The 55,133-nt window shown below is 44.9% G+C and overlaps 2 protein-coding genes across 2 annotated transcripts; both read left to right on the top strand.

Moving 5' to 3' along the window:
* Positions 1–19,052: 19,052 nt before the first annotated feature.
* Positions 19,053–40,179, top strand: LOC119353660. The gene is made up of 5 exons (XM_037620312.1): positions 19,053–19,169; positions 19,266–19,359; positions 21,626–21,961; positions 31,065–31,088; positions 39,715–40,179. Exons 3-5 carry the CDS (start codon positions 21,632–21,634, stop codon positions 40,177–40,179), a joined length of 819 nt encoding a protein of 272 aa, XP_037476209.1. The 5' UTR covers positions 19,053–19,169; positions 19,266–19,359; positions 21,626–21,631.
* On the top strand, positions 20,036–21,505 carry LOC119300881 (putative nuclease HARBI1). The gene is made up of 3 exons (XM_037577816.1): positions 20,036–20,851; positions 20,944–21,182; positions 21,263–21,505. The coding sequence occupies exons 1-3, from the start codon at positions 20,104–20,106 to the stop codon at positions 21,503–21,505; spliced, it is 1,230 nt and encodes a 409-aa protein (XP_037433713.1). The 5' UTR covers positions 20,036–20,103.
* Positions 40,180–55,133: the final 14,954 nt, after the last annotated feature.

The following is a 55,133-nucleotide window of genomic DNA, read 5'->3' as shown; positions in this document are numbered from 1 at the left end:
TGGACTGCAGCTAAGCCCCCGAGTGGGAGGATTGCTCTCCACTCGGTAGGATTTTTTCAAACTTAGGCGAGTGCCGGACTGCAGCTAAGTCTCTAAGTGAGAGATCTTAGGCGAGTACTGGATTGCAGCTAAGCCCCCGAGTGGGAGGATTGCTCTCCACTCGGTAGGATTTTTTCAAACTTAGGCGAGTGCCGGACTGCAGCTAAGTCTCTAAGTGAGAGAATTTAGGCGAGTACTGGACTGCAGCTAAGTGTTGGGGAACGTTGCAGAAAACAAAAAAATTCCTACGGTTTCACCAAGATCCATCTATGAGTTCATCTAGCAACGAGTGATTGGATTGCATCTACATACCTTTGTAGATCACGCGCGGAAGCGTTCAAAGAACGGGGATGAGGAAGTCGTACTCGACGTGATCCAAATCACCGGAGATCCTAGCGCCGAACGGACGGCACCTCCGCGTTCAACACACGTACGGTCAGCGTAACGTCTCCTCCTTCTTGATCCAGCAAGGGGGAAGGAGAGGTTGAGGGAGATGGCTCCAGCAGCAGCACGACGGCGTGGTGGTGATGCAGCTGCAGTACTCCGGCAGGGCTTCGCCAAGCACTATGGAGGAGGAGGAGGTGTTGGAGAGGGAGAGGGAGGCACCAAAGGCATGGGGTAAGAAGTCCTCCATCTCCCCACTATATATAGGAGGGCCAGGGGGGGCGCCGGCCCTAGGAGATCCAATCTCCTAGGGGGTGCGGCCAAGGGGAGGAATCCCTCCTCCCCAAGGCACCTAGGAGGTGCCTTCCCCTCCTAGGACTCTTCCTTTAGGGTTTCCCCCACCCTAGGCGCATGGGCCCTAGGGGGAAGTGGCGCCCCAGCCCACTTTGGGCTGGATCCCTTCCCACTTCAGCCCATGGGGCCCTCCGGGATAGGTGGCCCCACCCGGTGGACCCCCGGGACCCTTCCGGTGGTCCCAGTACAACACCGGTGACCCCGAAACTTGTCCCGATGGCCGAAATAGCACTTCCTATATATAATTCTTTACCTCCGGACCATTCCAGAACTCCTCATGACGTCCGGGATCTCATTTGGGACTCCGAACAACATTCGGGTTACTGCATATACATATCCCTACATCCCTAGCGTCACCGAACCTTAAGTGTGTAGACCCTACGGGTTCGGGAGACATGTAGACATGACTGAGATCGCTCTCTAGTCAATAACCAACAGCGGGATCTGGATGCCCATGTTGGCTCCCACATGCTCCTCGATGATCTCATCGGATGAACCACTATGTCGAGATTTCAAGCAACCCCGTATACGATTCCCTTCGTCAATCGGTATGTTACTTGCCCGAGATTCGATCGTCGGTATCCCAATACCTCGTTCAATCTCGTTACCGGCAAGTCACTTTACTCGTACCGTAATGCATGATCCCGTGACCAGACACTTGGTCACTTTGAGCTCATAATGATGATGCATTACCGAGTGGGCCCAGTGATACCTCTCCGTTATACTGAGTGACAAATCCCAGTCTTGATCCATGTCAACCCAACAGACACTTTCGGAGATACCTGTAGTATACCTTTATAGTCACCCAGTTACGTTGTGACGTTTGGTACACCCAAAGCACTCCTACGGTATCCGGGAGTTACACGATCTCATGGTCTAAGGAAAGGATACTTGACATTGGAAAACTCTAGCAAACGAACTATACGATCTTGTGCTATGTTTAGGATTGGGTCTTGTCCATCACATCATTCTCCTAATGATGTGATCCCGTTATCAATGACATCCAATGTCCATAGTCAGGAAACCATGACTATCTGTTGATCAACGAGCTAGTCAACTAGAGGCTTACTAGGGACATGTTGGTGTCTATTATTCACACATGTATTACGATTTCCGGATAACACAATTATAGCATGAATAAAGACAATTATCATGAACAAGGAAATATAATAATAATGCTTTTATTATTGCCTCTAGGGCATATTTCCAACAGTCTCCCACTTGCACTAGAGTCAATAATCTAGTTACATTGTGATGAATCAAACACCCATGGAATTCTGGTGTTGATCATGTTTTGCTCTAGGGAGAGGTTTAGTCAACGGATCTGCTACATTCAGGTCCGTGTGTACTTTACAAATATCTATGTCTCCATTTTGAACATTTTCACGAATGGAGTTGAAGGGACGCTTGATGTGCCTTGTCTTCTTGTGAAACCTGGGCTCCTTGGCAAGAGCAATAGCTCCAGTGTTGTCACAGAAGAGCTTGATCGGCCCCGACGCATTGGGTATGACTCCTAGGTCGGTGATGAACTCCTTCACCCAAATTGCTTCATGTGCTGCCTCCGAGGCTGCCATGTACTCCGCTTCACATGTAGATCCCGCCACGACGCTCTGCTTGCAACTGCACCAGCGTACTGCCCCACCATTCAAAATATACACGTATTCGGTTTGTGACTTTGAGTCATCCAGATCTGTGTCGAAGCTAGCATCGACGTAACCCTTTACGACGAGCTCTTCGTCACCTCCATAAACGAGAAACATTTCCTTAGTCCTTTTCAGGTACTTTAGGATATTCTTGACCGTTGTCCAGTGTTCCTTGCCGGGATTACTTTGGTACCTTCCTACCAAACTTACGGCAAGGTTTACATCAGGTCTGGTACACAGCATGGCATACATAATAGAACCTATGGCTGAGGCATAGGGGATGACACCCATCTCTTCTATATCTTCTGCCGTGGTCAGACATTGAGCTGAGCTCAATTTCACACCTTGCAACACAGGCAAGAACCCCTTCTTAGACTGATCCATATTGAACTTCTTCAATATCTTATCAAGGTATGTGCTTTGTGAAAGACCTATGAGGCGTCTTGATCTATCTCTGTAGATCTTGATGCCTAATATATAAGTAGCTTCTCCAAGGTCCTTCATTGAAAAACTCTTATTCAAGTAGGCCTTTATGCTGTCCAAGAGTTCTATATCATTTCCCATCAAAAGTATGTCATCTACATATAATATGAGAAATGCTACAGAGCTCCCACTCACTTTCTTGTAAACGCAGGCTTCTCCATAAGTCTGCGTAAACCCGGACGCTTTGATCATCTCATCAAAGCGAATGTTCCAACTCCGAGATGCTTGCACCAGCCCATAAATCGAGCGTTGGAGCTTGCACACCTTGTCAGCATTCTTAGGATCGACAAAACCTTCCGGCTGCATCATATACAATTCTTCCTTAAGGAAACCATTAAGGAATGCCGTTTTGACATCCATTTGCCATATCTCATAATCGTAGAAAGCGGCAATTGCTAACATGATTTGGACGGACTTTAGCTTCGCTACGGTGAGAAAGTCTCATCGTAGTCAACCCCTTGAACTTGTCGATAACCCTTAGCGACAAGCCGAGCTTTATAGATGGTCACATTACCATCCGCGTCTGTCTTCTTCTTAAAGATCCATTTATTTTCTATGGCTCGCCGCTCAACGGGCAAGTCAGTCAAAGTCCATACTTCGTTTTCATATATGGATCCTATCTCGGATTTCATGGCTTCTAGCCATTTGTCAGAATCCGGGCCCGCCATCGCTTCTTCATAGTTCGAAGGTTCACCGTTGTCTAACAACATGATTTCCAAGACAGGGTTGCCGTACCACTCTGGTGCGGAACGTGTCCTTGTGGACCTTCGAATTTCAGTAGGAGCTTGATCAGAAGTATCTTGATCATCATCATTAACTTCCACTCTTGTCGGTGCAGGCACCTCAGAAACATTTTCTTGAGTTGCGCCATTTTCCGGTTCAAGAGGTAATACTTCATCAAGGTCTACTTTCCTCCCACTTACTTCTTTCGAGAGAAACTCTTTCTCTAGAAAGGACCCATTCTTGGCAACAAAGATCTTGCCTTCGGATCTGAGGTAGAAGGTATACCCAATAGTTTCTTTAGGGTATCCTATGAAGACGCATTTTTCTGATTTGGGTTCGAGCTCTTCAGGTTGAAGTTTCTTGACATAAGCATCGCATCCCCAAACTTTTAGAAACGACAGCTTAGGTTTCTTCCCAAACCATAATTCAAACGGTGTCGTCTCAACGGATTTCGACGGAGCCCTATTTAAAGTGAATGCGGCAGTCTCTAAAGCATAGCCCCAAAAAGATAACGGTAAATCGGCAAGAGACATCATAGATCGCACCATATCCAATAGAGTGCGATTACGATGTTCGGACACACCATTACGCTGAGGTGTTCTAGGCGGTGTGAGTTGTGAAACTATTCCACATTTTCTTAAGTGTGTGCCAAACTCGTGACTCAAGTATTCTCCTCCACGATCTGATCGTAGAAACTTGATTTTCCTGTCACGTTGATTCTCAACCTCACTCTGAAATTCCTTGAACTTTTCAAAGGTCTCAGACTTGTGTTTCATTAAGTAGACATACCCATATCTACTCAAGTCATCAGTGAGGGTGAGAACATAATGATAGCCACCGCGAGCCTCAACGCTCATTGGACCGCACACATCAGTATGTATGATTTCCAATAAGTTGGTTGCTCGCTCCATTGTTCCTGAGAACGGAGTCTTGGTCATTTTACCCATGAGGCATGGTTCACACGTGTCAAATGATTCGTAATCAAGAGACTCTAAAAGTCCATCTGCATGGAGCTTCTTCATGCGTTTGACACCTATGTGACCAAGGCGGTAGTGCCACAAGTATGTGGGACTATCACTATCAATCTTACATCTTTTGGTACTCACACTATGAACATGTGTAGCATTACGCTCGAGATTCATTAAGAATAAACCATTCACCATCGGAGCATGACCATAAAACATATCTCTCATATAAATAGAACAACCATTATTCTCAGATTTAAATGAGTAGCCATCTCAAATTAAACGAGATCCTGATACAATGTTCATGCTCAAAGCTGGCACTAAATAACAATTATTAAGGTTTAAAACTAATCCCGAAGGTAAATGTAGAGGTAGCGTGCCGATGGCAATCACATCGACCTTGGAACCATTCCCGACGCGCATCGTCACCTCGTCCTTCGCCAGTCTCCGCTTATTCCGCGGCTCTTGCTTTGAGTTACAAATGTGAGCAACTACACTGGTATAAAATACCCAGGAGCTACTACGAGTACTGGTAAGGTACACATAAATTACATGTATATCACATATACCTTTTGTTTTGCCGGCCTTCTTGTCCGCTAAGTATTTGGGGCAGTTCCGCTTCCAGTGATCACTTTCCTTGCAATAAAAGCACTCAGTCTCGGGCTTGGGTCCATTCTTTGGCTTCTTCCCGGCAGCTTGCTTGCCAGGCGCGGCAACTCCCTTGCCGTCTTTCTTGAAGGTCTTCTTACCCTTTCCTTTCTTGAACTTAGTGGTTTTATTCACCATCAACACTTGATGTTCCTTTTTGACTTCTACCTCTGCTGATTTCAGCATTGCAAATACTTCAGGAATGGTCTTTTCCATCCCCTGCATATTGAAGTTCATCACAAAGCTCTTGTAGCTCGGTGGAAGCGACTGAAGGATTCTGTCAATGACTGCGTCATCCGGGAGATCAACTCCCAGCTGAGTCAAGCGGTTATGCAACCCAGACATAGTGAGTATGTGCTCACTGACAGAACTATTTTCCTCCATCTTACAGCTGAAGAACTTGTCGGAGACTTGATATCTCTCGACCCGGGCATGAGCTTGAAAAACCATTTTCAGCTCTTCGAACATCTCATATGCTCCGTGTCTCTCAAAACGCTTTTGGAGCCCCGGCTCTAAGCTGTAAAGCATGCCGCACTGAACGAGGGAGTAGTCATCGGTACGTGCCTGCCAAGCGTTCATAACGTCTTGTTCTGCCGGGAGAACAGGTGCGTCACCCAGCGGTGCTTGTAGGACATAATCTTTCTTGGCAGCTATGAGGATGATCCTCAGGTTCCGGACCCAGTCCGTGTAGTTGCTGCCATCGTCTTTCAGCTTGGTTTTCTCTAGGAACGCGTTGAAGTTGAAGACTACGTTGGCCATTTGATCTACAAGACATATTGTAAAATTTTAGACTAAGTTCATGATAACTAAGTTCATCTAATCAAATTATTCAATGAACTCCCACTTAGATAGACATCCCTCCTATAATCTAAGTATAACATGATCCGAGTTAACTAGGCCATGTCCGATCATCACGTGAGACGGACTAGTCAACATCGGTGAACATCTTCATGTTGATCGTATCTTCTATACGACTCATGCTCGACCTTTCGGTCTTCTGTGTTCTGAGGCCATGTCTGTACATGCTAGACTCGTCAAGTCAACCTAAGTGTTTTGCATGTGTAAATCTGTCTTACACCCGTTGTATGTGAACGTTAGAATCTATCACACCCGATCATCACGTGGTGCTTCGAAACAATGAACTGTCACAACGGTGCACAGTTAGGGGGAACACTTTCTTGAAATTATTATGAGGGATCATCTTATTTACTACCGTCGTTCTAAGCAAACAAGATGCAAAAACATGATAAACATCACATGCAATCAAATAATAATAGTGACATGATATGGCCAATATCACATAGCTCCTTTGATCTCCATCTTGGGGCTCCATGATCATCTTGTCACCGGCATGACACCATGATCTCCATCATCATGATCTCCATCATTGTGTCTCCATGAAGTTGCTCGCCAACTATTACTTCTACTACTATGGCTAACGCGTTTAGCAATAAAGTAAAGTAATTTACATGGCGTTTCTCAATGACACGCAGGTCATACAAAAAATAAAGACAACTCCTATGGCTCCTGCCGGTTGTCATACTCATCAACATGCAAGTCATGATTCCTATTACAATAGCATGAACATCTCATACATTACATATAGATCACTCATCATTCATCACAACTTTGGCCATATCATATCACAAAGCACTTGCTGCAAAAACAAGTTAGACGTCCTCTAATTGTTGTTGCAAGTTTTACGTGGCTGAAAAGGGGTTCTAGCAAGAACATTTTCTTACCTACGTGAAAGCCACAACGTGATTTGTCAACTTCTATTTACCCTTCATAAGGACCCTTTTCATCGAATCCGCTCCAACTAAAGTAGGAGAGACAGGCACCCGCCAGCCACCTTATGCAACTTGTGCATGTTAGTCAGTGGAACCGGTCTCACGTAAGCGTACGTGTAAGGTTGGTCCGGGCCGCTTCATCCCACAATACCGTTGAAGCAAGATAAGACTAGTAGCGGCAAGAAAGTTGACAACATCAACGCCCACAACAAATTGTGTTCTACTCGTGCAAGAGAACTACGCATAGACCTAGCTCATGATGCCACTGTTGGGGAACGTTGCAGAAAACAAAAATTTTCCTACGGTTTCACCAAGATCCATCTATGAGTTCATCTAGCAACGAGTGATTGGATTGCATCTACATACCTTTGTAGATCACGCGCGGAAGCGTTCAAAGAACGGGGATGAGGAAGTCGTACTCGACGTGATCCAAATCACCGGAGATCCTAGCGCCGAACGGACGGCACCTCCGCGTTCAACACACCTACGGTCAGCGTAACGTCTCCTCCTTCTTGATCCAGCAAGGGGGAAGGAGAGGTTAAGGGAGATGGCTCCAGCAGCAGCACGACGGCGTGGTGGTGATGGAGCTGCAGTACTCCGCAGGGCTTCGCGAAGCACTATGGAGGAGGAGGAGGTGTTGGAGAGGGAGAGGGAGGCACCAAAGGCATGGGGTAAGAAGTCCTCCATCTCCCCACTATATATAGGAGGGCCAAGGGGGGGGGGGCGCCGGCCCTAGGAGATCCAATCTCCTAGGGGGGTGCGGCCAAGGGGAGGAATCCCTCCTCCCCAAGGCACCTAGGAGGTGCCTTCCCCTCCTAGGACTCTTCTTTTAGGGTTTCCCCCACCCTAGGCGCATGGGCCCTAGGGGGAAGTGGCGCCCCAGCCCACTTTGGGCTGGATCCCTTCCCACTTCATCCCATGGGACCCTCCGGGATAGGTGGCCCCACCCGGTGGACCCCCGGGACCCTTTCGGTGGTCCCGGTACAACACCGGTGACCCCGAAACTTGTCCCGATGGCCGAAATAGCACTCCCTATATATAATTCTTTACCTCCGGACCATTCCGGAACTCCTTGTGACGTCCGGGATCTCATCCGGGACTCCGAACAACATTCGGGTTACTGCATATACATATCCCTACAACCCTAGTGTCACTGAACCTTAAGTGTGTAGACCCTACGGGTTCGGGAGACATGTAGACATGACCGAGATCGCTCTCTGGTCAATAACCAACAGCGGGATCTGGATGCCCATGTTGGCTCCCACATGCTCCTCGATGATCTCATCGGATGAACCACTATGTCGAGATTTCAAGCAACCCCGTATACGATTTCCTTCGTCAATCGGTATGTTACTTGCCCGAGATTCGATCGTCGGTATCCCAATACCTCGTTCAATCTCGTTACCGGCAAGTCACTTTACTCGTACCGTAATGCATGATCCTGTGACCAGACACTTGGTCACTTTGAGCTCATAATGATGATGCATTACCGAGTGGGCCCAGTGATACCTCTCCGTTATACGGAGTGACAAATCCCAGTCTTGATCCATGTCAACCCAACAGACACTTTCAGAGATACCCGTAGTATACCTTTATAGTCACCCAGTTACGTTGTGATGTTTGGTACATCCAAAGCACTCCTATGGTATCCGGGAGTTACACGATCTCATGGTCTAAGGAAAGGATACTTGACATTGGAAAACTCTAGCAAACGAACTATACGATCTTGTGCTATGTTTAGGATTGGGTCTTGTCCATCACATCATTCTCCTAATGATGTGATCCCGTTATCAATGACATCCAATGCCCATAGTCAGGAAACCATGACTATCTATTGATCAACGAGCTAGTCAACTAGAGGCTTACTAGGGACATGTTGGTGTCTATTATTCACACATGTATTACGATTTCTGGATAACACAATTATAGCATGAATAAAGATAATTATCATGAACAAGGAAATATAATAATAATGCTTTTATTATTGCCTCTAGGGCATATTTCCAACACTAAGCCCCCGAGTGGGAGGATTGCTCTCCACTCGGTAGGATTTTTTCAAACTTAGGCGAAACGGATTCGCAGCTAAGTCACCCACTGGGGATTTCTTACGCAAACAAAAAAAACAATAATAATCACTGGGAAAATTATAACGCTCTTGTCTTTGATAAATAAACTTCAGGAGTTTTTCTTATTACATCTCATCCGAGTGAGAATTTGAGTATAAAAGGGGCGGAGTAGCTCCGCATTCCAGGCTCGTGGCTCATCAATCTGGCGATCGACATTGTAGAGGTGGTATGCTCCATTGTGGAGGACTCTGGTGACTATGAAGGGGCCTTCCCAAGTAGGAGCGAGCTTGTGTGGTTTCTGCTAATCCACTCGGAGGACTAAGTCTCCTTCTTGGAAGGCTCGGCTCTTCACGTTTCTGGCATGGAATCGACGCAAGTCTTGCTGATAGATGGTCGATCGAATAAAGGCCATTTCTCTTTCTTCTTCTAGGAGGTCGACTGCGTCCTGCTGGGCTTGATCTGCTTCATCTTTTGAGTAGGAAGCTCGACTCTGGGAGCGTTGTGAAGCAGGTCACTCGGTAAGACTGCCTCGGCTCCATAGACCAGAAAGAATGGGGTTCTTCCAGTCGATCGATTCGGGGTTGTCCTCAATCCCCAAAGGACTGATGGAAGCTCGTCGACCCATGCACCTGCTGCGTGCTTGAGATCGCGCATCAATCGGGGTTTCAGTCCTTTGAGAATTAGGCCGTTTGCCCTTTCTGCTTGCCCATTCGACTGAGGGTGAGCGACCGAAGCATAGTCGACCCGAGTGCCCTGAGAGGCGCAAAAGGCCCTGAATTTGTCGGAATCGAAGTTTGACCCGTTGTCGGTGATGATGCTGTGCGGAACTCCATATCTGAATATCAACTCTCTGATGAAACTGATAGCGGTGCAAGCATCAAGATTCTTGATAGGCTTGGCCTCAATCCATTTGGTGAACTTGTCGACTGCTACCAGCACATGAGTGAAGCCGCTCCTGCCTGTTCTCAGTGGTCCAACCATGTCCAACCCCCAAACAGCGAAGGGCCAGACGAGTGGAATGGTTTTCAGGGCCGACGCGGGCTTGTGTGGCATGTTGGAGTAATACTGACATCCTTCACATTTGTCGACTATCTCTTTGGCCATCTCATTGGCTCTTGGCCAGTAGAACCCCACTCAGTATGCTTTAGCCACAATGGTCCGAGAGGACGCATGATGGCCACAGGTCCCCGAGTGGATATTGTTAAGGATCATCTGACCTTCTTCTGGTGTAATACACTTCTGGCTGACCCCAGTCGCGCTTTCTCTATATAACTGTCCCTCTATGACTGTAAAGGCCTTGGATCGACGGACGATCTGTCGAGCTTCTTCTTCGTCTTCTGGGAGTTCTTTCCTTAGGATGTACGCGATGTACGGTTCTGTCCAGACGGGAGTGATAACCAGGACTTCCATGATCAAGTCGACCACAGCTGGTACTTCGACTTCAGTCGGATCCGTGGCACTTTTTGGCTGCGAGGCCTCTTCAGTGAAGGGATCCTCCTGGACTGATGGTGTGTGGATGTGTTCCAGAAACACATTGCTGGGAATGGCTTCTCTTTTGGAACCTATTTTTGCCAGATCATCAGCTGCTTGATTTTTCAGTCGGGGTATGTGATGAAGCTCTAACCCCTTGAATTTCTTCTCCAGTTTTCTCACTGCATTGCAATAACCAGTCATGGCTGGACTTCTGACATCCCATTCCTTCATCACTTGATTGATCACCAAATCTGAGTCGCCATAGACCATGAGGCGACGGACGCCGAGTGAAATGGCCATGCGCAACCCATATAAAAGTGCTTCGTATTCTGCCTCGTTGTTAGAGGAATCAAAGTGGATTTGAAGAACATATCTGAGTTTATCTCCTCTGGGAGAGACCAACACCACTCCGGCTCCGGAACCATTTATCATTTTGGAACCGTCAAAGAACATGGTCCAATGCTCCGAGTGGACCTGAGTCGGCAGTTGCTGTTAAATCCACTCGGCGACGAAATCCGTGATTGCCTGGGACTTGATAGCTTTCTTTGCCTCAAACTTGATATCTAGAGGAAGGAGTTCAATCGCCCATTTTGCCACTCGACCAGTTGTGTCCCTGTTATGCAAGATCTCTGACAACGGAGCGTCGCTGACGACTGTAATGGAATGATCAGAGAAGTAGTGGGCAACTTTCTTTGTGGTCATATAAATCCCATATACGAGCTTCTGATAATGAGGATATCTTTGCTTCGATGGGGTCAAGACTTCAGAAATATAATACACTGGGCGCTGAACTTTGAAGGTTTTCCCTTCTTCTTCCCGCTCGACCGTGAGTACCGTACTGACGACTTGTCCTGTGGCTGCAATGTAAAGCAGCAAAGGCTCCTTGCTGATTGGGGCAGCAAGCACCGGCTGGGTGGAGAGCAGAGCTTTGAGTTCTGCGAACGCTGCGTCAGCTTCAGGAGTCCACTCGAACTTGTCAGACTTCTTCATCAATCGGTAAAGAGGTAATGCCTTTTCACGGACACAAGATATGAATCGACTTAGGTCGGCCAAGCAACCAGTAAGCTTCTGAACATCGTGCACTCGCACAGGACTTTTCATTCGGAGTATAGTACCAACTTTTTCTGGATTGGCGTCGATTCCCCGTTCGGAAATGAGAAAACCGAGTAACTTTCCACCAGGAACCCCGAATGTGCATTTTGATGGATTAAGCTTGATATCAAACCTTCTGAGGTTGGCAAAGGTTTCAGCAAGGTCAGTCAGCAGGTCAGAACCCTTCCGTGACTTGACCACAATATCATCCATGTACGCCTCCACATTCCGACTGATTTGGGTGAGCAAACACTTCTGAATCATCCTCATGAATGTGGCTCCGGCATTCTTGAGGCCGAATGGCATGGTAACATAACAGAAGCACCCGAATGGAGTGATGAAAGTTGTTTTGATCTCGTCAGGTCCATACAGACGGATCTGATGGTACCCAGAATAGGCGTCTAAAAAAGACAGTCGTTCACATCCCACGGTCGAGTCGACTATCTGGTCAATGCGGGGGAGAGGAAAATGGTCTTTTGGGCAGGCCCGATTGATATGTTTAAAGTCAATGCACATGCGAAGTGACTTGTCCTTCTTGGGGACCATGACAACATTGGCGAGCCACTCGGAGTGGTAGATTTCTCGGATGAACTCTGCCGCTAAGAGCCGAGCTACCTCTTCGCCAATGGCCTTTCTCTTCTGGACGGCGGACCGTCAGAGATGTTCCTTGACAGGTTTTATTTTTGAGTCGACTCTTAGGCGGTGCTCAGCCAGCTCCCTGGGAACACCCGACATGTCAGAGGGCTTCCATGCGAAAATGTCCCAGTTCTCACGGAGGAACTGGATGAGCGTTTCTTCCTATTTGGAGTCGAGTGTTGTCGAGATATGAGTTGGAGCAGCGCTGGGGTCGGTCGGGTGGATATGAGCTGTCTTTGTATCGCCAGTCGACTGAAAAGCTGACTCTGTAGCGGGCTTCTTGGCTCGCAACAAATCACTCGGGTCTGCAGTCTTCTGGTATTCCCGCAACTCCACCACTGCCATCTGAGCGTCGGCGATCTTCGAACCTTTCTGAAAACATTCTTTCGCTTTCTTCCGATTGCCCGTAATGGTGATCACACCTTTGGGACCAGGCATCTTCAATTTAAGATACACATAACACGGTCGGGCCATGAAGCATGCATAAGCCGGCCTGCCCAAAATAGCGTGGTAGGCACTCTGGAAGTCTACAACTTCAAATGTCAACCTTTCTTTGCGGTAATTCTTGGAATCACCGAAAACCACATCAAGAGCAATCTGGCCGAGTGATTCAGCCTTCTTCCCAGGAATGACTCCGTGGAAACTCATGTTGCTGGCGCTGAGTCTGGACATCGGAATGCCCATCCCTTTCAATGTCTCAGCATACAATATGTTCAAACCACTGTCACCATCCATTAAGACTTTGGTCAGTCGAGTGCCTTCAACCACTGGGTCGACCACCAGAGCTTGCCTCCCAGGGGTGGCAATATGCGTTGGGTGATCGGACTGGTCGAACGTGATGGCAGTCTGGGACCATTTCAAATAACTTGGTGTCGCCGGAGCAACCATATTCACCTCTCAGTTTATGACTTTCAGTCGACTTTTGCTCTCAACATCAGCAAAAATCATCAAGGTGGAATTGACTTGAGGGTATCCGTCGTCACTGTCCTCTTTGTCCTCGACCTTGTCCGACTCCTTTTCCTTACCTTTGGGCTGTTTGCCCTGGAACTGCTAGATCAAGAGTCGACACTGTCGAGTGGTATGTTTCGGGTAAATGAAATTACCCTCTTCATCTTTCTTTGTGTGGACGAGACATGGCAAGTCCAACACATCATTTCCATCCTGGTCTTTAACCTTTTTAGGGTTCCAAGGCCCTTTAGGTTTCCCTTTAAACTTTCCTTGGGTTAAAGCCAAGGCTTCCCCAGGAGCCGCTGGCTCGGCTTTCCGCTTTTGTTTCCGATTGGAATTGCCCCCGGGTTCTTGGGCGACTGACTTGAGTTTGCCACTCCTGAGCCGATCTTCATCTTCGCCATTAGCGTACTTGGTGGCAATCTCCATCATCTGATTCAAGGACATATCCCCAGTTCGACCGAATTTCAAATTCAGTTCTCTGTACTTGATGCCTTCCTTGAAGGCACAAACTGCTTGGTGGTCAGGCACATTCTCCATCGAGTGATGTAACGTGATCCACCTCTGGATGTAATCCCTCAAAATTTCATTTGGCTTCTGTACACAAGAGCGCAGTTCCGTCAGCCCTGCCGGCCGCTTGCACGTACCTTCAAATGTGGTGACGAACACTCGGGAGAGATCCTCCCAAGTGTAAATGCTGCTAGGTGCTAGCTGGTTCAGCCACGCTCTGGCCGAGCCCTCCAACATGAGAGGGAGGTGCTTCATGGCCACTTCATCATTGTCGCCGCCGATCTGGACGGCCACTCGGTAATCTTCAAGCCAAGTATCGGGCTTGGACTCGCCAGTGAACTTACTGACTCCAGTCGCCAACCTGAAGTTGGGAGGAATCACGGCGGCCCTGATGGCTCTACTAAAGCATTCTGGCCCCGAAACATGTACTCTGCTGCTGGTAGGTGCATCTCTGTCATGACCTTCTCGGTGAGCCCTGTTCCTGTCAACCAAACCCTGCATGAGAATGGTTCTCGCGTCAAAGCCTGGCCCTCTGGGGTCGACTGGAATCCTTCGCCCACCACTATGAGGGCGCCTGTCATCCTGCTGGCGAGGCACATACGACCCGCTCCTCGGGGGAGGCGTGGGCACTCGACGTCGACCGTCATGATCGACTCGGTGATCATACTGCTCATGGTTCTCATACTGGTCACGCCGGTCTCCACGTCCCTCACGCCTCGGGGGCGATCTCGGGCTGTGAGCCGATTGGACTGTGTCCGCGGCAAATGATCTGCTGTGAATCCTGTTCCGCGACTGAGAAATAGCGGAATTCTGATCTCCTGCTGCCCGGAGTAACGCTCTGATCTGCAGCAAGCCTCTGCCAGCCTCCGACTAGGAAGGTTGAATCAACTCCGCTATATGGGCCGCAGCTGCTAAATTCTGAACCGGAGTTCGATATACCTGCGGGGGCGGGAAGAGCTGACGTCGACTGGATTCGGGAATCCGTTGTCGCGCACGCTCGTCGAGTGCTCGCTGGAGGTTCTCCAGTCGAGTGCGCTCGGCCAAGTTTGCCAGGCGCGCGTACTCCAAGGCGCGAGCCTCGGGGGTCTCTCCAACAATAGGAGTGTGCAGTGCATCCATGTTCCAGCGGCGAAGTTCTTCTCTCTGCAGCGATGTGAGAGGCTCGGGAAGATACTCCTCATGGAGACGCGACGGGTCGCCTCCACCCGCGCCTCCGTCGGTACGGGGAAAACCGGGAGGACTGGGCGGTCCATCGACCATCAGAACCTCCGCCGCCGGATCGCTGCTGTCGCACTCGGACGCAGTCTCTGCGGAGCCAGTCGACAGGTCGAACATGCCGTAGAGGGATTCGTCGGGCTCGATCGCCGTGACCTGGGGGGTGGCTGACTGACGCGCCACCGCGTGCCTCACCCACCGCTGAAGTCTCGACCGACTGGAACGCTTGCGCCGGCGGGAAACGGGGAGTGAGGACAACACAGGAGCCGACCGATAGGGGGTCGACGGTTGCCGCAGGAGAACACCGCGGACGCACGCGCTAAAGTGCGTTGCCCCGCGAGCAGGGAGTGCGTCCACGTCGAGCGGAGCCTCCTGGAGCCAAGCAGAGTCGTCGACGATGAACGTGAGTGCGCCGAGACGGATCTCGCGGCCCTCCACCGAAACTCCGTCGAAAACCATGATGATTCGGGTCGGAAAAAAGTCGCAACTTCTCCAACAAACGCTAAAACACCTGCCCCATGGTGGGCGCCAACTGTCGTGGTTCTAAGTCTGACAGTAGTGTAGGGGGTAAGTATGAAGAGGCAAGATCCTAGCTGTGGAGAAGTTGTAAGCACGCAAGGTTTACGAGTTTAGGCCCTTCTCGGAGGAAGTAATAGCCCTACGTCTCGGAGCCCGGAGGCGGTCGACTGGATTATATGAATATGGGTTACAGAGGTGCGAACCCTTGTCTCGGAGGAGGGGGTGGCTTATATAGAGTGCGCCAAGACCCCGGCCAGCCCACGTTACAAAGGGTTCGATGTACATTAAGGTAGGGCGTTACTGGTAACGCTAGTAATAAAGTGCTATGATGACCATAAAAGCTACTTAATGACCGACGTTAGCGTGCGGAGTGACTTCAGGTCTCCTGGCCGCCGAGTGGTTGGATCTTGGTCGAGTGATTGCTTATTGGTCGAGCGTCTTCGAGTCTGTCGAGTGGAACACCTCCAAGTCGATTGAAAGGCGGTTTCTTCTAGAGATGTCCTTGGGTAGGGCAGTTAGGACAGGTCCATGATCCTACCCTAGGTACATAGCTTCATCAGGCTCCGCAAAGAAAATCATCCATCATGAAAAACAAGCAATTAACAGGGTGCTAGCAAGACATGCATATTGTTTCTAACTATTATTGCCAAAATATACACGTAACCAATTAGCTTGCCCAATAGAAATATTTCTTATTGCATTTTTTTCCTGGTGGTTCAGGGTATCAATGCTTGTGCCCAGATTGCAGTACTATGCTCCTTTTGCTTTGCTGTACATATCAATGGTAATGATCTAGTTCTCAGGTCATACATAACTATTATGTCTGGTTACTGCTCATTGCTTGCATTTTGCTATTGTCACATATATCTATTATCCTGCTGCTTACAGGGCATGACATTGAACCTAATATATTGGCTATCACCTATTGGCTAGCTTATGCGGGTCCAGTGCATAGACGACAATCACATGCTTACTTTGATAGAACCTGATTTTGTTTCCCTTCCGACTCCAGTTAGTTCAAAATAGGACTATCTATACCACCAAAGTTGTTACATATGCTATCTAATATGACTTTAAACAGATTAATGTGTACAATGATCTTAAAAATCTTTTAAACGATGTAGGGTGCTATTGCGTACTCCCTCCGTTCCAAAATATAAGTGTTTTTAGAGATTCCACTACGGACTGCATACGGATGTATATAGACATACTTTAGAGTGTAGATTCACTTATTTTGCTCTATATGTAGTTCATAGTGGAATCTCTAAAAAGACTTATATTTAGGAACGGAGGAAGTACATTTTAACTGCAAAGAATTATAAGATGCTCAACTGAGCATGGCTTTGTTTTCCAAAGGAGAAGAAAAAAAACTGGGCGCAGTCCTGGACAAAGTATCAAACTGTAGCGCAACTATCCTCTTGGATCTATTTCATGTATGTAGGGTGGACAACTTTGTGGCTCCACAAATTAGTGAAGGCAATGGCCCCTAGCTAGTCTATGACTGAACACCCTTGAACATGCACTACATGACTGGTCACTGGACAGCAGAATAGTAATGGGACCCGCCTCGAATACCTGCAACTTGGACCGTTGGATTGCCGAATCAAACGGTGCATGTATGCCCATGTTGTTCTAGAAACAAATCCATTCAACGCCCGCATGCACACCGTAAGAAAAACGCCCGGGAGAACGAAATAGCTCATATGCTCCCCTTTCAGCTAGCCATTCACTTAGAAGGGATGTACGCTGAAGTACCTATGAACAACATACTGCAACACTATACCACAAGGGTTGGCTAGTGTTTCTCGGCTCAGGCAGTACCAGAAATGCAGTAGAATTGTAACTTATTATCCAAGTCATAGAAACACAATTGGAGCAGTACGATTTTGGCCCTGTTCGGAGAACCTCCACCCCACAACTCCACTCCCAGAGTTGGTGGAGTTGCAGTTGAAAACTGCGGAGCAGCTATTTACTGACTCCACGACTCCTGAAATTTCGTGGAGCTGGTGGAATTCCGAACAGGCCTTTCATCTCCCATATTCCACCAACGTCAAGCATAGTCAGAGGAAATGGCCTTGAGATTACTAAATTCCAAATGCCTCCAAAGCCTAGTATCTATCTGGAGACTACAGCGAGATGAACAAGCAGTGACCCAACCGTTTCACCACCTCCTTCTATTGGTTTGCTGAACATTTCTCATTGCTCTCGGTCTTTGGTCTCTTTGACCTGTATCCCTCTTCGCATTCTGTCCCTTTTATAGAAGAAGTAATACTTCAATGTTGGCCATAATTCAAAAATCCTCACTCTCTCTTCAACTCTCATTACTGGGATCTTTTGCTCTCTTCAAAAGCAATAAGGTTCTTGTACCTTCTCTCTTTCGCCTTCCAACTTTCAACCAGGTTTAGTGATCATCACATGGTGTCTGGTTCTGCTTACTACATCAGTACTTCATTGTTTCTGAAAGACTGTACGGTACTTCACATGGTACTTCAATGTTTTTGAAAGACAGATTATGCTTTACCTCTGACTGTGACGCTATTTATTTCGCTGCATTTTAGTCATGTTTGCCTACTCTGTAATATTTAAAACAGAATAAACACCTCGTGCCATTTTGCTAAGGCAGATAAGGAATTTAATAACACTTGGTTTTCCTATCCTGAACACGGGTGCTGAATGCGGGCACTCTGCTACAGTAGTTCAATTTCGTACAAGAATAGAGTTCCTCTAAACTGGAAGGGATCGAAGACCAGTTTTTTCAAGGAAGTTACTGGATTCATTTCATTTCTAGCTGCGCTCAGGAGCTGGCGAGGTGACATTTTTCAGAGAAGAGAATTCCTCAAACTGGAAAACATAAATTGGCGGGAACAATCTATCTGAGACAATGATGGGTATACACCAGATTTAACCAAAGGCGACTTGTACATATGCAAATGAGGATTCAGTAAGTGCTACATTGCCTGCTCCTGCAGAAGGATCTGTGTGGCTACGTTTGGTTGATACATCATCACTTGCACTTCCAGGTTTCTTTACAACTGAGTGTCTGAGTCTAATCCTGAAGTACAACAAGTGCTAGGATATTCGTCTTATGAAGTAAAAGCGAACAACTGCGTTTTATTTGAATCAAAGAGCGATCGCCCCTAGTTTTCTGTGATATAAGTAGTAACTCTATTGACACCTACTTCCTATCAAAGAGCTTTGGTTGAAATAAGCTTAGGTGTATTGTATAGCTGAGAATGTTTATGATAATAGAATTTACAGCTCGTTTGGTACCCATCATTTGGGTCGGATTTGGTGGATTTCATTTGCGAATTCCGGAATATACTTGTTTGGCTGCCACAGAATTGAGGGTGGATTTCATTCTAAGATTCCAGAGGATGTAAACTTGGCCTAGGCCCAAATCCCAGCCCCTCGCCCGTCATTCTCCCGGATTCCACTCGCTCGCTTCCCCCACCCTACCCCGACGCCTTCGTCTCTCGCCTCCTTCCCCCACCCTACCCCGACGCCCGCCGCCGCCGCCGCCGCCATGAACCCCACCTTCTCGGCCGCGGGTGATGCAGCCCCCGCCGGTGAATAGCTTCTCCCCGAGTTCTCTTCCCCCGTCCCCTCTACACGCGAAGCTTTCTGTTCGATGGTGTGCTGCCCCCGGTGACCACAGCGCCGTCGTCGAGCTCTCAAATCCTGGTAGGTTCTCCCTCCACCTCTCTTCTCCCCCTCCCTCTCTCTGGTGGATCTTTTCTGCTTGAACCCTAACCCTAACCTGAACCCACCTCCATCCAGCCACCCGATCCGGACAGAAGATCGACTTCTTGACGATTCCTCCGCCAGCCCACGGTCAGTCAGCTCCACACCCCGGAAGATCGACCTTTTTGTGGTACGTGGTCAGCGTGTCTGCGTCCCCTCTATGCAAACAGAATGGATCTCTGAATTTAATGTGTTTTGCACACTGATTATTTTGTCTGAATTTAGTATAGAACAAAGTCAGTGTGGTTGGACAGTGATTTTTTTGTCTGAATTCAGTATAGAACAATTCAGTATGGGCCGCAAGCAGACATGAACCCCTGATTTCAATATGTTTGCACACTGATTTTTTGTCTGAATTCAGTATAGAACAATTTCAGTGTGCTTGCATAATGATTTTTTGTCTGAATCAGACTGGGTTTTTTCCAGACTGAGCTGATTTTATATTCGGGCTTGTTATTGAAGCTAGATACTTGAGCATAATGTTTTGAAATACAAGTTCAGGATAGTTTTGATTCACTCCGTTTTAGGAGAGAGTGTTAATAACATGTTCAATAAGACTGTGTCAATTGTATCGTATGGCGATTGAAGCTTCTTTTTATGTGAAACTCTAATGCTTGATGGTTTTGTTTGTTATGATCTATTTTTCCAAAAGTATGGGGGCGCAGGTCTGTTCATCCACCTGACAAAAGTGAAACAGAAAGTAGCATAAACCCTGTTTGGGTTTTGCCCATCTTTTTCCTCCATCTAAGCTTTCTTGACAAGCAACTGCATCTGTTTTTTGTGTATCACTAGTAATAAGCATGAGTTTTTTGTGTATCACTAGTAATCGAGCTTGAGTTCTTTCTCAATTGTTATTTTCTTCATCTTAATATAGATGTCGGACTTGTACATTAACACATTGCATGGCGATGAGAGGAGAAAGAAAAGGAAGAGGGCAGCTGCTGGATTTTTTGTGTCGGTTGTCGCGATAGTTCAACACACGTATTGTCAGAGGAAGATTAGAGAGCTTGATGATTTCAGTGAGGATGAGGCGGAGATTAGGATTAGAAAGCAGATGCTTAGATCAATTTATCAGGGTTCTAACAAGCACTGTTTTGATAGTTTGCGCCTAACTAAACGGTCCTTTGTGGACCTGTGCGCTATCTTGCGTGAAAGATGTGGTTTGGGGGACACATTTTATGTGTCGGTTGAAGAATCAGTCACAATGTTTCTGCTAGTGCTAAGCCATGGGATGAAATACCGGTTAATTGAAAGCACGTACAGATGGGCACTCGAGACCATCAGTAGGCATTTCAATGAGATCTTAAGAGCTGTCCTTTCCTTGTCTCATGAGTTTATAAAGCTACCAACCCCTTCAGCTGAGCAGCCCGAGGATAGTAGATGGAAATGGTTTCCAGATGGGCTAGGAGCTTTAGATGGCACACATGTTGATGTCCGTGTTTCCGCTCTCAAGCAAGGCAGATACAGGAATAGAAAGCAAGATGTGACCACTAATGTGCTTGGTGTTTGTGACCGGAATATGAAGTTTTTGTATGTCTTAGCTGGATGGGAAGGTTCTGCATCTGATTCACGAGTGTTGCGAGATGCAATGTCACGACAAGACGCTTTTAGAGTTCCACATGGTAATTCTCTGCCTTGGTACGGTAGAACAACTAAGTTATGATATTTCAATGTAAATATAATATCTAATACTTGTTATTTTTGCAAACATTAGGAAAATACTACCTTGTAGATGCTGGGTACACTAATGGTCCGGGCTTCTTTGCTCCATACCGGTCAGTCCGGTACCATTTGAAAGAATGGGCGGCTAATGGAAATAACCCACAAACTCCAAGAGAGTTATATAATCTGCGACATGCATCAGCTAGGAATGTGATAGAGAGAACTTTTGGTCTACTAAAGATGAGATGGGCTATTTTGAGGACTAGTTCATTTTTTCGCATACGGAATCAGGTATCACATAGTATTTTGCAAAACCAAGCCTCCGTTTATTTTTATTTTTTTATTACCACGCCAATAATACCATCTCGCAGATCCGTGTCATTAATGCTTGCTGCATATTGCATAACTTTCTAAGAGATAGGCAGAGAGAGATGGATGATATAATGCTAATTGACGTGGATAATCAGTTAAATGCTGCTGCCATCGAACATCCTGAAGAACCAAACATGATTAGACATGTTGAATCAACAACTGGGTGGAACAACAAGCGAGATACCTTAGCTAATCAAATGTGGGCAGATTACCAAAGGAGACGCGGGGGAGCCAATCATTGAATTCATTCATTTGTATGTTCATATATTTCATATGCCTATTTTTGAACCCCCCCCCCCTCTCTCTCTCTCTCTCTCTCTCTGGATTCTACGTTTGTCTCATACATATATTGTTGCTTGCAGGAAGATATGGATGTGGAGAAGAAAGGAGGTAGAAACTACCTTACCTGGATGGATGAAATGGATGAAGCAATGCTGAATGTGTTCGTGGAGCATTACAATAGAGGGGATCGTGCTCAAAATGGGTGGAAGCCACATGTTTACACTGCAGTTGTCAAGAATGTTCGAGCCAAGTGCAATGTCGATATCACAAAGGAGAATGTCATATCAAGGTGCAAGACTATTGATAGACACTATGTCAATGTCAGCAAGATGTTGTCAACGAGTGGTTTTGGGTGGGATTGGATCCATAACAAGCTTATGGTTGATAGTGAGGACGTGTGGAGAAACTATGTCAAGGTAAGCACTACATCCTGAGCATCTATGTATTCATGGCATGGCCACAAGATTCATTTTCATCAATCATGTGGTCAAGTAGTTTATTCGAAAACATGCACTTATACACCTTCTCCACCTTCTCCATCATGATGTGGAATTCAGCCAAGTTTATTTGAAAACATGCACTTATACTTGTTAGAAATATGCCCTAGAGGCAATAATAAATTGATTATTATTATATTTCCTTGTTCATGATAATCGTTTATTATCCATGCTAGAATTGTATTGATAGGAAACTCAGATACATGTGTGGATACATAGACAACACCATGTCCCTAGTGAGCCTCTAGTTGACTAGCTCGTTGATCAATAGATGGTTACGGTTTTCTGACCATGGACATTGGATGTCGTTGATAACGGGATCACATCATTGGGAGAATGATGTGATGGACAAGACCCAGTCCTAAGCCTAGCACAAAGATCATGTAGTTCGTATGGTAAAGCTTTTCTAATGTCAAGTATCATTTCCTTAGACCATGAGATTGTGCAACTCCCGGATACCGTAGGAGTGCTTTGGGTGTGCCAAACGTCACAACGTAACTGGGTGGCTATAAAGGTACACTACGGGTATCTCCGAAAGTGTCTGTTGGGTTGGCACGAATCAAGACTGGGATTTGTCACTCCGTGTGACGGAGAGGTATCTCTAGGCCCACTCGATAGGACATCATCATAATGTGCACAATGTGATCAAGGAGTTGATCACGGGATGATGTGTTACGGAACGAGTAAAGAGACTTGCCGGTAACGAGATTGAACAAGGTATCGGGATACCGGCGATCGAATCTCGGGCAAGTATCGTACCGCTAGACAAAGGGAATTTTATATGGGATTGATTAAGTCCTTGACATCGTGGTTCATCCGATGAGATCATCATGGAACATGTGGGAACCAACATGGGTATCCGGATCCCGCTGTTGGTTATTGACCGGAGAACGTCTCGGTCATCTCTGCATGGTTCCCGAACCCGTAGGGTCTACACACTTAAGGTTCGGTGACGCTAGGGTTGTAGGGATATGTATATGCAGTAACCCGAATGTTGTTCGGAGTCCCGGATGAGATCCCGGATGTCACGAGGAGTTCCGGAATGGTCCGGAGGTAAAGAATTATATATAGGAAGTGCTATTTCGGCCATCGGGACAAGTTTCGGGGTCACCAGTATTGTACCGGGACCACCAGAAGGGTCCGGGGGTCCACCGGGTGAGGCCACCTATCCCGGAGGGCCCTATGGGCTGAAGTGGGAAGGGATCCAGCCCAAAGTGGGCTGGGGCGCCACTTCCCCCTAGGGCCCATGCGCCTAGGGTGGGGGAAACCCTAAAGGAAGAGTCCTAGGAGGGGAAGGCACCTCCTAGGTGCCTTGGGGAGGAGGGATTCCTCCCCTTGGCCGCACCCTCCTAGGAGATTAGATCTCCTAGGGCCGGCGCCCCCCCCCCCTTGGCCCTCCTATATATAGTGGGGAGAAGGAGGACTTCTAATGCTTAGCCTTTGGTGCCTCCCTCTCCCTCTCTAACACATCCTCCTCCTCCATAGTGCTTAGCGAAGCCCTGCCGGAGTACTGCAGCTCCACCATCACCACGCCGTCGTGCTGCTGTTGGGGCCATCTTCCTCAACCTCTCCTTCCCCCTTGCTGGATCAAGAAGGAGGAGACGTCGCTGCTCCGTATGTCTGTTAAACGCGGAGGTGCCGTCCGTTCGGCGCTAGGATCATCGGTGATTTGGATCACGACGAGTACGACTCCATCAACCCCGTTATCTTGAACGCTTCCGCATAGCGATCTACAAGGGTATGTAGATGCACTCTCCTTCCCCTCGTTGCTGGTTTCTCCATAGATAGATCTTGGTGACACGTAGACAATTTTGAATTTCTGCTACGTTCCCCAACAGTGGTATCAGAGCTAGGTCTATGCGTAGTTTCTATGCATGAGTAGAACACAAAGTAGTTGTGGGCGTTGATTTTGTTCAATATGCTTACCGTTACTAGTCCAATCTTGATTCGGTGGCATTGTGGGATGAAGCGGCCCGAACCGGCCTTACACGTACTCTTACGTGAGACTGGTTCCACCGACTGACATGCACTAGTTGCATAAGGTGGCTAGCGGGTGTCTGTATCTCCCACTTTAGTCGGATCAGATTCGGTGAAAAGGGTCCTTATGAAGGGTAAATAGCAATTGGCATATCACGTTGTGGTTTTGCGTAGGTAAGAAACGTTCTTGCTAGAAACCCATAGCAGCCACGTAAAACATGCAAACAACAATTAGAGGACGTCTAACTTGTTTTTGCAGGGTATGCTATGTGATGTGATATGGCCAAAAGGATGTGATGAATGATATATGTGATGTATGAGATTGATCATGTTCTTGTAATAGGAATCACGACTTGCATGTCGATGAGTATGACAACCGACAGGAGCCATAGGAGTTGTCTTAATTTATTTATGACCTGCGTGTCAACATAAACGTCATGTAATTACTTTACTTTATTGCTAACCGTTAGCTATAGTAGTAGAAGTAATAGTTGACGAGACAACTTCATGAAGACACGATGATAGAGATCATGATGATGGAGATCATGGTGTCATGCCGGTGACAAGATGATCATGGAGCCCCAAGATGGAGATCAAAGGAGCTAAATGATATTGGCCATATCATGTCACTATTATTTGATTGCATGTGATGTTTATCATGTTTATGCATCTTGTTTACTTAGTACGACGGTAGTAAATAAGATGATCCCTCATAATAATTTCAAGAAAGTGTTCCCCCTAACTGTGCACCGTTGCGACAGTTTGTTGTTTCGAAGCACCACGTGATGATCGGGTGTGATAGATTCTAACGTTCACATACAACGGGTGTAAGCCAGATTTACACACGCGAAACACTTAGGTTGACTTGATGAGCCTAGCATGTATAGACATGGCCTCGGAACACAAGAGACCGAAAGGTCGAGCATGAGTCGTATGGTAGATACGATCAACATGAAGATGTTCACCGATGTTGACTAGTCCGTCTCACGTGATGATCGGACACGGCCTAGTTGACTCGGATCATGTAATCACTTAGATGACTGGAGGGATGTCTATCTGAGTGGGAGTTCATAAGATGAACTTAATTATCCTGAACATAGTCAAAAGGTCTTCGCAAATTATGTCGTAGCTCGCACTTCAGTTCTACTGTTTAGATATGTTCCTAGAGAAAATTTAGTTGAAAGTTGATAGTAGCAATTATGCGGACTAAGTCCGTAAACTGAGGATTGTCCTCATTGCTTCATAGAAGGCTTATGTCCTTAATGCACCGCTCAGTGTGCTGAACCTCGAACGTTGTCTGTGGATGTTGCGAACATCTGACATACACATTTTGATAACTACGTGATAGTTCAGTTAAACGGTTTAGAGTTGAGGCACCGAAGACGTTTTGAAACGTCGTGAAACATATGAGATGTTTCGAGGGCTGAAATTTGGATTTCAGGCTCGTGCCCACGTCAAGAGGTATAAGACCTCCGACGATTTTCTTAGCCTGCAAACTAAGGAGAAAAGCTTAATTGTTGAGCTTGTGCTCAGATTGTCTGAGTACAACAATCGCTTGAATCAAGTGGGAGTTGATCTTCCAAATGAGTTAGTGATGTTTCTCCGAAGTCATTACCACCAAGCTGCTTGAGCTTCGTGATGAACTATAATATATCAGGGACATATATGATGATCCTTGAGATATTCGCGATGTTTGACACCGCAAAAGTAGAAATCAAGAAGGAGCATCAATTGTTGATGGTTGGTGAAACCACTAGTTTCAAGAAGGGCAAGGGCAAGAAGGGAAACTTCATGAAACGGCAAATCAGCTGCTGCTCTAGTGAAGAAACCCAAGGTTGAACCCAAACCCGAGACTAAGTGCTTCTGTAATAAAGGGAACAGCCACTGGAGCAGAATTGCCCTAGATACTTGGTAGATGAGAAGGCTGGCAAAGTCGATAGAAGTATATTGGATATACATTGTGTTAGTGTGTACTTTACTAGTACTCCTAGTAGCACCAGGGTATTAGATACCGGTTCGGTTGCTAAGTGTTAGTAACTCGAAATAAAAGCTACGGAATAAACGGAGACTAGCTAAAGGTGAGCTGATGATATGTGTTGGAAGTGTTTCCAATGTTAATATGATCAAGCATCGCACGCTCCCTCTACCATCGAGATTGGTGTTTGCGTTGAGCATAGATATAATTGGATTATGTCTATCGCAATACGGTTATTCATTTAAGGAGAATAATGGTTACTCTGTTTATTTGAATAATACCTTCAATGGTCTTGCACCTAAATTGAATGGTTTATTGAATCCTGATCGTAGTGATACACATGTTCATGCCAAAAGATATAGGATAGTAATGATAGTACCACCTACTTGTGGCATTGCCACTTAAGTCATATCTGTATAAAACGCATGAAGAAGCTCCATGTTGATGGATCTTTGGACTCACTCATTTTTGAAAGGATTGAGACATGCGAACCATGTTTGTTGGTAGATATGCATGAAGAAACTCCATGCAAATGGACCGTTTGGACTCACTTGATTTTGAATCACTTGAGACATGCAAATCATACCACATGGGCAAGATGACTGAAAGCCTCGTTTTCAGTAAAATGGAACTAGAAAGCAACTTGTTGGAAGTAATACATTTTGATGTGTGCAATCCAATGAGTGCTGAGGCATGTAGTGGACATCGTTATGTTCTTACTTCACAGATGATTTGAGTAGATGTTGTGTATATTTTCTTGATGAATCATGAGTCTGAATTATTGAAAGGTTCAAGTAATTTCAGGGTGAAGTTGAAAGATCGTCGTGACAAGAGGATAAAATATCTATGATATGATCATAGAGATGAATATCTGAATTACGAGTTTGGCACAGAATTAAGACATTGTGGAAATTGTTTCACAACTAATACAGCCTGGAACACCATAGTGTGATGGTGTGTCCGAACATCATAACTGCACCCTATTGGATATGATGCATGCCATGATGTCTCTTATCGAATTACCACGATAGTTTATGGGTTAGGCATTAGAGACAACCACATTCACTTTAAATAGGGCACCACGTATTTCCGATGAGATGACACCGTACGAACTATGGTTTAGAGAAACCTAAGCTGTCATTTCATAAAAGTTTGGGGCTGCGACGCTTATGTGAAAAAGTTTCAGGCTGATAAGCTCGAACCCAAAGCGGATAAATGCATCTTCATAGGACACCCAAAACAGTTGGGTATACCTCCTGTCTCAGAACCGAAAGCAATAAGGGATTGTTTCTAGAATCGGGTCCTTTCTCGAGGAAAAGTTTCTCTCGAAAGAATTGAGTGGGAGGATGGTGGAGACTTAATGAGGTTATTGAACCGTCTCTTCAACTAGTGTGTGGCAGGGCACAAGAAGTTGTTCCTGTGGCACCTACACCAATTGAAGTGGAAGCTTATGATAGTGATCATGAAACTTCAGATCAAGTCACTACCAAACCTCGTGGGATGACAAGGATGCGTACTACTTCAGAGTGGTACGTAATCCTGTCTTGGAAGTCATGTTGCTAGACAACAATGAACCTACGAGCTATGGAGAAGCGATGGTGGGCCCGGATTCCGATAAATGGCTCGAGGCCATAAAATCCGAGAGAGGATCCATGTATGGAAACAAACTGTAGACTTTGACAGAACAGCTCGATGATCATAAGGCTGTTGAGTGCAGATGGATTTTAAAAGGAAGACGGATAATGATGGTAAATGTCACCATTAAGAAAGCTCGACTTGTCGTTAAGATGTTTTCCGACAAGTTCAAAGAGTTGACTACGATGAGACTTTCTCACTCGTAGCGATGCTAAGAGTCTGTTGGAATTATATTAGCGATTACTGCATTATTTATGAAATCTTGCAGATAGGATGTCAAAACATTGTTTCCTCGACGATTTTCTTGAGGAAAGGTAGTATGTGATACAACCGGAAGGTTTTTTCAATCCTGAAAGATGCTAATAAGTATGCAAAGCTCCAGCAATCCTTCTAGGGACTGGAGTAAGCATCTCAGAGTTGGAATGTACGCTTTGATGAGATGATCAAAGATTTTGGGTTTATACAAAGTTTATGAGAAACTTGTATTTCCAAAGAAGTGAGTGGGAGCACTATAGAATTTCTGATGGGTATATGTTGTTGAAATATTGTTGATCAGAAATGACGTAGAATTTCTGGAAAGCATATAGGGTTATTTGGAAAGTATTTTTCAATGGAAAGCCTGGATTAAGCTACTTGAACATTGAGCATCAAGATCTATAAGGATAGATCAAAACGCTTAATGGTACTTTCAAATGAGCACATACCTTGACATGATCTTGAAGGGGTTCAAGATGGATCAGTCAAAGAAGGAGTACTTGCCTGAGTTGTAAGGTATGAAGTTAAGACTTAAAGCTCGATCACGACAGAAGAAAGAGAAAGGACAAATGTCGTCCCCTATGCTTTTGTCATAGGCTCTATACGGTATGCCATGCTGAGTACCGCACCTGATGTGTGCCTTGCCACATATCTGGCAAGAGGGTACAAAGGTAATCTAGGAGTAGATCGCCAAATAGCGGTCTAAATTATCCTTAGAGGAATAAGGATATGTTTCTCGGTTATGGAGGTGATAAAGAGTTCGACGTAAAGAGTTATGTCGATGCAAGCTTAAAACCTATCCGGATAGCTCTGAGTAGAGATGCCGGATACGTATAATGGAGCAACAATTTAGAATAGCTCCAAGTAGAACAGTTATTTGAAATGGCTCCAAATATAGCGTAGTAGCTGCATCTACAAGATGACATAGAGATTTGCGAAGTACATACGGATCTGAAAGATTCAGACCCGTTGACTATAACATCTCTCACAAGCATAACATGATCAAACCCAGAACTCATCGAGTGTTAATCACATGGTAATGTGAACTAGATTATTGACTCTAGTAAACTCTTTGGGTGTTAGTCACATGGGTTTGTGACCTTGAGTGTTAATCACATATCGATGTGAACTGGATTATTGACTCTAGTGCAAGTGGGAGACTGTTGGAAATATGCCCTAGAGGCAATAATAAATTGATTATTATTATATTTCCTTGTTCATGACAATCGTTTATTATACATGCTAGAATTGTATTGATAGAAAACTCAGATACATGTGTGGATACATAGACAACACCATGTCCCTAGTGAGCCTCTAGTTGACTAGCTCGTTGATTAATAGATGGTTACGGTTTCCTGACCATGGACATTGGATGTCGTTGATAACGGGATCACATCATTGGGAGAATGATGTGATGGACAAGACCCAATCCTAAGCCTAGCACAAAGATCATGTAGTTCGTATGCTAAAGCTTTTCTAATGTCAAGTATCATTTCCTTAGACCATGAGATTGTGTTACTCCCGGATACCGTAGGAGTGCTTTGGGTGTGCCAAACGTCACAACGTAACTGGGTGGCTATAAAGGTACACTACGGGTATCTCCGAAAGTGTCTGTTGGGTTGGCACGAATCGAGACTGGGATTTGTCACTCCGTGTGACGGAGAGGTATCTCTGGGCCCACTCGGTAGGACATCATCATAATGTGCACAATGTGATCAAGGAGTTGATCATGGGATGATGTGTTACGGAACGAGTAAAGAGACTTGCCGGTAACGAGATTGAACAAGGTATCGGGATACCGACGATCGAATCTCGGGCAAGTATCGTACTGCTAGACAAAGGGAATTGTATACGGGATTGATTAAGTCCTTGACATCGTGGTTCATCCGATGAGATCATCGTGGAACATGTGGGAACCAACATGGGTATTCAGATCCCGCTGTTGGTTATTGACCGGAAAACGTCTCGGTCATCTCTGCATGGTTCCCGAACCCATAGGGTCTACACACTTAAGGTTCGGTGACGCTAGGGTTGTAGGGATATGTATATGCAGTAACCCGAATGTTTTTCGGAGTCCCGGATGAGATCCCGGACGTCACGAGGAGTTCTGGAATGGTCCGGAGGTAAAGAATTATATATAGAAAGTGCTATTTCGGCCATCGGGACAAGTTTCGGGGTCACCAGTATTGTACCGGGACCACCGGAAGGGTCCCGGGGGTCCACCGGGTGGGGCCACCTATCCCGGAGGGCCCCATGGGCTGAAGTGGGAAGGGATCCAGCCCAAAGTGGGCTGGGGTGCCACTTCCCCCTAGGGCCCATGCGCCTAGGGTGGGGGAAACCCTAAAGGAAGAGTCCTAGGAGGGGAAGGCACCTCCTAGGTGCCTTGGGAAGGAGGGATTCCTTCCCTTGGCCGCACCCCCCTAGGAGATTAGATCTCCTAGGGCTGGCGCCCCCACCCTTGGCCCTCCTATATATAGTGGGGAGATGGAGGACTTCTAATGCTTAGCCTTTGGTGCCTCCCTCTCCCTCTCCAACACATCCTCCTCCTCCATAGTGCTTAGCGAAGCCCTGCCAGAGTACTGCAGCTCCACCACCACCACGCCGTCGTGCTGCTGTTGGGGCCATCTTCCTCAACCTCTCCTTCCCCCTTGCTGGATCAAGAAGGAGGAGACGTCGCTGCTCCGTACGTGTGTTGAACGCGGAGGTGCCGTCCGTTCGGCGCTAGGATCATCGGTGATTTGGATCACGACGAGTACGACTCCACCAACCCCGTTCTCTTGAACGCTTCCACATAGCGATCTATAAGGGTATGTAGATGCACTCTCCTTCCCCTCGTTGCTGGTTTCTCCATAGATAGATCTTGGTGACACGTAGACAATTTTGAATTTCTGCTACGTTCCCCAACAATACTTGTTCATGCATAGCCTTCTAATCAGTAGTTTACTCATCATTTCCCCTATGTTTTGCTATTATATTAGTAATCAGCCTTCTCTTGAGAAACAATCACAACTTGCAGCAGTGCACTTGTTTTCCCCATTATTTATGTGATTTTGCACCATGACATGAGTTACATCTTAGCTATAGTCTACGATTTTCTCTTTGGATGTGTGTTTGGTGTTTGGATGGATGTGTGTTCATTTTCCACCATGACATGAGACTATTTGTCTTCATGGGTTGCAGGCAAACAAAGATGCAGCATGCTACATGAAGGAAATATGCCCTAGAGGCAATAATAAAGTTATTATTTATTTCCTTATTTCATGATAAATGTTTATTATTCATGCTAGAATTGTATTAACCGGAAACATAATACATGTGTGAATACATAGACAAACATAGTGTCACTAGTATGCCTCTACTTGACTAGCTCGTTAATCAAAGATGGTTATGTTTCCTAACCATGAACAATGAGTTGTTATTTGATTAATGAGGTCACATCATTAGTTGAATGATCTGATTGACATGACCCATTCCATTAGCTTAGCACACGATCGTTTAGCATATTGCTATTGCTTTCTTCATGACTTATACATGTTCCTATGACTGAGATTATGCAACTCCCGTTTGCCGAAGGAACACTTTGGGTGCTACCAAACGTCACAACGTAACTGGGTGATTATAAAGGAGCATTACAGGTGTCTCCAAAGGTAGATGTTGGGTTGGCGTATTTCGAGATTAGGATTTGTCACTCCGATTGTCGGAGAGGTATCTCTAGGCCCTCTCGGTAATGCACATCACATAAAGCCTTGCAAGCATTACAACTAATGAGTTAGTTGCGAGATGATGTATTACGGAACGAGTAAAGAGACTTTCCGGTAACGAGATTGAACTAGGTATTGGATATCGATGATCGAATCTCGGGCAAGTAACATACCGATGACAAAGGGAACAACGTATGTTGTTATGCGGTCTGACCGATAAAGATCTTCGTAGAATATGTAGGAGCCAATATGGGCATCCAGGTCCTGCTATTGGTTATTGACCGGAGACGTGTCTCGGTCATGTCTACATTGTTCTCGAACCGTAGGGTCCGCACGCTTAAGGTTTCGATGACAGTTATATTATGAGTTTATGAGTTTTGATGTACCGAAGGAGTTCGGAGTCCCGGATGAGATCGGGGACATGACGAGGAGTCTCGAAATGGTCGAGACGTAAAGATCGATATATTGGACGACTATATTCGGAGTTCGGAAAGGTTCCGAGTCATTCGGGTATTTATCGGAGTACCGAAGAGTTACGGGAATTCGCCGGGGAGAAGTATTGGGCCTTATTGGGCCCTGCGGGAAAGAGAGAGGGGCTGCCTAGGGCAGGCTGCGCGCCCCCCCATGGCCTAGTCCGAATTGGGGTAGGGGGAGGGGCCGCACCCCCTCCTTCCTTCCCTTCTCTCTTCCCCTTCCTAGTCTCCTACTCCTAATACATGGAAGGACTCCTAGTTGGACTAGGAAAAGGGGAATCCTACTCCCGGTGGGAGTAGGACTCCCCAGGGCGCGCCATAGTAGAGGGCCGGCCCTCCCCTCCTCCACTCCTTTATATACGGGGGCAGGGGGCACCCCATGGACACACAAGTTGATCATTGATCGTTCCTTAGCCGTGTGCGGTGCCCCCCTCCACGATATTACACCTCGGTCATATTGTAGCGGTGCTTAGGCGAAGCCCTGCAACAGGAGAACATCAAGATCGTCACCACGCCGTCGTGCTGACGGAACTCCCCCTCGGCGCCTCTGCTGGATCGGAGATCGAGGGTGCGTCATCGAGCTGTACGCGTGTCAAGAACTCGGAGGTGCCGGAGTAACGGTACTTGGATCGGTTGAACCGGAGGACGTACGACTACTTCCTTTATGTTGCGTCAATGCTTCCGCTTCGGTCTACAAGGGTACGTAGACAACACTCTCCCCTCGTTGCTATATCATCACCATGATCTTGCGTGTGCGTAGGAAAATTTTGAAATTACTACGTTCCCCAACAGTGGCATCCGAGCCTAGGTTTTATGTGTTGATGTTATATGCACGAGTAGAACACAAGTGAGTTGTGGACGATATAAGTCATACTGCCTACCAGCATGTCATACTTTGGTTCAGCGGTATTGTGAGATGAAGCGGCCCGGACCGACATTACGCGTACGCTTACGCGAGACTGGTTTCACCGTTACGAGCACTCGTGCTTAAAGGTGGCTGGCGGGTGTCTGTCTCTCTCACTTTAGTTGAACCGAGTGTGGCTACGCCCGGTCCTTGCGAAGGTTAAAACGGAGTCTATTTGACGAACTATCGTTGTGGTTTTGATGCGTAAGTGAGATTGGTTCTTGCTTAAAGCCCGTAGCAGCCACGTAAAACTTGCAACAACAAAGTAGAGGACGTCTAACTTGTTTTTGCAGGGCATGTTGTGATGTGATATGGTCAAGGCATGATGCTAAATTTTATTGTATGAGATGATCATGTTTTGTAACCGAGTTATCGGCAACTGGCAGGAGCCATATGGTTGTCGCTTTATTGTATGCAATGCAATCGCGATGTAATGCTTTACTTTATCACTAAACGGTAGCGATAGTCGTGGAAGCATAAGATTGGCGAGACGACAACGATGCTACGATGGAGATCAAGGTGTCGCGCCGGTGACGATGGTGATCATGACGGTGCTTCGGAGATGGAGATCACAGGCACAAGATGATGATGGCCATATCATATCACTTATATTGATTGCATGTGATGTGTATCCGTTATGCATCTTATCTTGCTTTGATTGACGGTAGCATTTTAAGATGATCTCTCACTAATTATCAAGAAGTGTTCTCCCTGAGTATGCACCGTTGCAAAAGTTCTTCGTGTTGAGACACCACGTGATGATCAGGTGTGATAGGCTCTACGTTCAAATACAACGGGTGCAAAACAGTTGCACACGCGGAATACTCAGGTTATACTTGACGAGCCTAGCATATACAGATATGGCCTCGGAACACGGAGACCGAAAGGTCGAGCGTGAATCATATAGTAGATATGATCAACATAATGATGTTCACCGATGAAACTACTCCATCTCACGTGATGATCGGACATGGTTTAGTTGATTTGGATCACGTGATCACTTAGAGGATTAGAGGGATGTCTATCTAAGTGGGAGTTCTTAAGTAATATGATTAAAATGAACTTAAATTTATCATGAACTTAGTCCTGGTAGTATTTTGCAAATCATGTTGTAGATCAATAGCTCGCGTTGTTGCTTCCCTGTGTTTATTTTGATATGTTCCTAGAGAAAATTGTGTTGAAAGATGTTAGTAGCAAAGATGCGGATTGGATCCGTAATCTGAGGTTTATCCTCATTGCTGCACAGAAGAATTATGTCCTTGATGCACCGCTAGGTGACGGACCTATTGCAGGAGCAGATGCAGATGTTATGAACGTTTGGCTAGCTCAATATGATGACTACTTGATAGTTTAGTGCACCATGCTTAACGGCTTATAATCGGGACTTCAAAGACGTTTTGAACGTCATGGACCATATGAGATGTTCCAGGAGTTGAAGTTAATATTTCAAACAAATACCCGAGTTGAGAGATATGAAATCTCCAACAAGTTCTATAGCTAAAAGATGGAGGAGAATCGCTCAACTAGTGAGCATGTGCTCAGATTATCTGGGTACTACAATCGCTTGAATCAAGTGGGAGTTAATCTTCCAGATAAGATAGTGATTGACAGAATTCTCTACTCACCATCACCAAGTTAGTAGAACTTCGTGATGAACTATGATATGCAAGGGATAACAAAAACGATTTCCAAGCTCTTCGTAATGCGGAAATTGACGAAGGTAGAAATCAAGGAAAACATCAAGTGTTGATGGTTGACAAGATCACTAGTTTCAAGAAATGGGCAAAGGGAAGAAGGGGAACTTCAAGAAGAACGGCAAGCAAGTTGCTGCTCAAGTGAAGAAGCCCAAGTCTGATCCTAAGCCTGAGACTAAATGCTTTTACTGCAAAGGGACTGGTCACTGGAAGCGGAACTACCCCAAGTGATTGGCGGATAAGAAGGATGGCAAAGTGAACATAAGTATATTTGATATACATGTTATTGATGTGTACTTTACTAGTGTTTATAGCAACCCCTCAGTATTTGATACTAGTTCAGTTGCTAAGATTAGTAACTCAAAACGGGAGTTGCAGAATAAACAGAGACTAGTTAAGGGTGAAGTGACGATGTGTGTTGGAAGTGGTTCCAAGATTGATATGATCATCGTCGCACACTCCCTATACTTTCGGGATTAGTGTTGAACCTGAATAAGTGTTATTTGGTGTTTGCGTTGAGCATGAATATGATTTGATCATGTTTATTGTAATACAGTTATTCATTTAAGTAAGAGAATAAATTGTTGTTCTGTTTACATGAATGAAACCTTATATGGTTACACACCCAATGAAAATAGTTCGTTGGATCTCGATCGTAGTGATACACATAATCATAATATTGAAACCAAAAGATGCAAAATTAATAATGATAAGTGCAACTTGTTTGTAGCACTGCCGTTTAGGTCATATTGGTGTAAAGCGCATGAAGAAACTCCATACTGATGGGCTTTTGGAATCACTTGATTATGAATCAGTTGATGCTTGCGAACCATGCCTCATGGGCAAGATGACTAAGACTCTGTTCTTCAGAACAATGAAGCGAGCAATAGATTTGTTGGAAATCATACATACTGATGTATGTGGTCCGATGAATATTAAGGCTCGCGACAGGTATCATTATTTTCTGATCTTCACAGATGATTTGAGCAGATATGAGTATATCTACTTGATGAAACATAAGTCTGAAACATTTGAAAAGTTCAACGAATTTCAGAGTGAAGTGAAAAATCATCGTAACAAGAAAATAAAGTTTCTACGATCTGATCGTAGAGAAGAGTATTTGAGTTACGAGTTTGGCCTTCAGTTAAAAACAATGTGAAATAGTTTCACTACTCATGCCACCTAGAACACCACAATATAATGGTGTGTCTGAACGTCATAACCGTACTTTATTAGATATGGTGCGATCTATGATGTCTCTTACCGATCTACCACTATCATTTTGGGGTTATGCATTAGAGACAGCTGCATTCACGTTAAATAGGGCACCATCTAAATCCGTTGAGACGACACCGTGTGAACTATGGTTTGGCAAGAAACCTAAGCTGTCATTTCTTAAAGTTTGGAGTTGCGATGCTTATATGAAAAGGGTTTTTTCAACTTGATAAGCTCGAACCCAAATCAGAGAAGTGCGTCTTCATAGAATACCCAAAGGAAATTGTTGGGTACACCTTCTATCACAGATCCGAAGGCAAATTTGTTGCTGATAATAGATCCTTTCTAGAGAAGGAGTTTCTCTCGAAAGAAGTGAGTGGGAGGAAAGTAGAGCTTGATAAGGTAATTTGTACCTTCTCCCGAATTGGAAAATAGTTCATCACTGAAATCAGTTCCAGTGATTCCTACACCAATTAGTGAGGAAGCTAATGATGATGATCATGAAACTTCAGATCAAGTTACTACAGAACCTCGTAGGTCTTCCAAAGTACGGTCCGCACCAGTGTGGTACGGTAATCCTGTTCTGAAAGTCATGTTACTAGACCATGATAAACCTACGAACTATGAGGAAGCGATGATGAGCCCAGATTCCGCGAAATGGCTTAAAGCCGTAAAATCTGAGATATGATCCATGTATGAAAACAAAGTATGGACTTTGATTGACTTGCTCGACGATCAGCAAGCCATGTTAAATAAATGGATTTTCAAGAGGAAGACGGACACTGATAGTAGTGTTACTATCCACTAAGCTCGACTTGTTGCAAAAGGTTTTTCAACAAGTTCAAGGGGTTGAATACGATGAGATTTTCTCACTCGTATCAATGCTTAAGTCTGTCTGAATCATGTTAGCAATTTATGAAATCTGGCAAATGGATAAACAAAACTGCATTCCTTAATAGATTTATTAAAGAAGAGTTGTATATGATGCAACCAGAAGTTTTTGTCAATCCTAAAGGTGTTAACAAAATATGCAAACTCCAGCGATCCATCTATGGACTGGTGTAAGCATCTCAGAGTTGGAATATATGCTTTGATAAGTTGATCAAAGCATATAGTTTTATACAGACTTGCGGTGAAGCCTGTATTTACAAGAAAGTGAGTGGGAGCACTACAACATTTCTGATAAGTATATGTGAATGACATATTGTTGATCGGAAATAATGTAGAATTATTCTGTAAAGCATAAAGGAGTGTTTGAAAGGAGTTTTTCAAAGAAAGACTTCAGTGAAGCTGCTTACACATTGAGCATCAAGATCTATATAGATAGATCAAGACGTTTGATAAAAAATTTCAATGAATACATACCTTGATAAATTTTTGAAATAGTTCAAAATGGAACTGTCAAAGAAGGAGTTCTTGCCTGTGTTGCAAGGTGTGAAATTGAGTAAGACTCAAGACCCGACCATGGCAGAAAATAGAAAGAGAATGAAAAGTTATTCCCTATGCCTCAGTCATAGGTTCTATAAAGTATGCTATGCTGTGAACCAGACATATTGTATACCTTGCTATGAGTTTGTCAAGGGAATACAATTTTGATCTAATAGTAGATCACTGGACAGCGGTCAAGAATATCCTTAGTAAGGACTAAGGAGATGTTTCTCGATTATGGAGGTGATAAAAGAGTTCGTTGTAAAAGTTACATCGGTGCAAACTTTTACACCGATCCAGATGACTCTAGGTCTTAATCTGGATACGTATTGAAAGTGGGAGCAATTAGCTAGAGTAGCTCCGTACAGAGCATTGTAGACATAGAATATTTGCAAAATACATACGGCTCTGAATGTGACAGACCCGTTGACTAAGCTTCTCTCACAAGCAAAACATGATCACACCTTAGTACTCCTTGGGTGTTAATCACATAACGATGTGAACTAGATCACTGAATCTAGTAAACCCTTTGGGTGTTGGTCACATGACGATGTGAACTATGGGTGTTAATCATATACAGATATGAATATTGGTGTTAAATCACATGGCGATGTGAACTAGATTATTGACTCTAGTGCAAGTGGGAGACTGAAGGAAATATGCCCTAGAGGCAATAATAAAGTTATTATTTATTTCCTTATTTCATGATAAATGTTTATTATTCATGCTAGAATTGTATTAACCGGAAACATAATACATGTGTGAATACATATACAAACATAGTGTCACTAGTATGCCTCTACTTGACTAGCTCGTTAATCAAAGATGGTTATGTTTCCTAACCATGAACAATGAGTTGTTGTTTGATTAACGAGGTCACATCATTAGTTGAATGATCTGATTGACATGACCCATTCCATTAGCTTAGCACACGATCGTTTAGCATATTGCTATTGCTTTCTTCATGACTTATACATGTTCATATGACTATGAGATTATGCAACTCCCGTTTCCCGGAGGAACACTTTGGGTGCTACCAAACGTCACAACGTAACTGGGTGATTATAAAGGAGCATTACAGGTGTCTCCAAAGGTAGATGTTGGGTTGGCGTATTTCGAGATTAGGATTTGTCACTCCGATTGTCGGAGAGGTATCTCTGGGCCCTCTCGGTAATGCACATCACATAAAGCCTTGCAAGCATTACAACTAATGAGTTAGTTGCGAGATGATGTATTACGGAATGAGTAAAGAGACTTTCCGGTAACGAGATTGAACTAGGTATTGGATACCGATGATCGAATCGCGGGCAAGTAACATACCGATGACAAAGGGAACAACGTATGTTGTTATGCGGTCTGACCGATAAAGATCTTCGTAGAATATGTAGGAGCCAATATGGGCATCCAGGTCCCGCTATTGGTTATTGACCGGAGACGTGTCTCGGTCATGTCTACATTGTTCTCGAACCGTAGGGTCCGCACGCTTAAGGTTTCGATGACAGTTATATTATGAGTTTATGAGTTTTGATGTACCGAAGGAGTTCGGAGTCCCGGATGAGATCGGGGACATGACGAGGAGTCTCGAAATGGTCGAGACGTAAAGATCGATATATTGGACGACTATATTCGGAGTTCGGAAAGGTTCCGAGTCATTCGGGTATTTATCGGAGTACCGAAGAGTTACGGGAATTCGCCGGGGAGAAGTATTGGGCCTTATTGGGCCCTGCGGGAAAGAGAGAGGGGCTGCCTAGGGCAGGCTGCACGCCCCCCCATGGCCTAGTCCGAATTGGGCTAGGGGGAGGGGCCGCACCCCCTCCTTCCTTCCCTTCTCTCTTCCCCTTCCTAGTCTCCTACTCCTAATACATGGAAGGACTCCTAGTTGGACTAGGAAAAGGGGAATCCTACTCCCGGTGGGAGTAGGACTCCCCAGGGCGCGCCATAGTAGAGGGTCGGCCCTCCCCTCCTCCACTCCTTTATATACGGGGGCAGGGGGCACCCCATGGACACACAAGTTGATCATTGATCGTTCCTTAGCCGTGTGCGGTGCCCCCCTCCACGATATTACACCTCGGTCATATTGTAGCGGTGCTTAGGCAAAGCCCTGCAACAGGAGAACATCAAGATCGTCACCACACCGTCGTGCTGACGGAACTCCCCCTCGGCGCCTCTGCTGGATCGGAGATCGAGGGTGCGTCATCGAGCTGTACGCGTGTCAAGAACTCGGAGGTGCCGGAGTAACAGTACTTGGATCGGTTGAACCGGAGGACGTACGACTACTTCCTCTACGTTGCGTCAACGCTTCCGCTTCGGTCTACAAGGGTACGTAGACAACACTCTCCCCTCGTTGCTATATCATCACCATGATCTTGCGTGTGCGTAGGAAAATTTTGAAATTACTACGTTCCCCAACACTACAGGCACAAGGTCATAAAGTTTTGGGACTCTATCAGCCTTGTCTTCTCGAAGGATCATGCCACCGAAACGGGAGCCAGAACTGCTGGTGAAAGTGCAGCGGAAATGGCTGCAGAGAATGTCAACAACATCAACACTGATTCTGCCGCAACATCTTCAACCCAAACCGGCGAGGAACAGAAGAGGAAAAGATATCGATCGGATGACTCAATTGCATCTATGCTTGGAGAGAAATTGGATAATTTTACCAGTGCCTACAAAGCTGATATTGCTCAAGTTGCTCCTCCTGAGAAACCCTCCTGTCCTGAAGAAATACTTGACGCTCTCAATGCAATTGTGGGACTAGATGATGATGGCTTGCTAGCAGCTTATGATTTCCCCATAGCAGATGACCGCAAGTTCAAGGCTCTTATGGCGCTGCCTGAAAGGATGAAGAAGAAATGGATCCTCAAGCAAATCAACCAATGAAGATATGTTTCTTGTTCTGTGATTAGTTACCAGCTAGCAAGCTCTACTGCATTTTGTCCTTAGTTGTTTGTTATAGTACAATATTATGGGTGTCCTGTATTTTGTCATGCCAATATGGAGCAGAGGAGGCATCAGCTTGCTTGCTTTTCATCATATTTATGTACTTACCTATTTCCATGTTTGAGATTAGCATGATAGAAGGTTTTATGTTATCATCTTAATAAGGTTTTCCTGCCAGGTCTTCCCAAACATGGCTTGATAAAACAACGTTTTCCTGCCATGTTTGAGAACAACTTGTTCTGCCATGTCTCCTGAAACAAGGTTTTATGAACATATTTTGCATGCACATAAATATTCAGTGTGTTTGAAGGTCTCTTATGAACTAGTCTTTTTTTCTTCGGTCGAGAGGTGGCATTATTAGTCTAGAATACATCAACCAGATATATGCTTATTTAGTGGCTGTAGTCCTTTATCGACTTAGTTTCGGTCCTACTTAACCTACTCGGTTGTTGATGGTTTTTTGCTATTACCTTTCGATTCATGATAATTGTGCAAATGAAGTGCAAGTTAACCTTTGAAAAATTTCTATATCAAGTTGAGTTTTCTTACCCTTCCTAGAGATTGTTGCAAGCTAAAGCTTATCGTGTGACACTTCGATTTGTCTTCTTGGCTATCCTCATCTTTCACTTTGAGCAATTTCTACCAACCATTGTGTTCAAGGATTGTTTATTGCCCTATGAGACCATATGTCACCATTTCTCATCATATTTTGCAGGAAATTTTGGGTGAAGTGTGATGTTGAACGAACAGAACGAAGAAATGAAGATCCTTGAGCAATGAAAATCTTTCTTGGATGGTGCTAATAATGCAAAGATTTAGTTTTTATGTAACCTTGACTAGATTATGATCATTTGATGTTGTTGTGAACCTTTGTCGTATTGCAAAGATTAACTTTTTACAAAGTCTCATGTTTAAGTTATATGTATTGGCATGGTTCAGTTTAATGCAAAACATTGCCATGTGTGAACAAACGAGCTGTCAATGTTGGTGTTGGTACAGATTTGTTCATACTATTTATTCCTAGCACAAAGGCTAGTGCATTGGTGTTGGTATAGTTTCATGCTCATTTTGGTTCTGGTATAGATTTGACCTCAAAATCCTAGTGACAGCCAAACATGAAATTTGGATTTGGAATCTAGATTCAGCCAAATGAAATCTTGAAAGAGATTTCATTTCATTTCATTTCAGCCAAATGAAATGAAATCAGGGGAGCCAAACGAGCTGTTAGCATTTTTCCAAATGGATGTTACATCTAATTTTCATACTGTCTTCATTTGTGCAAGCAGCTGAGCAGATGGTGCTTCAGATGGAAGGCAATTCTCTGTGACTTCTCTGTTGGAAATATAAGCAAATTACTACGAGATTTAATCCGAATAAACAGAAGATAAATCATGACCACAACAGCAGAGATTAAACTAATTGTGCGAACTAGCATAGCAGATGAACATATCACATCTAGGGCATATACTAGAAGCATGAATTCTACCACGATCTCGAACAGGAAGGATAGAATCACATACGGTGCAGCGGGTGCAGCACCGCCGGCGTTGACGTTGTCGCCCATGTCGTCGAGGACGAGGTTGCCGAGGTCGGGGAAGAAGTCGTCGTTCGCGAAGTCGTCGCTGCCAGCAGTCGCGTGAGTGCGCTCCCCAAAAATTTGATCGCCCCTCTCCCGTACAGGATCACGAGAGGCGGGGTTCCGGAGGCCTGCTGTCCCTTATCACGGTGCACGCCGGAAGGAGGGATGGAGAAGACTTGCTTGGCGGCGCAATGATCTGGAACGGTGGTGAGAAACCATACGAAGCGGCGGCGGCTAGGGTAGACGTCTGCCTGACTATATAGTGCGGGCCGGGTAGGTCGTGGGAGTAAACGGTTCAGTAATTAACGCGTCTGTTAATTATTAATTAATGACTCATTAATTTTTTCATGCAGCAAAAATATAGACAACGTGCATAGCTCTGTCCTCGGCTCAGCTCAATCCCGCAACCCGCGGCACGTCGTGACGAGGCGAGCAAGGAGGAGCGCGTGTGTAGGTCTCCTCTTCTCATGCTCATACAAGTGGTAGAAGAGCTCACCTTATAAAGAGGTGCAACTCTCTCTCAACTTCCGGGATGGGACTAAACTTTAGCCTCACTCACTCCACTCACATGTGTGCATGAATGGGCCAAGAGAATTTCAGAATTTTAGTTGGGCTTTGGGCCAAAGGCCTACTAGCAAAATTCCAACAATCCCCCATAAAATCTCATTGGCACATCTCATCATTTAGTTTCAAAACATTGTTTTATATATCGGTGCTTAGTGGAGACTGTGAAGTTGAACTTCCACTTAGAAATTTATGCTACACTAGATCACAACTTGGATAGTGGACTATGCCTTGAACTACAAGTTTTCTGTAAAACTAGTTTCACACAAATTCTTGATCGATACTGGGCTGCCGCAAGGCTTCCCCGCGGGTGGAGCGTATACGTCATACTCCAGGGCCTTTCATGAATTTATTAGAGAACACCCAATTCTCACAGACTGCGACGTTAACAGTCAAATTCATATAGGTGTGTTCCTCAGAAGATGTTCTGCAGGACAACATCTCTGCTTACCCGAATAAGCCACTTGAAACACATTAAGATAAGTATCAACCTGCCATGCAGATCAGGAGAGTGTTGCATCTTCACGGAGTGGGATAATTAATATAGGGATACTTTCCTCCCAGCTGACCAACAGCTTGTCTCCCACTTCTACTTCACGGGATCTCCGATCACATAGAGTGGGTTACCACTATGGACAACTCATGCGGTGGGTCTCAAACCCATCTCCATCGATGCATTATCTATCACATTACATGATAGACCCTTTGTGAAGGGATCTGCCAAGTTTTTCAACGTTTGGATATAATCCAATATAATAACTCCGGATTTCCTCAATTTTCTGACAGATTTTAGTCTCCTCTTCACATGCCTTGAGGACTTCATATTGTCCTTAGAACTGTTTATCTTGACGATCACAGTTTGATTATCACAGTTCATCAGGATATGGGGTATTGGTTCTTTAACCATAGGTAAGTCCATCAAGAGTTCACGAAGCCACTCTGCTTCAACAGTGGCAGTGTCTAATGATGTGAGTTCTGCTTCCATAGTTGACCTCGTTAAGATGGTCTGCTTGCAAGACTTCCAGGAAACAGCGCCACCACCAAGTGTAAAAACATAACCACTTGTGGCCTTAATCTCATCAGCATCAGATATCCAGTTTGAGTCACTATAACCCTCCAGTACCCTTGGATACCCGGTGTAGTGAATCCCATAGCTCGCGGTGCCTTTCAAATAGTGCATAACTCTCTCAAGCGCATGCCAATGATCATCTCCCGGTTTTGACACAAACCGACTCAGCTTGCTCACAGCAAAAGAGATGTCAGGTCTCATGGCACTCGCCAAATACATAAGCAAGCCAATAATTTGAGAATACCTCAGTTGATCTCTAGCAATCCGTCGATTCTTTCGAAGCAACACACTAGCATCATATGGAGTTGGAGAAGGCGTGCAGTCGCTATACCCAAAACGACTCAAGACCGTTTCCACATAATGAGACTGAAGCAGTGTGATCCCACCATTCTCATCTCTCAACAGCTTGATGTTTAAGATAACATCAGCTACTCCTAGATCCTTCATCTCAAAACAGCGAGATAAGAAATCCTTAACCTCCTTGATTAAATCAAGTTTGGTTCCAAAAATCAATATGTCATCGACATACAGACAAAGAATAACTCCTTCGCCCCCACCATAGCGATAGTACACGCACTTGTCACCATCGTTTACTACAAAACCGGCAGCAGTTAATGTTCTTTCGAACTTCTCATGCCACTCCTTAGGAGCTTGTTTAAGGCCATATAAAGACTTTAATAACTTGCACACCTTTCCTTCCTGACCAGGTACTACAAAACCATCTGACTGATCCATGTAAATTTCCTCCTTCAACTCTCCATTGAGGAAAGCCGTCTTAATGTCCATTTGATGAATGAGAAGACCATGTGAGGCAGCCAGTGATAGTAGCACCCGAATTGTGGTCAGTCTAGCCACGGGTGAGTAAGTATCAAAAAAGTCTTCACCTTCTTTCTGGGTATAACCCTTGGCCACAAGCCGTGCCTTGTACTTTTCAATCGTACCATCAGGTCTAAGCTTCTTCTTGAACACCCACTTACATCCTACAGGTTTGCACCCATAAGGACGGTCAGTGATCTTCCAGGTACCCTTAGCTAAGATGGAATCCATCTCGCTACGTACATCTTCCTTCCAGTAGTCAGCATCAGGAGATGCATAGGCTTCTGAAATAGTTCTGGGTGTGTCATCCACGAGGTACACAATGAAATCATCACCAAAAGACTTTGCAGTCCTCTGTCTCTTACTCCTCACAGGAGTTCCATTGTTACCCTCAACAGGATTCTCAACGTGTTCCATCGCAATGGTGGATTCAGGAATTACAGTGAATTCCTCACTAGATGGAGTAGGTATCTCCTGATTTGATGAACTCGACATATCCTTCATAGGAAATATGTCCTCAAAGAAAGTTGCATCATTTGATTCCATAATCGTACCAACATGCATGTCGGATACCTCAGATTTTATTATCAAAAATCTATAGCCGATGCTATGAAAAGCATAGCCCAGAAGAACACAATCCACGGTTTTTGGTCCAAGCTTGCGCTTCTTGGGAATTGGTATATTGACTTTCGCCAAACAACCTCAAGTACGTAGGTAAGAGAGTTTCAACCTTTTCCTTTCCCATTCCTCAAATGGAGTCATGGTCTTATGCTTTGTGGGAACTCGGTTTAGGACATGACACGCAGTCATTAGCGCCTCCCCCCACCATTCCTTGGATAGACCCGAAGTGTTTAACATGGTGTTAACCATATTAGTTAGAGTTCGGTTCTTTCTTTCGGCTACCCCATTTGACTGGGGTGAGTAGGGAGGCGTCCTCTCATGGATTATACCATGTTCCGCACAAAACAGATCAAATTCATTGGAAAAATACTCTCCATCACGATCGGACCTAAGCCATTTAATTTTTCGATCAAGTTGGTTCTCTGCCTCAGCTTTATAGTTTTTAAAGAAAGTCAAAGCCTCATCTTTTGATTTCAGAAGATACACATAACAATATCTAGTGGAGTCATCAATCAACGTCATGAAGTATCTCTTTCCACCTTTTGTCAACACGCCATTCATCTCACAAAGATCAGAATGTATAAGCTCTAGTGGCGCCAAGTCTCTTGCCTCTGTAGTCTTATGGGACTTGCGAGGTTGCTTAGTTTGCACACATACTTGGCACTTGGAGCCTTTGACAGTAGAGATTTTCGGAATTAAATTCATATTGGCTAACCACGTCATGCAACCAAAGTTAATATGACAGAGTCGTGAATGCCAAATATCAGATTCATTATTGTGGCAAACATTATTAATAACTTTAGTGCAAATATCTGACAAAGATAGGCGGAACAAGCCTCCGCACTCATAGCCTTTTCCAACAAATTGTCCACACTTAGAAATTACAACTTTATTGGATTCGAAAACCAACTTAAAACCATCTCGACATAAACGGGAACCGCTAACGAGATTTTTATTGATGGACGGCACATGATGAACGTTCTTCAGACACACAGTCTTCCCCGAAGTAAACTTCAGATCGACCGTACCAACACCTCGAACGATGGCATGTGACCCGTTCCCCATCAGCACGGGTGAGGTCCCTATTGCCTGGTAAGAAGAAAACATGGAGGTGTCAGCACAAACATGTACATTGGCACCGGTGTCAATTAACCAATCAGGAGATTGAAATACTGAAAGGATGGTAGGAAAAATACCGTACCCTGATTCCTTCATATCAGTATCACCGATGACAACATTAGCGGACTTGCCGCTCTTCTCATGTTCGCGCTCCTCAAAGCGGTTAGGACACTTCGGAGCCCAGTGATTAGGATCACCGCAGACATGGCAAAGTCCCTTCCCCTTCTTATGAGAATTCTTCTTGAAGTTGGTAGAATGTGATGGCTTGTTCTTTGTATCAAACTTGCCTTTGCCCTGAATTTTGTTCTTATTGTTTTTGAGCTTATTGGGATGGGAGTTCTTCTTCTGTACCATGTGGGCACTAGAACATCCCTCAGCAACTTGAGCACGTGTGTCCTTTGCTCTCGCCTTCTCTTCAACATCAAGAGTACCAATGAGATCTGCAACGGAAAACTCTTGTCTCTTGTGTTTCAGGGAAGTAGCAAAATTGTTCCACGAAGGTGGAAGCTTGGCAATGATGCCTCCGGCAACAAATTTCTCCGGCAACACACACTTGAAGTACTCAAGTTCTTTTGCGAGCGACTGTATCTCATGAGCCTGCTGTACAACAGGGCGCTCATCAGTCATCTTGTAGTCATAGAATTGCTCCATGACGTACAACTCGCTGCCGGCATCCGAGGCACCAAACTTGGCCGAGCGCAGCCCACATGTCCTTGCCGTTGTCAAACAACATATACGAATCCACAATGGAGTCATCAAGAACACTCAGAAGAGCGCCTTTAAAGAGGGTATCGATCTTCTCAAAAGCTTCCAGCTGTGCTGGATTAAGATCGCCCTCAGGCTTGCCCTTGGTGGCATCATAGCAGCCCATGGTCTGAAACCAGTAGACTGCTCTCGTGCGCCACCTCTTATATTGCGCCCCCTTAAAGGCAGGCGGCTTCAGATGCGCAGCAAAACCACTCGGAGTAAAATGCCTATAATCAGGTTTTTGGATTGTTGGAAATATGAGCAAATTACTACGAGATTTAATCCAAATAAACAGAAGATAAATCATGACCACAGCAGCAGAGACTAAACTAATCATGCGAACTAGCATAGCAGATGAACATATCACATCTAGGGCACATACTAGAAGCATGAATTCTACCACGATCTCGAACAGAAAGGATAGAATCACATACGGTGCAGCGGGTGCAGCACCGCCGGCGTTGACGTTGTCGCCCATGTCGTCGAGGATGAGGTTGCCGAGGTCGGGGAAGAAGTCGTCGTTCGCGAAGTCGTCGCTGCCAACAGTCGCGCGAGTGCGCTCCCCAAAAACCTGATCGCCCCTCTCCCGTACAGGATCACGAGAGGCGGGGTTTCGGAGGCCTGCTGTCCCTTCTCGCGGTGCACGCCGGAAGGAGGGATGGAGAAGACTTGCTTGGCGGCGCAATGATCTGGAACGGTGGTGAGAAACCATACGAAGCGGCGGCGGCTAGGGTAGACGTCTGCCTGACTATATAGTGCAGGCCGGGTAGGTCGTGGGAGTAAACCCCACGTCCGAGTCGTCACGATCCAAAAGAATTGGAAACGGTTCAATAATTAACGCGTCCGTTAATTATTAATTAATGACTCATTAATTTTCTCATGCAGCAAAAATATAGACAACGTGCATAGCTCTGTCCTCGGCTCGGCTCAATCCCGCAACCCGCGACGCGACCCGGCGCATCGTGTAGGTCTCCTCTTCTCATGCTCATACAAGTGGTACAAGAGCTCACCTTATAAAGAGGTGCAACTCTCTCTCAACTTCCGGGATGGGACTAAACTTTAGCCTCACTCACTCCACTCACATGTGTGCATGAATGGGCCAAAAGAATTTCAGAATTTTAGTTAGGCTTTGGGCCTACTAGCAAAATTCCAACATTCTCTTCTTCCGCTTCTTGGTCACGCAGCCTTGCGTCTGCTTGCCTCCCTCACTGATCCCTGTGGCCGGTCTCTTTCACTCCTGCCACTGATATGCATGTACAGTGGCATATACGTTCTCATTGCGAGCCCGGCCTCTTAAAAAGAAACAGAACTTGTTTTCCCCAGACACTTGTTCCTATACTCCCGTTCACTAATTTGTCGATTGGTGCTGAATTAGGCTTTACCTTTGACCGTGACACTTATTTTATTTCCCTACATTTCAGCATGTTTTTCTACTCTATAGTATTTGAAACATGATTAACACCTCGTGACATTTTGCAATTCCACCGGGCAGATGGCAGTAGTTGTGGACGCCATATCAACAGTTTTCAGAAAGAAAACCATCAAGCAATTAAGAGCAAGACACACATACAGTTTCTGACTATTACTGCCAAAAATATACATGACCAATTTGCTTGCCCAATAAAAACATTTCACCATTAATCTTCTTTCATATGGTTCAGAGTATCAATGCTTGTGCCCAGATTGTAGTATTATGCTCCTTTTGTTTTGAGTACATATCAATGGCCATGGGCTCCTTTTGTTTTGAGTACATATCAATGGCAATGGATATTGGGTTATAAATAACTAGTTCTACGTTTGCTTCTTGCTCATTGTCTTGTACTTTGCTACTATCACATATATCCATTCTTGTGCAATTTTCATGGCATGACACTGAACCTAATATGTTAGCTTCATGGTATCACCTATTGGTTAGCTTATGCAGTTCCACTGCATGGACGGCTATTTATGTCACGAATTTCCATGTGATATATGTTGCTTATCACATACTCTTTACGTCTTATAATATAAGAGCGTTTTCTACACCGGTGGTTTTTGGCACTGCACTAGTGTCAAAAACGCTCTTACATTATGAGACGGAGGGAGTATATCCAAACGGTTTGTATCGAGGAACAGGAGGAAAACCCATGCATGTCCCGAGGTCATACTGTTTGTATTCAGCTTGTTTGGTAGAGAGAGATATTAGGAGGGGGTTTGTGCAACTAAAGAACCATAGTGGTTTTTTTTTGGAAAAAACACGGTACAGGTAGAATGGTGATCCAGTCCGCACACTTTAGATCCAACGGTACCTGTACGAGTTTCTAATCTTCCACTGAATTGCGCTTTCAGTTTAGACCCACACCAGTGTGCACACTGTAAGAAAAGGATGATGAGACTGGGAGAGCTGAGAGGCTCCCAGTTTTAGATGGCCATGCAACTGGAAATGTTGTACCCTAGAGTACATATGTGCAGTATATTGCACTGTTATACCTTGATGGTCGTCTAGTGTTTCTTGACTCGGGCACTATGTGGAGTGTAGTAGCATTGTAACTATTTCTCCAAGTTGGCAAACCAGGCCTGGAGCAGTTTGGTATCTTCTCCCGTATGCCATCGACATCAGGCATAGTGAGATGATGCGGACACGGCGTAACCAAATCCCAAATGCCTCCAAAGCCTAGTACTCTATCTATCTAGAGACTACAATGAGAGGAATAAGCAGTGACCCAACCATTTTCACCACCCTCTTCTATTGGTTTGCTTAACATTTCTCACTATTGTCGGTCTTTGGTCTCTTTGATTGGTATCCCCTCGTAGTCATTGTGACCCTTTTATAGAAGTAGTACTCCATTTTGGCTTTAATTCCCAAATCTGAACTCTCTCTTCAAGTCTAGTTAGTATCTTTTGCTCTTGTCAGAAGCAATAAGGTTCTTGTACCTTCAATCTTTCACCTTCCAAGTTTCGGCCATGTCTAGTGGTCATCACATGGTATCTAGTTCTACTTACTACATCAGTACTTTATTGTTTCTGACAGACTGTACATGGTACTTCACATGGAACTCCATTATTTCTGAAAGCCAAATTAGGCTTTGCCTTTGACCGTGACATTATTTATTTCCCTGCATTCCAGTCATGTTTGTCTGCTATATAATATTAAAACAAAATAAACACCCGAGCCATTTTACATTTTCACCGGGCAGATGACCATTGTGGATACCCCATCAACGGGTTCTAGGAAGAAAACTATTTTTTTACGCGTAGGAAGAAAACTATCCATAATGGAAAACAAGCAATTAACAATATACTAGCAAAACATACATATTGTTTCTAACTATTATGGCCAAAAATATATACAATACCTAACATAAGCAATTAGCTTTCCCAATACAGTATTTTGCTACACATTTTTTTCCAGGTGGTTGAGGGTATCAACGCTTGTGCCAGATTGCATTATTATGCCCCTTTTGCTTTGTTGTACATGTCGATGATAATTGTCTAGTTCGCAAGTCATAAATAACTAATATATTTTCTTACTGTTTATTGTATTGTACAAACACTTCTTGCTATTAGTGCATCGAAACGCAAGGCTTTTCGGTTTTCTAGAAGAAATATGGTATGAAAATATATTGAATGATGATTGTAGTGGTATTGATTTGATATTGTGGGTGTTATTTATTTTTTGGTATAAACTTGGTCAAAGTTTTAAAAGTTTGACCGGAGACAAAACTAATATGAGAAGTAAATAAAAACAGAGGGGGTGTGTTGACAATCACGTACTCGTTAGCTTATGCGGTTATAGTGCATAGACGACTATCACGTGTTTACTTTGATAGAACCTGATTTTATTTCCTAGATGTGGTGTGAGATAGTGAAGCTGGAAGGATTTATTACTGACATAACACTAATTACTGTAAAGTAGATAAAAATGAATGACACTATTTTTCTCTACTTTGTTGAATGGGGACAAGACTTGGCTGAAAAGCCGGTCTATTCAAACTCTAATATGATCTATGTTGTTGTTGGATCTTTCCTAATAAAGCTGCTTAATTAGCTAGGACGCTAATCAAGGGTGAGACTCCACGCTTGATGGGTGGCACACAGAATTAGAAACACGGTGTGATTTGTTATATTCACCAAATCATGTTAGGAAAAAAGAGGCATATATGTGTTACATAGGAATATTGCAATGAAGTGCATCCTATGCGGTTAACACGCATTGGAATTTGATCATAAATGCATACATTGTATGCTATCCTTACAAAATCATACAATGTTGAATTTTGCAACGTGTGATGCAAAAGTACTTCTCTTGATATATGTATATACCAGTGAAATAAAGTGTGCCTAGAGCCTAAGAGACAACAAAACGTCTAGTACTGTATCATGGTAGGCGTGCACCTTGGTGAGATAAGCGCTAGGTGATGGCAAAGTGCACAAGTTGCACTATCTTTATGCTTTGTTTATACTACTTTTTTTATATATAATATAGCAAATTTGTGTTGCCTCAGTTGTGTTTGCAGGTAAATAGACACTGATTGAAGGCTTTGGTTGTAGGGGGTACATCAACAAAGATTTACACTAAGTTCACTTGTTCCTGAAAGGATTGGGACAAAACCTGAAATTTACTATTTTCTGTATAATGGGCAGCATACTCTCTGCAATGAATTATATTGATGGCTCATTCAATCTCGAAAAAAAACATTAGTGACTTATGTCAGTACTAGTAGCTTTACCTATCACTAACCCGAAATGACTAATGTGCAGAAACATATATTTTCTACTTAGACCAAAATGGAGGACAGTAGTGTCGGATTGCTTAGGCAGACTTTTTTCTAAATCCGATGTATATAGCCATATTTTAGTGTGCTTGTTCACTCATTTAAATCCATATCTATTTTGATATTAAAATATCCAAAACATCTTATATGTGTGAATGGAGGTTGTACCTTTTTCCGGAAAAATATGCGGTTACATGTGACTGTTTATAGATCTAGTCTGATCTTCTCTAATTGACACTAAAACATCTTGCTTTTTAACATTGATTAATAATCACTATGAATGACAGGGATGTGATTTCTTGCCGAGAATGCATTATTGTAACCCGCAAAAAAAAGAGAATGCATTATTGTAACCCGTCAAAAAAAAGAGAATGCATTATTGCAAGTGACTCTTAGTTAAATTCCAAGAGGGACTCTGACGATGTTCTAATTATGTTGGTCGTGAAAGGAATGCTTCCCCATGTTCTTATTATGTTGTACTTTGGGCAATCTGGTGTTGCCCAATGCCTTTATCTTTCAAAACCAAGTGCACGTGAGCATCAGGAAGATTTGGAGAAAGCGTCCTTATTTCCATGACGCCACTGCTGAAATTACTTATATCAACCCACTAAAATTACTTATCCACCCCACAACCGAGTCATTGAGTAGCTCTGCCAACGCGGTTAGTATAAGTCAATCGGCTGCCGGTGTAATTTGTACGGCGCCAGTGCTGAAGCAAATGGCAGATGTTTCCTAGTGTCAGCGACTACAGTGCAGTACCAAGACAAGAAAGTAAGTAGCTGAATAGTTCGATGCTTTCCTGTTTGACAGCTGGGTTGTGTGTTGGACTTTGCTTTGAAAATTTCAAAGTTTCAAAAAATTCCGAAACAATTCCACGCGTAAATAGGATGAAACACACAAAAAACAAATTTGTGGCACCACGTCTTAAGGTATCTCATTGTGAAAATTTGAACACCTATAAGAAAACATCCCTATGTGTCATCCCCTTTCTGAAAAAAAAAATACATCCTATGTATATGAATGGATTTCTTTTTCCCAGAAAAAAAGATATATTTTTTTAGACTTCTTTGAAACTGTAAAAATTGATTTTTCAAGTTTTTCAGGAAGGGCCCTATGAGCCCCATCTCGAAAACGCTGCACTCTGTTGTGTTACTTGTGTACGTGTGAGCTCTTGTTTCAGGAAGGGGATCTGACTATGAGCCTGAGCTCTAAAACCAACGTCGGCCATCACAATCTCAGACAGAAACAAATGTGGCATGTTTACTGATCTGTCCGGCAACCGAGGCTCCCTTCATTGTTCGTTTTGCTTTTTTTGTCGTTGCGCGCGTACTTTTCATTTTCTACCAAAAAAAAAATTCGCCCCGTTTTATAAATAAAACAACCACCAAGCATAAAGTAACAAAGTCACAACAACACAACACACACACTCACACATAGCCACCTCAGGCACGGTCCAATACGCACACACACACAAACAAAGATACCCAAGTTCCGCTGTGGGCACAGCACAACAAGCCCAACACAAGCACAAGACGAGACAACAGAAAAAGGCATGGCGGTGGCGATGGCGAGGGCGACGATGATCTAATCTGGTTCCAGTGGTGGTGGGGGAAGCGGTGGAGCCATCCGGAGAGCCATCGCGCGAATCTGGGTGATGATGGAGGTGATGGCGTCTCTCTCCTTGGGGCGGCTAAGCGGCCGCCAAAGCTGCAAGAAACCAGACCATTTGAACAAAGCGTCAGTAGCACAACGAAGAGGGATGCGCTGAATCACAAGTTTATTCCTAACAGTCCACAGCGTCCAGGCCAGCACCCCAATGGCCAGCCATCTAATGTGGCGCACTACGGGTGGGATCGCCTGGAGTTCGGCGAAGAGAGCGGGGAAGTTGCTGTGGTCCCAGCTTCCACCCACTATTTCGTGGAAACAGCTCCATAGGAATTGCGCGGACACGCAGGTGAAGAAGATATGATTCGAATCCTCTTCCGTCCCACAGAGCGGGCATCGCCCATCTCCCGGGCCATTGCGCTTCAAGACCTCGACACCAGACGGTAGGCGGTCGCGGATCCATTGCCATAAGAAGATCCTAATCTTCAGGGGGAGGCGAATCTCCCAAATGAAGGTGAGCGCCTCATGGCCAAGCGAGGGTGCGATGGCCTGGTATAGGGACTTGGTGGAGAATTGTCCGGAAGGCTCTAGACGCCATCTGGAGCTGTCACACTCGGTCGTAAGGTCAAGCGCGTGCAAGGCAATGCAGTCGAGCAGCTCCTGCCAGTCGGCGGTCTCAGTCGGGCCAAAAGGCCTCCGAAACGCGATCTGCCCTAAGTCAGTAAGGGCAGCCGCAACCGAGATCTGAGGAGCCACCGCAATGGAGAATAGGTCGGGAAATCGGTCCGCAAGGGGCAAGTTGCCAGTGAAGGAAATATGCCCTAGAGGCAATAATAAAGTTATTATTTATTTCCTTATATCATGATAAATGTTTATTATTCATGCTAGAATTGTATTAACCGGAAACATAATACATGTGTGAATACATAGACAAACAGAGTGTCACTAGTATGCCTCTACTTGACTAGCTCATTAATCAAAGATGGTTATGTTTCCTAACCATGAACAAAGATTTGTTATTTGATTAACGAGATCACATCATTAGTTGAATGATCTGATTGACATGACCCATTCCATTAGCTAAGCACCCGATCGTTTAGTATGTTGCTATTGCTTTTCTTCATGACTTATACATGTTCCTATGACTATGAGATTATGCAACTCCCGTTTACCGGAGGAACACTTTGTGTGCTACCAAACGTCACAACGTAAATGGGTGATTATAAAGGAGCTCTACAGGTGTCTCCAATGGTAGATGTTGGGTTGGCGTATTTCGAGATTAGGATTTGTCACTCCGATTGTCGGAGAGGTATCTCTGGGCCCTCTCGGTAATGCACATCACATAAGCCTTGCAAGCATTACAACTAATATGTTAGTTGTGAGATGATGTATTACGGAACGAGTAAAGAGACTTGCCGGTAACGAGATTGAGCTAGGTATTGGATACCGACGATCGAATCTCGGGCAAGTAATATACCGATGACAAAGGGAATAACGTATGTTGTTATGCGGTCTGACCGATAAAGATCTTCGTAGAATATGTAGGAGCCAATATGGGCATCCAGGTCCCGCTATTGGTTATTGACCGGAGACGTGTCTCGGTCATGTCTACATTGTTCTCGAACCCGTAGGGTCCGCACGCTTAAGGTTACGATGACAGTTATATTATGAGTTTAAGCATTTTGATGTACCGAAGGTTGTTCGGAGTCCCGGATGTGATCACGGACATGACGAGGAGTCTCGAAATGGTCGAGACATAAAGATTGATATATTGGAAGCCTATGTTTAGATATCGGAAGTGTTCCGGGTGAAATCGGGATTTTACCGGAGTACCGGGAGGTTACCGGAACCCCCCGGGAGCCATATGGGCCTTAATGGGCTTTAGTGGAAAGGAGAAAGGGGCAGCCCAAGGTGGCTGCGCACCTCCCCCCTCTCCTAGTCCTATTAGGACTAGGAGAGGTGGCCGGCCCCCCTCTCTCTCTTTCCCCCTCGGGGAATCCTAGTCCAACTAGGATTGGGG

This window comes from Triticum dicoccoides, chromosome 1A (genome assembly GCF_002162155.2).
Source record: "Triticum dicoccoides isolate Atlit2015 ecotype Zavitan chromosome 1A, WEW_v2.0, whole genome shotgun sequence".
Lineage (NCBI taxonomy): Eukaryota > Viridiplantae > Streptophyta > Magnoliopsida > Poales > Poaceae > Triticum > Triticum dicoccoides.
This window is presented reverse-complemented; position numbering and strand designations above follow the sequence as displayed.

Coding starts and splice junctions, on each gene's coding strand:
- LOC119300881 (XM_037577816.1), top strand. CDS start 20,104: ATGTCGGACTTGTACATTAACACATTGCATGGCGATGAGAGGAGAAAG. Junction 20,852..20,943: donor CGCTTTTAGAGTTCCACATG/GTAATTCTCTGC, acceptor TGCAAACATTAG/GAAAATACTACCTTGTAGAT. Junction 21,183..21,262: donor TTTTTCGCATACGGAATCAG/GTATCACATAGT, acceptor ACCATCTCGCAG/ATCCGTGTCATTAATGCTTG.
- LOC119353660 (XM_037620312.1), top strand. CDS start 21,632: ATGGATGTGGAGAAGAAAGGAGGTAGAAACTACCTTACCTGGATGGAT. Junction 21,962..31,064: donor TGTGGAGAAACTATGTCAAG/GTAAGCACTACA, acceptor CATGGGTTGCAG/GCAAACAAAGATGCAGCATG. Junction 31,089..39,714: donor ACAAAGATGCAGCATGCTAC/ATGAAGGAAATA, acceptor CCCCAACACTAC/AGGCACAAGGTCATAAAGTT.